This window comes from Taudactylus pleione, unplaced genomic scaffold (genome assembly GCF_031769625.1).
Source record: "Taudactylus pleione unplaced genomic scaffold, aTauple2 ptg000740l, whole genome shotgun sequence".
NCBI lineage: Eukaryota > Metazoa > Chordata > Amphibia > Anura > Myobatrachidae > Taudactylus > Taudactylus pleione.
The window spans coordinates 628,502-700,590 of NW_028285142.1; the positions used below are offsets into that span (position 1 = coordinate 628,502).

At 50.5% G+C, this 72,089-nt stretch overlaps 1 protein-coding gene across 1 annotated transcript; it reads right to left on the reverse strand.

The window, feature by feature from the left end:
- Positions 1 to 5,303: 5,303 nt before the first annotated feature.
- On the reverse strand, positions 5,304 to 43,268 carry SLC25A33 (solute carrier family 25 member 33). The gene is made up of 7 exons (XM_088457155.1): positions 43,063 to 43,268; positions 18,120 to 18,302; positions 15,548 to 15,625; positions 13,853 to 13,953; positions 10,801 to 10,867; positions 10,118 to 10,401; positions 5,304 to 5,809 (listed from the first exon to the last, which is right to left on the reverse strand). Exons 1-7 carry the CDS (start codon positions 43,104 to 43,106, stop codon positions 5,607 to 5,609), a joined length of 960 nt encoding a protein of 319 aa, XP_088313281.1. The 5' UTR covers positions 43,107 to 43,268; the 3' UTR covers positions 5,304 to 5,606.
- Positions 43,269 to 72,089: the final 28,821 nt, after the last annotated feature.

Consider the following 72,089-nt stretch of genomic DNA (forward strand, 5'->3'; position numbering starts at 1 on the left):
ATACTCCCTCCCCTATCATACTCCCTCCCCTATCAAACTCCCGGTCATACTCCCTCCCCCATCACACTCCCGGTCATACTCCCTCCCCCATCACACTCCCGGTCATACTCCCCCATCACACTCCCGGTCATACTCCCTCCCCCATCACACTCCCGGTCATACTCCCTCCCCTATCATACTCCCTCCCCTATCAAACTCCCGGTCATGCTCCCTCCCCCGTCACACTCCCGGTCATGCTCCCTCCCCCATCACACTCCCGGTCATACTCCCTCCCCCATCACACTCCCGGTCATACTCGCTCCCCTATCATACTCCCTCCCCTATCAAACTCCCGGTCATGCTCCCTCCCCCGTCACACTCCCGGTCATACTCCCTCCCCCATCACACTCCCGGTCATACTCGCTCCCCTATCATACTCCCTCCCCTATCAAACTCCCGGTCATGCTCCCTCCCCCGTCACACTCCCGGTCATACTCCCTCCCCCATCACACTCCCGGTCATACTCGCTCCCCTATCATACTCCCTCCCCTATCAAACTCCCGGTCATGCTCCCTCCCCCGTCACACTCCCGGTCATACTCCCTCCCCCATCACACTCCCGGTCATACTCCCTCCCCCATCACACTCCCGGTCATACTCCCTCCCCCATCACACTCCCGGTCATACTCGCTCCCCTATCATACTCCCTCCCCTATCAAACTCCCGGTCATGCTCCCTCCCCCGTCACACTCCCGGTCATACTCCCTCCCCCGTCACACTCCCGGTCATACTCCCTCCCCCATCACACTCCCGGTCATACTCGCTCCCCTATCATACTCCCTCCCCTATCAAACTCCCGGTCATGCTCCCTCCCCCGTCACACTCCCGGTCATACTCCCTCCCCCATCACACTCCCGGTCATACTCCCTCCCCCATCACACTCCCGGTCATACTCGCTCCCCTATCATACTCCCTCCCCCATCAAACTCCCGGTCATACTCCCTCCCCCATCACACTCCCGGTCATACTCCCTCCCCCATCACACTCCCGGTCATACTCCCTCCCCCATCACACTCCCGGTCATACTCCCTCCCCCATCACACTCCCGGTCATACTCCCTCCCCCATCACACTCCCGGTCATACTCCCTCCCCCATCACACTCCCGGTCATACTCCCTCCCCCATCACACTCCCGGTCATACTCGCTCCCCTATCATACTCCCTCCCCCATCACACTCCCGGTCATACTCCCTCCCCCATCACACTCCCGGTCATACTCCCTCCCCCATCACACTCCCGGTCATACTCCCTCCCCCATCACACTCCCGGTCATACTCCCTCCCCCATCACACTCCCGGTCATACTCGCTCCCCTATCATACTCCCTCCCCCATCACACTCCCGGTCATACTCCCTCCCCCATCACACTCCCGGTCATACTCCCTCCCCCATCACACTCCCGGTCATACTCCCTCCCCCATCACACTCCCGGTCATACTCGCTCCCCTATCATACTCCCTCCCCTATCAAACTCCCGGTCATGCTCCCTCCCCCGTCACACTCCCGGTCATGCTCCCTCCCCCGTCACACTCCCGGTCATGCTCCCTCCCCCGTCACACTCCCGGTCATGCTCCCTCCCCCGTCACACTCCCGGTCATGCTCCCTCTCCCGTCACACTCCCGGTCATGCTCCCTCTCCCGTCACACTCCCGGTCATGCTCCCTCTCCCGTCGCACTCCCGGTCATGCTCCCTCCCCCGTCATGCTCCCTCCCCTGTCATACTCCCGGTCATGCTCCCTCCCCTGTCATACTCCCTGTGGTGCTCCCTCCCCTGTCGTGCTCCCTCCCCTATCATACTCCCTCCCCTATCATACTCCCTGTCATACTCCCTCCCCTATCATACTCCCTGTCATACTCCCTCCCCTATCATACTCCCTGTCATGCTCCCTCCCCCGGTCATACTCCCTCCCCCATCATACTCCCTGTCATGCTCCCTCCCCCGGTCATACTCCCTCCCCCATCATACTCCCTGTCATGCTCCCTCCCCCGGTCATACTCCCTCCCCCATCATACTCCCGGTCATACTCCCTCCCCCATCATACTCCCGGTCATACTCCCTCCCCGGTCATACTCCCGGTCATGCTCCCTCCCCCGTCACACTCCCGGTCATGCTCCCTCCCCCGTCACACTCCCGGTCATGCTCCCTCCCCCGTCACACTCCCGGTCATGCTCCCTCCCCCGTCACACTCCCGGTCATGCTCCCTCCCCCGTCACACTCCCGGTCATGCTCCCTCCCCCGTCACACTCCCGGTCATGCTCCCTCCCCCGTCATACTCCCGGTCGTGCTCCCTCCCCTGTCATACTCCCTGTGGTGCTCCCTCCCCTGTCATACTCCCTCCCCTATCATACTCCCTGTCATACTCCCTCCCCTATCATACTCCCTGTCATGCTCCCTCCCCCGGTCATACTCCCCGTCAATACCCCAGAGCATTGATATAATAACTGTATATTTGTACATATGTGCCTCCCCAGCCATTGACCTCACGTCACGGTTATATACTGAAAGTGTAACGGTGTAATATAAAGTAGGGATGAGATGGCGCATATCTTCCAGCCAAGGAAGGGAATCAGAACGAGGTAAAACATCATCATTCATGTACAAAGCGACGTCGTTGTCTGTGCTAGATGAGGTTTTGCCTCATTCCCAGATCCGATTTGGCTGGAAGATCTGAGCAATAGCCGAAACGCTCATCTCTGATGTACGGTATCAGTGGGGCCGCGCAGTCCTGAGGCCCATACCAGCATCGCTCATATTTACTTTCCCTGCCCCCCACTTGGATGGCGTACATAGCACAGTATAGGGAGGGACTGACATCTCTAATGTACGGTAACAGTGGGGCCGCGCAGTCCTGAGGCCCATACCAGCATCCCTTACATTTACTTTCCCTGCCCTCCACGTGGATGGCATACATGGCACAGTATAGGGAGGGACTGACACATCTCTAATGTACGGTAACAGTACGGCCGCGCAGTCCTGAGGCCCATACCAGCATCGCTCACATTTACTTTCCCTGCCCCCCACGTGGATGGCGTACATAGCACAGTATAGGGAGGGACTGACATCTCTAATGTACGGTAACAGTACGGCCGCGTAGTCCTGAGGCCCATACCAGCATCGCTCACATTTACTTTCCCTGCCCCCCACGTGGATGGCGTACATAGCATAGTATAAGGAGGGACTGACACATCTCTAATGTACGGTAACAGTGGGGCCGCGCAGTCCTGAGGCCCATACCAGCATCGCTCACATTTACTTTCCCTGCCCCCCACGTGGATGGCGTACATGGCAGTGTTGGGAGGGACGGACGCATCTCTAATGTACGGTAACAGTGGGGCCGCGCAGTCCTGAGGCCCATACCAGCATCCCTTACATTTACTTTCCCTGCCCCCCACGTGGATGGCGTACATGGCAGTGTTGGGAGGGACGGACGCATCTCTGTCGCAGTTTCTCAAAGTTGCGTTTCATATCAAAGCCTTGTGGAAGTGCCCTTAGCTTCGCAGAGAGAAATGTCAATGACCGTAATAATGGAATAATATTACCACAGGACATAGAGTTGGGAGACGTAGGCTTGGTGGGTAAGAGCACTAGCTGTGAGCTGCTCGAAACCCAGATATGAATCTTAGGGGGAGATGTATCCAGCCTTGGAGAGAGAGAGATAGTACCAAGCAATCAGCTCCTCTCATTTCTCAAACACAGCCTGTAACATGACAGAAGCCGATTGTTTGGTACTTTCTCTCTCACCAAGGCTTGGTACATCGCCCCCTTAGTTTAAGATCCTGATATCTGGCAACTGACCTAAATACCAAGTCAGTCCACCTCCTTACAAAGCCTTCAATACAACCACTTCATATATCTCCTTTTCCCCCGTAGATTGTAAGCTCTCCAGGGCAGTGCTCTCCCTCCCCCCTCCCCCCATGTTTCATGAACGCTCTGTTTTCCCTCCGGGTCAGCGCTGGCGATCACTGTGCCATGTTACAAGCCACAAGAGTGGGCCCCTCATTATGTTGGTGTAATGATCGTGTGGCTTGCCCAGGACAGCCAGGTGGGTTATCATGTGTTGTCTGTAAGTCGCCTTATTCTGATGTGGACACTGGTATGGCAACCCCCGATCCCTGCAGACATGTCCTTCAGGCATAGTGGAAGCTCAGTCACGTCTATTCAGAGACGCCACCAAGGTGGGCCACTGCTGGGGACTGAAGGCGTTCGTATGGTCTGTGCAGATGAGCAGGTTTTAGTAACTCCTGCTCCCTATAGCGGCAATAATTCCTCCTTTCACAGCCGCACACTATCTAAAAAGTAAAAGCTTTAAGGCGGGTATCCACTACAAGAGCTGAAAACGACAGCACGATTATGACATTGTAATCGTTCAGTGGTGTGATGAGCCTGCACTGAGCGAGCAGTCATTCAGTGCAGGCTCATCGATCATCTGGAAACATGCTGAATCTGACAATATCATCAGGTTGACCAGCATGTTGGAAAGATGATAGATGTCTAAGCGACTAGCGGGCACGCGCATTGCTGGTCATTTTAGTCACTTTTGCAAACGATTGATCGTTAATGTCCAACTAAATAGTCTAGTGGATACCCCTAACCGTTCTCTTAAAAGATCGGTTACCTCCTAGATACGGATTTATCTCTGCTAAATAATGGAATCGCACAATAAGCCTAGCCAGAAGCACGCGCGCGCACACACACACACGACAATTTTGTAAACCACACGTATGCACAATAACATGTAAACGCCAGGCGGTATCCTGTGACTAGAGACCAGTAGCGCGGAGGCTGTTGTGCTGATCCTACCTAAACATTAAACAGTAACAGCGCTGCCTCCACTTAACAGGAGACCGTACAACGTTACAGTTTGGCTTGTTGGATGGGCGGCTCCGAGCCTCCAGCCACATCTGTGCCAGGAAGCCAGCGGCTCCGAGCCTCCAGCCACATCTGTGCCAGGAAGCCAGCGGCTCCGAGCCTCCAGCCACATCTGTGCCAGGAAGCCAGCGGCTCCGAGCCTCCAGCCACACCTGTGCTAGGAAGCCAGCGGCTCCGAGCCTCCTGATTTTCCTCTTTGGTTCTACTAATTCGCTATGAGAATGTAAATACCTTCTATCAGTCTATTGGCGCAGGGCGGCCCGTACTGCATAATTTATATTATTATTATTATATAATTATTATTATAGCAAAGGCTCCTTCTAACCCCGCTCGCTGGAGCCCTGATGGCTGCCGGCCTCAATAAATGAAGGTAAAGAAATGAACAGGAGTCTAGAAATGAATCGGTTCCTTCACGCTGCTTCTTTATAGATATAAATTAGATGCGACTTGTGAAAAAAAGCGGTGCCATCCGAGGACCGTGTATATTAAATAGTGTAATCCAGTACCGAGCAGCATCCGTGACCACTGCAAGTTTAAAAATAACAAAATATACAAATTAACTACTAACGTTAATGAGAATTAAAACCTCCCAGAGAGAAACAAAACAATCCAAAAGGCGATGTCCTGTGAGAAGGATGAGAATGGCGACCAATGTCCGGCCGCCTTACAGTGTGCGAGTACCCGTCTGGCCAGTGTCCGGCTACTTGGGCTTATCTCGGAGCAGATAGACTAAGAGTTCATATGTGGACAGCACGATGGCAGTGTTGGGAATCTGCCGGAAGAGCTGGGCTAAAAGTCCTCTGTAAAAGGCAGTGTAGCCTTCTTCCCGCGCCACCAAGCGCGCCGTCTGGCAGAAGGTCTTGTACTTGCTCCCTTCTTCTCGCAGTCTGGTGCGGATGACCTCTGTAGAGGAGAGAAGAGGAATCGGGTTATGGTGAAGCCAGATCATACTAATCACAGCTGGTCTTTACCAGATCCACAGTCCCTGTGCCAGTGGAGCTTACAATCTAAATATTACAGGCTCCAACCTACCAACATGGTATATACACATCCTCAATATCCTTAGGCTTTAAATATCTCCTATATGGTCTCCTGGTCACTGCGGTTTATTTACAGCTGGACTCGAGTATCAACGTCACATGAAGTTCTGCGTCCGCGCCAGGGAAATGCTATGTCATAGCACAGGACAATGTAATAACGCGCACAGTGACTGCGCTACACAGATAATTCACACAGCCCAGACGCGGTTACAGCAGACATGTTGTCTCCTTACGGTGTAAATGGCTGCATAAAGTGGATTTAACGCCGGGTCCACATACATAAAAAGGAAATTTACTAACCATTAACCGGAAGAAGTGCGAATGCCTATTATCCCAACATTGTGTAGCGTTTATTAATTACATATCATTTTTATAGTACAATCCTCACCAACCGATAACACTGTACAACAAATACTTTTAATTTGTTTCCTTTCTAAAAATAGTCATCCATTACTAATAGTCATCCATTGCTAATAGTCATCCATTGCTAATAGTCATCCATTGCTAATAGTCATCCATCGCTAATAGTCATCCATCGCTAATAGTCATCCATCGCTAATAGTCATCCATCGCTAATAGTCATCCATCGCTAATAGTCATCCATCGCTAATAGTCATCCATCGCTAATAGTCATCCATCGCTAATAGTCATCCATCGCTAATAGTCATCCATCGCTAATAGTCATACATTACTAATAGTCATACATCACTAATAGTCATACATCACTAATAGTCATACATCACTAATAGTCATACATCACTAATAGTCATACATCACTAATAGTCATACATCACTAATAGTCATACATCACTAATAGTCATACATTACTAATAATCATACATCACTAATAGTCATACATCACTAATAGTCATACATCACTAATAGTCATACATCACTAATAGTCATACATCACTAATAGTCATACATCACTAATAGTCATACATTACTAATAGTCATACATTACTAATAGTCATACATTACTAATAGTCATACATTACTAATAGTCATACATCACTAATAGTCATACATTACTAATAGTCATACATCACTAATAGTCATACATCGCTAATAGTCATACATTGCTAATAGTCATACATTACTAATAGTCATACATCACTAATAGTCATACATTACTAATAGTCATACATCACTAATAGTCATACATCGCTAATAGTCATACATTACTAATAGTCATACATTACTAATAATCATACATTACTAATAGTCATACATCACTAATAGTCATACATTACTAATAATCATACATCACTAATAGTCATACATCACTAATAGTCATACATCACTAATAGTCATACATTACTAATAGTCATACATCACTAATAGTCATACATTACTAATAATCATACATTACTAATAATCATACATTACTAATAGTCATACATCACTAATAGTCATACATCACTAATAGTCATACATTACTAATAGTCATACATTACTAATAATCATACATTACTAATAGTCATCCATTGCTAATTTGAGGTAAAGAAAAACTAAAATGATTTCAGAATGTCTTTACCAGCTCTATTTTTTGAGCTACACTACTTGCTCTATACTGTATGTACATTAGTAATATAGTCATAGTGAAAAGCTAGTTTAAAATAATCTGATATTTATTTTCTATCAGGGAAAATAACAGTTTTTTTAATTCAATCACAAATAAGAACACAAAACGAAAAAAAAAAACAACAGCATAGGAAACACACACACGTACAGCATAGGAAACACACACACACAGCATAGGAAACACACACACACACACACACAGCATAGGAAACACACACACACACAGCATAGGAAACACACACAGCATAGGAAACACACGTACAGCATAGGAAACACACACGTACAGCATAGGAAACACACACGTACAGCATAGGAAACACACACGTACAGCATAGGAAACACACACGTACAGCATAGGAAACACACACACACACAGCATAGGAAACACACACGTACAGCATAGGAAACACACACACAGCATAGGAAACACACACACACACAGCATAGGAAACACACACACACAGCATAGGAAACACACACACACACACACACACACAGCATAGGAAACACACACACACACACACACACACAGCATAGGAAACACACACACAGCATAGGAAACACACACGTACAGCATAGGAAACACACACGTACAGCATAGGAAACACACACAGCATAGGAAACACACACACACACACACACAGCATAGGAAACACACACATACAGCATAGGAAACACACATACAGCATAGGAAACACACATACAGCATAGGAAACACACATACAGCATAGGAAACACACATACAGCATAGGAAACACACACATACAGCATAGGAAACACACACATACAGCATAGGAAACACACACATACAGCATAGGAAACACACACATACAGCATAGGAAACACACATACAGCATAGGAAACACACACATACAGCATAGGAAACACACACATACAGCATAGGAAACACACACACACACAGCACAGGAAACACACACACACACAGCACAGGAAACACACACACACACAGCATAGGAAACACACACACACACACAGCATAGGAAACACACACACACAGCACAGGAAACACACACACACACAGCATAGGAAACACACACACACACAGCATAGGAAACACACACACACACAGCATAGGAAACACACACACACACAGCATAGGAAACACACACACACACAGCATAGGAAACACACACACACACACAGCATAGGAAACACACACACACACAGCATAGGAAACACACACACACACAGCATAGGAAACACACACACAGCACAGCATAGGAAACACACACACAGCACAGGAAACACACACACAGCACAGGAAACACACACACAGCACAGGAAACACACACACAGCACAGGAAACACACACACAGCACAGGAAACACAGCATAGGAAACACGTACAGCATAGGAAAACACACACGTACAGCATAGGAAACACACACGTACAGCATAGGAAACACACACGTACAGCATAGGAAACACACACACAGCATAGGAAACACACACACACACACACACACAGCATCGGAAACACGTACAGCATAGGAAAACACACACACACACACACAGCATAGGAAACACACATACAGCATAGGAAACACACATACAGCATAGGAAACACACATACAGCATAGGAAACACACCTACAGCATAGGAAACACACCTACAGCATAGGAAACACACCTACAGCATAGGAAACACACCTACAGCATAGGAAACACACCTACAGCATAGGAAACACACATACAGCATAGGAAACACACATACAGCATAGGAAACACACCTACAGCATAGGAAACACACCTACAGCATAGGAAACACACCTACAGCATAGGAAACACACCTACAGCATAGGAAACACACCTACAGCATAGGAAACACACCTACAGCATAGGAAACACACCTACAGCATAGGAAACACACATACAGCATAGGAAACACACATACAGCATAGGAAACACACATACAGCATAGGAAACACACATACAGCATAGGAAACACACATACAGCATAGGAAAGTATTATGTAATATAGTGGCCTATACATGGGGGTGCTTTCTCTTTGCTTGTCGCTTGTACTCCTCTTCTGGGGCGTCTCTTGTCACTGTCACCTACCCTGATATCTTTGTTCCATTGCTGAGATGTCTTGGTGGAATCGCTCCCTATGCTGTCACTCAGTGCACCACAGTTACCTTGTGTGGGTAATCCCGTGAATCGCGTATATTTGAATAGGGGAGGGGACAAATAACTGATTCATTTAATTGGGTCATTAGGCCCCGCCCCCTCTGCGCGGAACGCAGATTGCTGGTAAGATTCTCTCCATTCTGCCCACGTCACTAGGAATACCCCGACATCGTCATACATGGGCTATATCTCAGAACTCAGAGCTAACAGAGTTTTACATGTCATATTCATTCTTTGCATCTGACATCAATTAGACGTAACTATTGTCACATCGGACACATTGTCATTGTTGTGCAGTGTTATTAGCAGAGATATCATATATAATGGGACATCACCAAATCACCAGTGACAAATACCAGCTCTCTGAACTATTGTCTAACGACAGAGCTTCAGTGATGAACCACGTAAGAGGGTGTGAAATCGCTGCGGCAAACCTACCGTGTGGGTACGCAATGCAGGAGGCGCAGCCCTTGGAGAACGCTGCCGCAAACATTAATCCTATGAAGTTTGCCGAACTCTTCTCTCCAGTATTCGCATTCGCTGCCGAAAGGTGCAGCTCCTCTAAGTGCTTCTTCAACTCCTCGTATATGACAAAGCAGATGATGGTCTCTGATATACCAGCGTAGGAGGCCGTTAGACCCCTGTAGAAGCCCCGCATCCCCTCTGTCTGATACACGTTGCGGGCACACTGTAGGGCATTCATCTGCTTGGAACCTCTCACCCTGACGACACAAGAGGATTACAGACAAATGTGAATATGCGCCAATAGTGCACATGGGAGTTACAGAACATTTACTAAAGTGATGCGGGCAGAGGGAAGTCACTACAGATACCAGGAAGGTCATTTACAGAAGCCACAGACGGTGCTATGTGGACACAAGAGACCAAATTACAGAGAATGAGGCTTGTTGTGCCCCCACTGTGCCCCCTAGGAGAGCCGCTCTCAGCACAAGAGGATGCAGAGCCTAACGGAACCGCTAATTACAATGCAGAGAAAGCCCCTGCAATACAGACGTGACGGGCTAGATCGCTACAGGGGTTTCCATAAGTGCAAGCTCTGTGTATAGGTTACAGCAATTCTGATCTTTCCCTGTCCCCAAAATACACGACAAGGACCTCACCTCCTCTGAAGCTGCATCCGGGTCTTCACCATCCAGATGGGATTCATCATTGTATTGGTCACAAATGCTGGGAGAGAACAGAGGACCTGGTCAGTTACATTACTCTGCATGACAAATATATATACATAATACATACCATATATATATATATACTGATGGGATATTCATGTATCCTGAGGTTATTTTCCTGTATAATGGTTCAGCGTTACGTGGATAGATCTGTCTCACTACAGCAGGGTATGTATAATGAAGGGGGGCAGTGGAGGGTGGGTATGGGGGTGAAGACATGGGCCCTAATTCCACGTTGGAAAGGCAACCTGTAATATGCCTCCTGTTAGAGAGCTGCAGGTTAGCAGAACATGCTGGGACTTGTAGCTCTCAAGCTCCTGTGGGTTGATAAGTTCCAGCCACAAACACTAAGGCACTACGGACACAGGGTCTACAAGTTCCCCGAACCCAACAGCGAAGAGGTTAGACCGGTACCAGGTCCTGCAAACCCTTCATTCTAGGCAACACACACAGAGAACATAAATGCCACTTATTATATATCTGCCAGTGCATTGCAGACCCCCCAATGACAGGACTAGCAATGGCTTAGCCCAGCACTAGGGGGCACTATGCTGCCACTCATTGTGAGGTTCCAGCCTCTGCTGCCTGATCAGCTCTTTGTGTTTACAGAGGAGCTTTCAGCCGACCTCTGCAATTTCTAAAATAGATCAATGTACTGCAGAGCAGGACTATTCTCACTAACACACCCCTGCAATGCCGTCAGCATACAGAGCAGGACTATTCTCACTAACACACCCCTGCAATGCCGTCAGCATACAGAGCCCTCTGCAGAGCAGGACTATTCTCACTAACACACCCCTGCAATGCCGGCAGTATACAGAACCCTCTGCAGAGCAGGACTATTCTCACTGACACACCCCTGCAATGCCGGCAGCATACAGAGCCCTCTGCAGAGCAGGACTATTCTCACTAACACACCCCTGCAATGCCGGCAGCATACAGAGCCCTCTGCAGAGCAGGACTATTCTCACTAACACACCCCTGCAATGCCGGCAGCATACAGAGCCCTCTGCAGAGCAGGACTATTCTCACTAACACACCCCTGCAATGCCGGCAGCATACAGAGCCCTCTGCAGATGGTAATAAAGGGCGATAACCTGACGCCAGCCTCTGCTTCTCCATCAACAGAAACTACTATGATAGTAATGTGAAGGGCTCGGATCCGCCATTACTGTGCTGCTGTAACTGCGCCTGTCTGTGCCAGTGATAACAATATTAAACCTGTATTTCCCCTTATAAGAAGCAGACATCTTGCTCCGGTGATTACAATCTCTCCCAGCAGCACATCGCATTAGGCACAGAGTTTCCACTGGAGCCTGCACAATGGGATTTCTATCTCCGATCAGATATTTATAGACTATTCCGCGCTCTTCCCTGCCCTTGAAAAAGGTGGATGAAAAAAAATATATCTGTATCCTGCTGCTCTATACAGACCGAATTGTTCTGTATATCGCCCACCACAGGGGAGACGTTCTGCCATGGCACAGAAACGGGGGACTGGGAGGAAGAAACCAGTTTGTCATTTATTTTACCCTTGTATCAACACAATCATTTGTTTAACACACCTCCCCTCCAGCCTCTAACACTGCACACCTCCCCTCCAGCCTCTAACACTGCACACCTCCCCTCCAGCCTCTAACCACAACACACCTCCCCTCCAGCCTCTAACACTGCACACCTCCCCTCCAGCCTCTAACACTGCACACCTCCCCTCCAGCCTCTAACCACAACACACCTCCCCTCCAGCCTCTAACACTGCACACCTCCCCTCCAGCCTCTAACACTGCACACCTCCCCTCCAGCCTCTAACACTGCACACCTCCCCTCCAGCCTCTAACACTGCACCCCTCCCCTCCAGCCTCTAACACTGCACCCCTCCCCTCCAGCCTCTAACACTGCACCCCTCCCCTCCAGCCTCTAACACTGCACCCCTCCCCTCCAGCCTCTAACCACAGCACACCTCCCCTCCAGCCTCTAACACTGCACCCCTCCCCTCCAGCCTCTAACACTGCACCCCTCCTCTCCAGCCTCTAACACTGCACCCCTCCTCTCCAGCCTCTAACACTGCACACCTCCCCTCCAGCCTCTAACACTGCACACCTCCCCTCCAGCCTCTAACACTGCACACCTCCCCTCCAGCCTCTAACCACAACACACCTCCCCTCCAGCCTCTAACGCAACACACCTCACCTCCAGCCTCTAACGCAACACACCTCCCTTCCAGCCCGGCAGTAAGGTACATAATAACCGTACACGTGTACATGTCTTCCTCTCTGTGACCCACAATGGCAAACACCAGCAAATACACTAAATGTGGGGGGGAAGCAGCACTTTGTATTATTTATCATGAGGAGACTTTGCAAACATGACAGAATGTGAGACTGAAGGTCTAATGTTAGATGTCGGCATTACCGCTGCAATGGTTTCATCCTGGCAGACTGATGGCCGGAGGGTAGCTAAGGTGGCACCTGATTAGGTGACCACAGCACCCGACTCATGCAGCTCTGTCCTAGTTCTCTCTCATGTCTACGTGCAGGAGCCATAACTGGCATTGCCACTTATTTATATAGAGCGCACACATGCCCCAGTGGAGCTTACACTCTATATTACTTATCACTTGGTCACACGGACACACACACACACACATACGTTTCCTTCTGCAAACTAGTACGTGTTTGGTGTGCTGAAGGAAACCTAGGCTATCACGGGTAGAACATACAACTCCACAGATAGGGCCTTGGAGGGAGTGAAACTGAAGACCCCAGTTCTGTCAGGCAGTAATGCTAACCATTACTCCTACCGTGCTGTGGTTAGGGGACATAGCAGATGCTGACCCACAGGTTTTAGGCTTCTGATCTAGGTGGTCCTGAGCTTAAATTGATGCACCCCCAGAGGACGTATCGTACGTTAATCATGTCTGTGTTAGATTTGTCTCAGCGGTGGGATGAAGAAGTTATCTCATGGATCTCGGCTTTCCCGTTACCTGCACACCCCGCAGAGCACATATGCACCAGGTTACTGTTGGGAACGAAAACCCCATTGAACTGCTCCTTGGCTTTTGAGTATGATGCAAAGTAGACAGCCCTGCGGAAACGGAGAGAGAAAGGATCGTGAAACACACTATGTACAAACACCAGCGGCAGAGGCCAGCCAGGAATTACACCAACATGGAGGAACACACGCCAATCCCAGCCAACGGCCGTCACAGACCCTTATGGGGAACGTGCAAGGAGTCCATATCCTCAGCCCTTATTATACTACAATACAGGTCAATGTCACCCCGCATGAGGGTTTATTTATTATCATGGTGCCATCTTCTGGCAGCCAATAATATTCTTACTCTAGCCACATTTGTCACTGAGAACCAATCATATGCTTGCTTTTATTTTTAATCAGTGACAGCACCATGTTAATGAACAAGCTCCATAGTTACAAATGATTAATATCAGAACCATCTGCCGTATTGTTCCCATGAAGCAGTTTCAGTATCTGACAGTAAGTCTCCGTACATTCGCCAGTCGCCCTGCGTGGCAGGAATAACGCTATGAGAATATCAGGCAGTGTCAGAGTCCACAGGAAGATACAGAATAGAAATATTGTCAGGAGGCGAATGTACAATTATCAGTATCAGATAAACCAGTTACAAGGTCAGAGCCATATAGAAGGGTAATAACCAAATATACTGTAGGTCAAACTAATAAATAGAAAGACATAACAACAACCGTAACCCGCGCGGATTTTGTCGCTCAGAGCTGGCGTTGAGCAGCGGAATGGGCCTGCGAGGGGCTTCAGAGGGACCACCCGAAGTCACAGGAGAGGGAGGGTATTTATGTGGCGGGATTTATAGTCCCTACACCAATGGTTCCCAAACTTTAATGAACCAGGAGTATCAGAATATTGTTTCCCAGCACCCCCAGGCCAGACGCGTCTTACTGAGAAATGCAAAAATATAAAATAATATGGAGGACAGGGACGCGCTTCTGCTTCATGAATGGAACCTGCCAGTGCTGGATCTTCCCATCATATTGACCATAAATAATTTGATTTGATCCAAGACCACCAGCCGCCCCACAGCACCCAGTTTGGGAACCATTGGCCTAAGTCAGCCTAGCAGGGGCACGTCGGATTAAATGTATGATTTCCATGTTAGATTGTACCCAGCGGATAGCGCCGTTTTGTAGGATTCAGGAGGACACAGAACATAATATCTATAGAACCGGTGACAAAGTTTTGCAGCCTGAACTAATATATGAGAACGCAGCCTTTCAGCTCCCAAAAGACTGAGGCAACGTGGGCCTTATGCCTCTTTGAGGTCCCTAGCTCCTAGTGAACTGTTAGGTTGCATTCTCATGGGCAGCGGGTTCAGTACAAACAATGGCTTCCACCAGCGCGCCTGCGGAACCGGCTTCCACCAGCGCGCCTGCGGAACCGGCTTCCACCAGCGCGCCTGCGGAACCGGCTTCCACCAGCGCGCCTGCGGAACCAGCTTCCACCAGCGCGCCTGCGGAACCAGCTTCCACCAGCGCGCCTGCGGAACCGGCTTCCACCAGCGCGCCTGCGGAACCGGCACCCTGGTGTGAAAACTGAGATGAGCAATAATCTTGAGGAACCGGTTCCTGCGCCTCTGTTCAGGGCGGCAATAATTGGGCAAATCTCATCATGTACACGTTCTAGTTACCTGGAAGGAGCAACACCAACTAGGTTGGGACCCAGCCCTCGGAAAAGAGATTTTGGTCCTTCTTTTTCAAGGATGGATCTGGAAAAGGAGAAATAAAAAAAAATATATGAAGGATTAATAAGGTGGGAGTCAACACAGTAAATTAGGACACACGAGTTACCGACGATCTGATGCAATGTTTCGGGCGTCTGTGTGTTCTGTCTGTCATAGATCCCCTGTATGTGTGATTCCTAAACGCCATCACAGGTTATATGCACCATGTGGGCACCACAGGTCCCGAATGTTTGGCACAGGTGTCCATAATCCTATTCTGCCTAATCCTAGTCTAACGCCTCACCTGCGGCAGATGGGATATAGCAGCAGCTTCTCTCAGGTTGTATAAATAACAGGGGCGTGTACACTACAGAAAGGGGATTGTCATGTTACAAAACGTATTTTGGTTCAGCAGACTATGGACCTCATTCAGAGCCGCTCGCTATTTGCGGTCGTTCGTTCAAAAAAAAAAAAAAGGGGTGGCTATTCAAATGAACCGTTCGCTCTTTGCGGTCTGTTCACGCCTCTATGTCTGAACGAGCGAGCAAAACTTGCGGACGAAATTTTGAAAAATACGCCCCCTTGCCGCTCGCACCATACGTCATGTCCGCTATTTATTTGATTAATCGAGTACATCGAACAGCGTATGAACTGCTCGCTATTCTTGTGGTTGGTTTTTCCTACCACTATATTGCGAGCAGTTCTAACTATAAAACAACCAGGTGACGTGGTCGATGACGCTGCTGTATTAATTATGCACACCCTTAAAACGCCCGTTTTGACCTTTAAGCACGCCTGCGTTCTGAATCCCACTCCCCGTTTTCACGCACCTTCCCCTGTTACCACCCACATACGCCTTATCCTGTCACTCAAAATAGCAGGCATTCGCTATTTAGCGAACTAACGATTTTCGGCCGCACTGACTGGTTCGCGCATGCGTATTACAAACCGTATGCATGCGCAGCTGTGCGAACATCGCTCGGAACGAACGAGCGGCCGCTTACGAGCGGCTGAATCAGGCCCTATGTTCTCGCATGTAACTAAGGAGCACCAGGAAAAAGTAACAAATGCTTCCTCCTAGATATAAAACAAACAAGAACATCTTTTGTTCTATCAACATAAATAAAATTCATGTTCGTATCGTACTTTATACCCTTTATTGGCCTGCGCCCTCTACAGCCAATCACACGTTTGCATTCACTTCCTACCTCGCTCTAGAGAAACGATGGTTACAATTTAATTGGTGGCTATAGGTTATAGTACATATCTGCTTTGTAATAAATAGGTTAGGTCAATGACCTACAGGTGAGGGTGAAAGGAATAATTAGACGCCAAAGGCGATGACTGGAAGAAGGGCACACGAGTGTGCGACACGACTTGGCCACAGAGCTTGCACTCTTAAACCGGCAGAACTGCCCCCTTTTCTACTTACTTTGCATTGATACAGTTAAATGATAAAACACTTCATTCCCTTCCCATCTGTAACAAGACGTCTGCATTATCCAGCATAGAACAAGCAGGACGAAGCTTATCTTCGTGATTCAGCAAAAACGTTTTATGGCGGACGGCGGCATGGAGACAGGAACGGAGCTTGTATGGGTGTCAGGGTGCACTGAGGAAGGGGCTCAGATAATACATGTGCCCCTCTAGCTTTTATAATAGCTATAAATAGGATCAGAGCAATGCAGGCTCCAGTGATTAGTGTCCGACCATCAAGGAACAACAAGACCCAGCATGTCTGAATGCAATTTTATGGCTATAAATTAAAATTGGCCGCAAAATGTTGCGAAGTCAGAATCATTCATCTCCAGCTTTAGCTATAAAGCTGCACCATCGGCTCACGGAGGGGGCAGAGCATTATAGCCTGGTACCCCTCCCCATAGCGCAGGCGCTGTCCCGTGCAGCCATTTTCCCACGGGCGCCAGTGTCGTCTCAGCCATATGAGCAGCCCCAATCATGGACGTTGTATTCTCGTTGGTCCCCCGGCCCCCCTATTCTGCAGACCATTCTAAAGCTGACGCAAAACATCTTTCTCTGTCGCTGGTGATGCAGCCAGGGGCAGAACTATGGTAGACAATGGAGGCGCCTGCCGCCGGGCGCCAGCACTGATGGGGCACCTCCTCCATTGCCCATAAATATATTCACCCCACTTAAGGCTATTTTATATTAGTGTTTTTGTGCATATGTAATGGATGGATGGATGGATGGATGGATGGATAGATATGCACCATAATTATTGTCCCTATTTTTTTTTATGGGGGGCACCAAATTATAACTTGCCTCTGGGATGAACTTACGCCACTGGATGCAGCCGTTATACACAGACACAGAACTGGAGTAATACAGAGAGTTCAGGGAAGTTCATAGATGCGCTATAAGATTATGAAATGTACCCAGTGCTTGTAATAATGCACAGAACAGTGTTCATCCAGTTTCAGTGAGATTTATCCACGTGTGACTACCTCAGGCCGAGAGCCGCACTGACCGGCTTCAGTCAGTTGTATCCGGCACCAATAAGAGGCTCAATGACATCACTTACTTGAGAACCTGAAGTACGCTGGGAGAGACGGAGGTGGCCGGTCTCACTACCCCTCCTCCACTCAGGGTCCCCAGTTGAACCTGAGGGTAGTAAACCGAATGGAGGGCAATTCCTGAGGACTGTAGCCGCGTCTTTATCACTTCCAGGGGACACGTAACAATGGCGCCCACCGTTCCCGCACACCTGCAGGGATGCAACAAAATGGCAGATTGTCACATGACCAGGACAGAGGAAAGGAATATAATTTAGCACAGATATGGCCCCAGGGGACAGACATCGTGCGGCAGAGCCTCTGAGGGTGTATGTATGCATTAGTCATAGAAAAATAAAAGTAACAGACACCTACACGCAGCCATTACGTGGAATTAGACAAAAGCAATGAGAATGCTGCATAACTCGCTACACACCTGTGACAGCTCTGAGGTATAGCGCTATAGGGGAGCGCATTCAACTATTCATTTGTTAAGAGATTATATGTGTAATATAAAATTATATATATATAATTATTATTATTATTATTTTTTTAATAACCTGCCAGCGGGACAGCTGCAACTATTGTCTAATGAGAAGTTTATTCTGCAACTAAAAACTCTACACAGAGGGCCCAGAGTCAGTAATGTACTGTATGTGATAGCTGGGGGTCTGCACAGAGTGGCCGGAGTCAGTAATGTACAGTATGTCTGCTAGCTGGGGGTCTGCACAGAGGGAAGGAGTCAGTGATGTACAGTACATCTCCGATAGCTGGGGGTCTGCACAGAGGGGCCGGAGTCAGTGATGTACAGTACATCTGATAGCTGGAGGTCTGCACAGAGGGAAGAAGTCAGTGATGTACAGTACATCTGATAGCTGGGGGTCTGCACAGAGGGGCCGGAGTCAGTGATGTACAGTACGTCTGATAGCTGGGGGTCTGCACAGAGGGGCCGGAGTCAGTGATGTACAGTACGTCTGATAGCTGGGGGTCTGCACAGAGGGAAGGAGTCAGTGATGTACACTACGTCTCCGATAGCTGGGGGTCTGCACAGAGGGAAGGAGTCAGTGATGTACAGTACATCTCCGATAGCTGGGGGTCTGCACAGAGGGAAGGAGTCAGTGATGTACAGTACATCTGATAGCTAGGGGTCTGCACAGAGGGGCCGGAGTCAGTGATGTACAGTACATCTGATAGCTGGGGGTCTGCACAGAGGGGCCGGAGTCAGTGATGTACAGTACGTCTGATAGCTGGGGGTCTGCACAGAGGGAAGGAGTCAATGATGTACAGTACGTCTGATAGCTGGGGGTCTGCACAGAGGGGACGGAGTCAGTGATGTACACTACGTCTCCGATAGCTGGGGGTCTGCACAGAGGGAAGGAGTCAGTGATGTACAGTACATCTCCGATAGCTGGGGGTCTGCACAGAGGGAAGGAGTCAGTGATGTACAGTACATCTGATAGCTGGGGGTCTGCACATGCACAGAACAGGTCCTGTGTGATTGCTTGCAGTCCCCCACAGGATGATTGTCATGCTACAGCATTTGGGGGATGGACACAAGGACCGGTCTCCAAAATAGGAGGGGGGGGGGTGTCGAGCCCAGGATCTGAGTATTCGCGTGCAGACTTCCAGGACCCGGCTGTCCAGTTCCGACGGCCAGACAGAGTAGGTTTCAGCTTACGCAGCCTGGCCGGAGAAACATCCATCACGACTGCGACAGTGATCAGAGACTACGGTCTATAGACGCTGCAATCTGATCTCAGATGACCGCAGGAGGCCTCTATCTCCTACAGACACCTCATGCTGAATTTACATTTTAGTTGGACGGTATTGTACAGGCGCTTTCCTGCGCCTCCCTGCGGCTGTACAATACCGTCCACATCGTAATCAGGCACAGAGTGCATAGTGCTAAGCTGCAGGTGAATGGGGAAACCCGCGAGTGTAATAAATACCATACTTTAGTTACTCACAATAAGCCATTATCTGTCATTGCAGATAACATTAGAAAACTTGTGTTTAGATCAGTGGTTCTCAAACTGTGTGCCGTGGCCCTGGGGTGCCTCAGGGTATCAGGGTACTTCAGGGGTGCCTCAGGACACATGCAGGGGTGCCTCAGGACACATGCAGGGGTGCCTCAGGACACATGCAGGGGTGCCTCAGGACACATGCAGGGGTGCCTCGGGTTGGTGGTCCAGTACCGAACAAAATTATATTTAGTCAGTGTGATAGGCAAATACAGTGCTTATGGCTGCAAATCAAACAATATGTGGACAAAAAGAAGCGCAGCCCTGTCACCCGCCACATAACTGCCCCTACGGGTGACCACCCCATAACTGCCCCTACGGGTGACCACCCCATAACTGCCCCTACGGGTGACCACCCCATAACTGCCCCTACGGGTGACCACCCCATAACTGCCCCTACGGGTGACCACCCCATAACTGCCCCTACGGGTGACCACCCCATAACTGCCCCTACGGGTGACCACCCCATAACTGCCCCTACGGGTGACATAAGCACAATTTACTTCATTTAATTTCTGCTAAATTTCTCAATGAGAAACTTTTGGCCCGGGGGTGCCGTGAAACAAATGCTGATACTCTAGGGCACCGTGATTCTAAAAAGTTTGGGAACCCCTGGTTCCAAATACATTAGTAGTTGTTTAGTTCCCAGCAATTAGCTGAGAAGTAAAGAATTTGGACAAGGTCATAAAACTGCAGTGAGAACACGATTACAGACACTGGTGGGAAGGAAAAGATCAGCGTCGTACAGGAAACCGCCAAATGGAGAGGACAAGACTATAATCTTCCTGAGCCGCGTGAGAAATGCAGCTTCTCGCTACACGACAGGAGCCAAATGTAATAAGCCCCCTTCAGGCTAGCCATGCCCCCCCAAACACCATCACTACCAGAAATGTATGTATATATAATATATATATATATATATATATATATATATACACACACACACACACACACACACACACACATATATATGTACACACACATATATACACATATATATATATATATACATACACACACATATATATATATACACACACATATATATATGTACACACACACACACACATATATATGTACACACACACACACACACATATATATGTACACACACACGCACACATTTTTGTAAAGCAGTGTAATTACCGGGAAGCCAGGAAATGTAGGGTTGAGGGGCGGAGCTGCAGCCGGCCGCAGGGACTGATTACATAAGAGCCATCTGTCCCTGCAAGGTTCAGCAGAAATAAGGATTTTCCCTATATAACGCCATTCTCAGACGGTGTTATATAAGGTAAGCCCTTAAGGATTTTATTAATTTTCATGTTACGTGTACAGCAGAAAACATTAGGTCAGACTAGCCTACTCTCCCAGAACCTGCGGGAGGCTTCCGATTTCTCAGGTAATCCCCCCTGCCCTGCACTCCTGAAAGAGTAAGCATGTCTCCTGCATCCCGCCATTTTCCCGGGTATCAGCAGTCCGTGAGTAGTGGGCAGAGCTTAATGATGCAATTCTATAAGAATCGCGTCACTTGGCCCCACCCTCTATTTAAATAAGCTGCTTTTGCTTCAATTTACAAAAAAGGGTGGGGCTTAATGACACAATAAGTCTGGCTCCGCCCCTCATCGCTGCACTCCTGCTTCTCCTCCCCGAGAAAAACGAAAAAGTAGGTAAGTATGCCAGAGGTTCCCAAACTCTGCCATTACAGTCCACATTTTAAAGGATATCCATGCTTGAATCCAGATGGTTACATCAAATTGACTGAGGTGCTAATTAAGTCACCTGTGCTCAAGCATGGATATCCTAAAAACCTGGACTGTAGTGGTGGAGTTTGGGAACCTCTGAAGGTTGCATTAAGCACAGTGGAGAGCAATGGCTTCGTCTCTACATGGAGCAGGAGTACGCCATTATCTTCTCAGCATAGCTGGGATACTTACAATTATGCACAAACATCATTTCTTCATGATTTCAGTAAAATGTGGCTTACTGACACACTCAGCACCTGGGGTAGATACAGGAGAGAGACCCCATCTTTTTGGGAGGACAGCAAGCCCACAGGCCAGGGGTTCTAAAACTCAGTCCTAAAGGCACCCCAACAGTCCAGGTTTTCAGGATTTCCATGCTTGAGCACAGATTATTAAATCAAATTGACTGAGGTACTAATTAACCAGTCTGTGCTCAATCATGGATATCCTGAAAACCTGGCCTGCTATGGTGTCTTGAGGAAAGACTTTGGGATACATGTGTTTGCGGCTGTGTCTTTGGTCTCACCCAGAATCAGGCGCATTAGCGCAGGCGTACAGGAGTCGTACAGACACTTCCGCGAGTATGTACGCAGAGGATAAAGTTTGTGCTAATATAAAAGTAAGCCATAGAATCTGCAACACTTATTATAGATACAACACCCCAGACCCCAGCCCTCCCCCCTCCCCTCCAGTGAATTTCCTGGACACTTTAATGCTTCGGTGAAATCTCGCAGGCTTATGGTTATGTGGTTTCCTCCCAGTCTCAGGACGGCTCGTGGTCATTTCACGGCTACTTACACTGGGGCGGCTGCCAAGTAACTTTCCTGGAAGTTAATGTGGGAGGCACGATGCAGCCGGCTTCAGGTGACTAAACAAGTACACAAGGGGCTCTAAACTAAGCAACCAATCAGATAGCGGCTTCCATAAGGGGCTGGCGCCGAGCAACTGTGTCATTGGGCAAAACTAGTCAGATTTTTTTCTTTTTTTTTTTACATTAAATGATCGCGGTGCAAGAAAGAAGCTATGGGTAGGGCTACTATTATTATTACCAGTTATTTATGTAGTGCACATATTCCGCAAAGCTGTACAGAGAATATTTGGGGAGGGCCTAATGACGTACAGAGCCCGCCCCCGCATTGGTCAGCTGCCTCTCCTGGAGAGGAGCAACACAGTCAGTAAGTATGCTTTTCATCCTGGGCACTTTGTGGGTATGCTTTTCATCCTGGGCACTTTGTGGGTATGCTTTTCATCCTGGGCACTTCGTGGCCTAATGCGAGCTAGGGGAGCCGTCGCGTGGCCTAATGCGAGCTAGGGGAGCCGTCGCGTGGCCTAATGCGAGCTAGGGGAGCCGTCGCGTGGCCTAATGCGAGCTAGGGGAGCCGTCGCGTGGCCTAATGCGAGCTAGGGGAGCCGTCGCGTGGCCTAATGCGAGCTAGGGGAGCCGTCGCGTGGCCTAATGCGAGCTAGGGGAGCCGTCGCGTGGCCTAATGCTGTTGAACTATAAATCCCAGCATGCCTTGCAACAGCTTTAGTATGGTCAAATTGCAAGAGTGTTGCAGTGCATGATGGTATGTGTAGTCCTACAACAGCTGGGGGCCCGCTTATTGCGCTTAATGCGAGCTAGGGGGGCCGTCGCGTGGCCTAATGCGAGCTAGGGGGGCCGTCGCGTGGCCTAATGCGAGCTAGGGGGGCCGTCGCGTGGTGAAATTAATCATTTAAATTTACTACCAAATAGTAATGTGTGGTAGATCAGTATTAGTTTTGGCACATGGAATTAGATCCCAGCCAGAAGTTGGACACATATAACCTATACACGTTATATGTGCCCAGTGACCTTGTATACTAATGCAGAAGCGCAGTAATCAGATTTATTATACCTCCATACACAGAGGCTGCCGGCTCAGATCATGGGTTTCTCCAAGTCTGCAGTCACCTCTTCTCCAGCAATATGTTATAGGGTTGGTCTCTACCCCATATCCTCTAATAGGGGTAGGCAATAAGAAGCACTCCAGCTGTTGAACTATAAATCCCAGCATGCCTTGCAACAGCTTTAGTATGGTCAAATTGCAAGAGTGTTGCAGTGCATGATGGTATGTGTAGTCCTACAACAGCTGGGGGCCCGCTTATTGCGCAACCCTACTTCTAAGTGCATCATTTTGACAACTGCAGAACTTTTTGGTGCCGGCCCTGTGCAACGCGTCAGGGCAGGTGCCGGCCCTGTGCAACGCGTCAGGGCAGGTGCCGGCCCTGTGCAACGCGTCAGGGCAGGTGCCGGCCCTGTGCAACGCGTCAGGGCAGGTGCCGGCCCTGTGCAACGCGTCAGGGCAGGTGCCGGCCCTGTGCAACGCGTCAGGGCAGGTGCCGGCCCTGTGCAACGCGTCAGGGCAGGTGCCGGCCCTGTGCAACGCGTCAGGGCAGGTGCCGGCCCTGTGCAACGCGTCAGGGCAGGTGCCGGCCCTGTGCAACGCGTCAGGGCAGGTGCCGGCCCTGTGCAACGCGTCAGGGCAGGTGCCGGCCCTGTGCAACGCGTCAGCGCAGGTGCCGGCCCTGTGCAACGCGTCAGCGCAGGTGCCGGCCCTGTGCAACGCGTCAGCGCAGGTGCCGGCCCTGTGCAACGCGTCAGCGCAGGTGCCGGCCCTGTGCAACGCGTCAGCGCAGGTGCCGGCCCTGTGCAACGCGTCAGCGCAGGTGCCGGCTCTTCTTCACCTGATCATTTTTTTTTATATATTAAATCTGCGGACCTCTCATTTCAGTGCTTCAGAAAATTCCACTGTTCTACTTAATGGTTTCATAGGTAAATCTTCTGCTTTAATCATTCCAGTCAGTAATCAGTAACAGTTGGCAGAATCCTGCAGCAGAGCCTTTCACAGCCTACAAGCACTGTCTGGGATTGTTCCGTCATCTGGGACTCCGGGGAGCTCTGTCTCTTCCCTTCTGTATCAGCAATTTGCTGTGTCTCCAGCGTGACATCCCGTCATACAAACAGCGATGTCTGTCTAAGCGCTAGTCTCTCCTGCTGCTGTGTGAGACACTCGTCATGCCAGGACTGGTGTAAATGGGACATTAACAGCCCCAGTGCCAGGTTTAGACTTGCAGATAGAAATGTTGCCTATAGCAACCAGATTCTATAACCATTGAGAAAGTAAATGTCTGTCAGGTTGCTATGGACAACACCAAAGTTACCTGTAAAACTGTGCAAGTAATGCAAAATGTTGAGCGATTGCTATAGATTTAAAATAATAAAATCTGTTTCCCATGGACATACCTCCCCTTAGGCAGCCATTTTGTGTGTGACAAGACTATATAGTGACCCCACCACTCAGGTATGAGGAACCAATGACTCTGGGGAAGTGTATCTAGAGGAGAGATCAGATTCTAGCTAGCATTTATCAAGTACATTCTATAAATTGGTTGCTATGGGCAACTTCTCCACCCTTTAGAAGGCTTGGTACATCTATCCCCTGTGAGACACAAAGGTCAGGGGTGAGAGAATCGCTTCATTCTTAGACATATATGATATACGGGAGTATTAGTCAAGACCTCTGTGAAATTAAGATTTTCATTTGCTGCTCATCGAAGATTTTTTATCTCTATTTGTGCAATTTATAAAGCAAATGCCGCCAGGTTCTCTGCTCCCGGTGACACTGGCCGGCAGTGGTGAGAGTCTTCCTGCTCGCCAGGCTGGTCAGGGGTCAGGCGGCGCATGCGTGAGTCGGCTCCCACATACGCACCGACGCTGGAAGTCTGGAGTGGGACTCAGGGGCGTTTCTAGAGAGGAGGGGGCCTGTGTGCAGTCTCCGACATGGGCCCCTTCCTCTCTTGTCAGGCAGCGCACTGAGCTGTGCGTGGCCAGCGCCAGAGTTATATAGACCCTCGGCACTATAGTGCGCCCAGAGTCTGTAGAGTATGGGCTGGTCACCGGGCAAATGGCCGCGGCGCCCAGAGTCTATAGAGTATGGGCTGGTCACCGGGCAAATGGCCGCGGCGCCCAGAGTCTATAGAGTATGGGCTGGTCACCGGGCAAATGGCCGCGGCGCCCAGAGTCTATAGAGTATGGGCTGGTCACCGGGCAAATGGCCGCGGCGCCCAGAGTCTATAGAGTATGGGCTGGTCACCGGGCAAATGGCCGCGGCGCCCATTTTCCAGACGTGTTTACAGTGCCGGACCCCCACGCCGTCGTGCTTATTTCACCCCCAAATTAAGATTTCTCACAGGTGCTTCTTCTGACTCCAATTGTTTCAAGTGTAAACAACCCGATGCGGATCTAATGCACTGTATGTGGTCCTGTGTGAAGGTACAGAGGTTCTGGTCCCTAGTTCACACATATATACCCACCACGCTGGGTATTCGTTATGAATTAACACCTGAGTGGGCTATGTGGAATATTATGCCAACGTCCGGGTCGTCTTTATGGACTGGTTGGAATGATCTCTTAGTAAAAGATAAACGGTCAAAAGTTTTTTACCATGTGGCTCCCCTATAGTCACACAAAGTCCTCTCAGATCAAAGTTACGCTCCGTGCTGCCGTCCAACTTACAGCTTGGTACAATGAAGAAATTCTGTCACAGGTGCCCCCCCTGTTTGCTCTGGATTGTCTATTTTCTAATGTTATGTCATTTCCTATACTATATTGTAATGGTTATTGCAGTCTTACAATAAAATATGTTGGAAAAAACAAAACAAAAACCAACATCCCACAACCTGGAAAGAATCCTATATTATTATTATTTTCTTGTGTGACGCCCCCCGACTAACATTATCCTGAGGTGGCGTCAGCTATTGGAGAACAAGCTCGGCTGGCATCATGGGAAATCCTGCCTGGAATCCCCCGGTAATGGTCACACCAGCAGGGGGCTTCGATTAATAGGCAGAAGCGCTAAAGTGACTGGATTGGTCACAGGATTTTAAGGCTTTCTGCCTTTGCTAAATAGACTCCAAAATCCCTGTGCGTGGGTATCAGGCAGGGCCACCGTAATACTGGCGTGCAGCGACGCATGTTTGGTTACATTCTGTGCATGCGCACTCAACAATGATGTACAGAGAATACTTGGCCATTCACATCAGTCCCTGCCCCGCAATGGAGATCACACACACTGCTGTGAGGCAGTAATGCTAACCACTACGCCATCCATGCTGCCCAATTTACCACAAGAAATCTCAGACAGAACACTACAAAGCAATGATCATCTAGTCCCACCATAGAGGGCATGAGCGTGCTGCGAGGGGTTCCAGTGTTTACCAACCTCGGCCCTTAAGGCACACTAACAGTCCTGCTTTTAGTGATATCCATGATTGTGCACAGATGGTTAAATCAAAATAACTGAGGTACTAATTAAGTCACCTGTGCTCTAGTAAGGCTATCCCTAAAACCTGGACTGTTAGTGTGCCTTGAGGACCGTGGTTGGGAACCCCTGGGTTAGATCCAGGCAGAAGGAAGAAGTTGGAAAGGCAGCGAGAGGCCGCACACACAGCTTCTCCCTGACCTTTCCTTACTCGGATATGACTCTGTGGGTGAGGGGGCAGCTTATAATATCCTAAGTCACATTGGCAATGACCTAACAAATGAGCTTCTATCCCAATCCTCTTACAGCTGCATAATAAACAATTCACTGGAAAGGAATGAAAGTCAGCAGGAGACTGGAAAGGTCTAATTATAATTAGTCACAGAAAATACAGCACATGAAACCTCTCTCAGGGATCTATTTATTAATAATCTCATTTACAATGCGGCCTGGACTCGATATTAGTGCCCATGATCGCATTGCAGTTGCCCCGGGATGTAACAAGAGCCCCCCGGAAGTATCCCGTCCCTGCGCTGTGCTCGGAGTTAAGTGACTGCATCAGTGGCCTCCTCACTCCTGTGCGTGCGAGACCACGCGTGTGCTGCGGCCATTACCGGGGAGGGAGGCTCCGAAACCTTCTCCCGGTAATTTTTGTGAGGAGTAGCCCATAGACTGCAGCGCCAAAGATCATCGTAAGATGGCTGTAGATTCCGGAGCTCTGACAGCAGCGCATCCCCATAGAAACCTGAGCGGCTGCTGGCGGAAATGCAGGGATCACAGCAAATATCGGAAATATCCCTCCATAATACATCTGTGGGGTACTTAATATTTGTGTTTTTTGGGGAATAGAGCACAAATAGTAAATGATAAATAGGCCCCTCAGCCTCTTTGTAATCATACACACAGGTACATACACACACACACACACACGTACATACACATACACGTACGTACGTACGTACATACATACATACATACACACGTACGTACGTACGTACGTACATACACACATACACACGTACATACACACACACAGGTACATACACATACATACACACGTACATACACATACATACACACACACGTACGTACGTACGTACGTACGTACATACATACATACATACACACGTACATACATACATACATACATACATACACACACACACACACACACACACACACGTACATACATACATATACACACACACACACACGTACGTACGTACGTACGTACATACATACATACACACACATACACACGTACATACACACACACACGTACATATACAGGTACACACACACACACACACACACACACACACACAGGTACATACACATACATACACACACACGTACGTACGTACGTACGTACGTACGTACATACATACATACATACACACACACGTACGTACGTACGTACATACATACATACACACACACACACACGTACGTACGTACATACACACACACACGTACATACACACACACACACACACACACGTACATATACACACGTACAGGTACACACACACACACACACACACACACGTACATACACACATATATACAGGTACATATACACACACAGGTACATACACATATACACACGTACATACACAGTTACATACACACACGTACATACACACACATACATACACACACATACATACACACACATACATACACACACATACATACACACACACACACACACATACACACACACACATACACACGTACGTACGTACATACATATACACACGTACATACATATACACACGTACATACATATACACACGTACATACATATACACACGTACATACATATACACACGCACACACACACACACACGTACAGGTACACACACACATAAAAGATGACGCTTAAAAAAAAAAAAACACAGACGAAGGGTCGCATAAGACTGAAAACAAATATATGTACCAACGATGCGCATGGCGTATGTACGATAACAATATCTTAGGTAGACCGCACAGGCTGGCCAACTTGCTCTGTATCTATAAATTCTTCATTATTTAAATTACGGTCAAAAATCGTTCATGATCAGTGATGAAATCGTTCAATTTTAAATACAAAAAAATCGTTCAACGATATAGATGATCGAGCAAGTCGTCCCGTGTATACGCAGCATAACGCGTCCTCTTTGGTGTCTAACCCTAACCTCCCCCCTAGTGCCTGAAGCTAGCCTCCCCCTGCCCGCACCCTAATCCTAACACTCCCGCCTTAGTGCCTAACCCTCCTCCCCACTACCTGCCTTCACTAGCCCAACGGTTGGGATTCTGGCGCCGGTAATGTAAGCGTCAGCATGACAACCGCCGGGACACTGACTATCCCACCTGGACTAATCAGAAACAACGTTTTCAACCCCTTCATAAATATACACCTGAGCAATGATTTCACGTGTCAGGAGTAGAGGCTTGTGTGGGCCCATACAGGGGAACACGACGATAAGATCGATCTATATATTGAGAAAAGGTACAGAATGACATTCCTATAGCAGAGCGATGACAACATTATCCAACACTCGTTCAGATCTGAATCCAGCCCCATCTACCCTGTAACAAGCCAGATGCTGCCGTTATCTTTATCTAAGTATCACTTTAAGGGACAATGCCCAAGTCTGCACAAAGTTCACTCCCGATTCGTGGGACACAGGGAACATGATGTAACATCGCAGCCGTCTGCTCCACGGAAACAAACTCCTCTTTCATGACAAGACGCCAGGAATACAGGAGGAACAAGGTGTCAGGATGTGACTGAGGCGGACGCTGTACATTACATAGGAAGGTACCTGCAGGTACAGAGGCAGCCAATGGTCTTCTGATTATACCTCACTAGTGACATCACTGAGGAAGGAGACACAAAGTCACGCTGGTCATCAATGATATATAGCCTCCGATGGTCTCCACCCGATGCTAAATATTTCACCATGGATGGGGGAGGTCCGATGGCAAAATCCCATCGCTTTAATGGCTGCACATGCACAGCCACAGCCCCCATTCCGTGGTGAAGACCTGAACTATTGGCGGTCCCCACCCCCCGATGGCTGAAAATAGACCATTGATGGTTAAAAAAATATATATATCAACCAACGATAGTGAACCCACCAGTGGCCCCAGAGTGAACCCACCAGTGGCCCCAGAGTGAACCCACCAGTGGCCCCAGAGTGAACCCACCAGTGGCCCCAGAGTGAACCCACCAGTGGCCCCAGAGTGAACCCATTGATGGCCCGATAGGGACGGCCATCAGTGGGTTCACTAACACAAGAGCAACTTTTCAAAGCATTTACGCCATAGTATTTATAACGGCAATACTATTAAAGGTTTTGCACTCAGCAGTGTTGCAGTTATAAATTCTGCAGACAAAAACACCGATAATCCTCAGATTTGAAAAGTACATAGGGCCTGATTCAGACCCACTCGCGAGCGGCTGTCCGCTCGCAAGTGGGTCGATGTTATGCACTGAGCATGCGCACGACGGAGGGAGCTCCGTCGCGCGCATGCGCCAGACGCGACGAGCGAAGGAAAGTCCTTCGCTCGTTGTGTCCGATCAAAGGGGGCGTGCTGTCAATGTTGATTGACAGCACGCCCCCTTTGGTGGGCGTGCCGGGGGCGTGCCTCCCTGACGGGGCGTTCCCACGGGAACGCCTCCCGTCAGAAGCCGGCCCACTGACATCACTAGTGATGTCAGTGGGAGTGATTTTGGCTCTGATAGAGCCAAAATCACTCCGGAGCTTGCGGTTGAAAACCTCAACCGCAGGCTCCGGCTCGCAAATTCGATGGTCGCGATGGTCTCGACCATCGCGGCCATCACAAAGCACGCTCGTATAGCCTGTGGGTGGTGACCCACAGCTATACGAGCGTCCAGGAGGACACTCCATGAAAATGGAGCCCGGCCCTCATTCAGAGCGTGCGCTCTGCTCAGACCGTATGGCTCCGAATGAGGGCCATAGTTAGTAAATAAATCCCAAAGCGTAAATCGCAAGCTCTGTTTCGGCACTGCGGAGGCGTCCTGATGACCGCTGCCTGCGGACGCAGATTGGAACTGCATAGGGTTGCTCAGAAGTCCGATGGTGCAGCTAATATTCGCTTGATGGTGCACCTTTGTGCGTACAATGGCGGATTAGAGCTGCAGCCAGTAAGCGTCACAAAAGACAGCCCATCAGCTGCAGCATTCGCATCATTTTGCCGTAGCAGCTGCGACACTGCTTTGCGTGCACCTGAATCACCCCCCCATAAGTATTAGAGGCCTGCGGGGGCCTGCGGCAGCTCTGTATACTGCAGCATTGCAGATCGCGCTGGCAGCTGGCGGAGATTACAACCGAAGGATGAGGATTTCAAATTGGATTTTTATTTTAATAGTGTGTCAGCTGGTAAGAAAGACGAGCGCGGTGTATAAACGGAGAGGGAATGAAGCCCCAATAATAGGACGTCAGCCAAATGTAATAATACAACTTTTCTCTCTCTCTTTACTGCGGTGTCACTGGATAGTATAGTAAATAAATACATTTCACAATAGCGGTTACAAGCTTGCATTAAACAGGTTCTCAGCACAAAATAGTCCAGTCATTAGTTCCTATTTCTGTCAGTGCATCGCTCTACGGATACAAAATGTAAAGCAGAAATTACACGAGAAAAAAAATAAATAGGTAGGTTCTCTTTCTCTATTTTATAAAAGGCAGTTTCATTATTACCTTAACTCATTGCTTTGCTATTAATGACTGATAATTCTGCAGAACTCTCACAGTGTAATGTGACTACCACGGCAACCACAGTCGCATGACACGATGTACTGAGCAGAGACACTTTGGAACACCTCCCTGAGCACTATCTACACTGACAGCCTCCTTTCCCCCCCCTGCCATCACAGGACATGCTGAGAGCTGTGTAGCAGACTGACAGTCTGTCTCAGAAAGCCATGCTTGTTTCCCCCCCAGAGAGATTTTGAAAGGAGGAGATAATGATTTGTAAAACGGCAAGAAAAATGGCTGCTTACAAATTTACAAAGGGAATGAACTTGCCATTTAAAATACAAAAACATTAAAGACATAATTCTGTGACTCTGTTGCTTTATACAGTAATGCGCAGGTGACCCCCCCCCCACTAGGACTGTAGAAGCGTGGTACGTCTTTAGCTTGAAGGATCAGACCTGTTCTGTATTGTAAATATCCATCTCTGACACATTTGTCTGGGTGAAATAAATAATGATTTAGCTAGGATAGAGGTTTCTACAGGTGACAAATGTGGCGCAGTAGACAGACCGGCATTTAACCCCAGATAAATAAAATTCAGGGGTCAATAACCTTCTCCTCCCATCACTGACTTGCCCCAGCATTAGATCTGCCCCAGTGACGCTCGCAGCGCGGTTGTCGTACGGCTGATGTGACGCCACTCATCTAACAGGGAAGAAGCAGTTACCGGTGTCAGTGGCTGGTTCTAACCATTATGTGATTGACTCCACCATCAGCCCGGACCACCCACATACCGTGACCCTTCTGTTTTTCCTACTGAAGACTCGGTGACAGCTGGAAGTTTAGCAGATATTAATATGAATCACTTTAAAGTTAATTTTCCCCCTAAGAAAATAAAATGTTTCCATAAATTTTGCATATTGAACTGAATGTGGAGATTATTCATAAAAGGGAAAACTTACTATGTACAGTATATAGCTATAAATACACAGTACAAATTGATGACATGGAAATGGCTATGTTCTCAGAGATTGTTTATTTTAGGCGCCTGTTCGCGTAGAAACATTTGCACGAGATCCAGAGGCTGCGTGAGAAGCAGGAGAGGTTATTCCGGTGTCTACAGAGTTGGAGGCGTACAAGGAATAAAAGTCTGCAAACTTGGTGCAAAACTCACGCCCCGCAGGCACTGGGGGGCTCACGCCCCGCAGGCACTGGGGGGCTCACGCCCCGCAGGCACTGGGGGGCTCACGCCCCGCAGGCACTGGGGGGCTCACGCCCCGCAGGCACTGGGGGGCTCACGCCCCGCAGGCACTGGGGGGCTCACGCCCCGCAGGCACTGGGGGGCTCACGCCCCGCAGGCACTGGGGGGCTCACGCCCCGCAGGCACTGGGGGGCTCACGCCCCGCAGGCACTGGGGGGCTCACGCCCCGCAGGCTAGAACGCAGCAATAAGACAAGAGGCAAAAGGGTCAGGGGCTTGTTTGGCCCATCACAGACTAATACAGTCCTAGTTTCCTTCACTGCCCCTGTAGCCATCATAGACCTGATGAACCCAATTATACATATAACATATACACTGATCGCAGCTGCAAAAGTTAATCAGAACCCTGATGAACTGCCCAAATGTACATATTTCATATTATCACTCATGTAAGAGGAGGAAACATTATGCAGCACGGTACAGACTCCAGTCCCTGCCCCAGGGAACATGACTGTGCCAGCCGTGGGCACACACCGTGACTACACTACAGACACCAGTCCCCGCACACACCGTGACTACACTACAGACACCAGTCCCCGCCGTAAGCACACACCGTAACTACACTACAGACACCAGTCCCCGCACACACTGTAACTACACTACAGACACCAGTCCCCGCACACACTGTAACTACACTACAGACACCAGTCCCCGCCGTACACACACACCGTAACTACACTACAGACACCAGTCCCCGCCGTACGCACACACCGTGACTACACTACAGACACGAGTCCCCGCCGTACGCACACACCGTGACTACACTACAGACACGAGTCCCTGCACACACCGTGACTACACTACAGACACCAGTCCCTGCACACACCGTGACTACACTACAGACACCAGTCCCTGCACACACCGTGACTACACTACAGACACCAGTCCCCGCCGTGGGCACACACCGTGACTACACTACAGACACTAGTCCCCGCCGTACGCACACACCGTGACTACACTACAGACACCAGTCCCCGCACACACCGTGACTACACTACAGACACCAGTCCCCGCACACACCGTGACTACACTACAGACACCAGTCCCCGCACACAACGTGACTACACTACAGACACCAGTCCCCGCACACACCGTGACTACACTACAGACACCAGTCCCCGCTGTACGCACACACCGTGACTACACTACAGACACCAGTCCCCGCCGTACGCACACACCGTAACTACACTACAGACACCAGTCCCCGCACACACCGTGACTACACTACAGACACCAGTCCCCGCCGTACGCACACACCGTGACTACACTACAGACACCAGTCCCCGCACACACCGTGACTACACTACAGACACCAGTCCATGAACACACCGTGACTACACTACAGACACCAGTCCCCGCCGTACGCACACACCGTAACTACACTACAGACACCAGTCCCCGCTGTACGCACACACCGTGACTACACTACAGACACCAGTCCCCGCCGTACGCACACACCGTAACTACACTACAGACACCAGTCCCCGCTGTACGCACACACCGTGACTACACTACAGACACCAGTCCCCGCCGTACGCACACACCGTAACTACACTACAGACACCAGTCCGCGCTGTACGCACACACCGTGACTACACTACAGACACCAGTCCCCGCCGTACGCACACACCGTAACTACACTACAGACACCAGTCCAGATATAAACCCGAGACCTCGTACTGGGCCTGTGATAAGGGGAGAGCGCCCGTGATAAAGCAGCTGTCTCAGACATTGGGGGGGGGGTTCAATTATTTAATAAAGAAAAAAAAAAAAAGCAGCTGAATTACTAACATATTCCAGGTGGGATTTTAGGAGAAGACTGAGGCAGTTTTATACCATAACTTTCAGTAATACCAGGAAATGGGCATTTACCGCATTTGAGCCGGCGTTGGGATCTTCCAAATCCCTCCGCCGGCAATGGGCGCCGCTCATGTGCAGTCCGCGGGACTGCGCATGCGCAGCAGCCCGGAATGCGCTCCGGCCACATCGCAGGGACGGGCTCTTTTCGGAGCCCGTCTCCGTGCATGTGCCGGGTCATACATTCGGCCGGTATGATCGCGTTTTGCAATGCGATCATGGGCAATACTGCATGCCCTGATCGCATTGCAAAATGCGATCCTTAATAAATGGGCCCCTATGTGACAATATGCAAATGTCGCAGACGCAGGGGGATGTTTTGAGCCACTCACCGGAGTCTTTGCAAATCCAAGTATCTGCGCAGAAAGACTCAGCATCGATCACTGATCATTCGATTATCGCAGTCCTGAGTGAGTCTATGGTCCCGCAGAATGGCCGTGTGTACGGAGATGCCGCAGCAATATTTACTGCGTTCAGGGTCACAGATGTAACACGCCCCCGAAATGGTCACGACACCCCCGTGGTCTTTGCCAGCGCTCCCCGTTACCTCCCCGAATGCTCCCTGTCAATCACACTGTGATTAATGTACTAGGCGTATGCTCTGTGTGACTAAGACGCGTGCGCAATTTGCTGATCATCGCTTAAATGTGCCAAAATCGGCATAGCGTATAACGCTTACTCAGGCGCACAATCAAAATACACAAACAGACAACGAATTACACAGAATCGTAGCACAATAATAGTCTGCAGGGAACACAGACGTGCGTCAGGGGAGGAAGTAAATGATAGCAATCTATGTATTATACAGAGACATACATACATACTACATGCAGACAGCACACAGAGCTCTGACCATTACCCCAACCTCTTTCCCCGGGGTCACAGAGCAGAACAGAGGACGCACTGCGCACATTATACGGGGGGACCAGGGGGGGTTATGTAACCGGCTCAGTCACCTCACAGAGCAGGGGGGGGGGTTATGTAACCAGCGGACGTGTGCACTGAAGGGATCAGACATCAGGTTTCCTTTCCCTGAAGGCCTGTACACAGCACCACACATGTCATGTAGTATGTGTGGGAGCTGGAAGTCTATTGCTGTAACCTAGTATAGTGTTAGGCGATGCACTAAGGCAGGGGTCTTCAACCTTGGCCCTCCAGCTGCTGTGGAACTACACATCCCAGCATGCACTGCCACCTTTTTGATATAACAGCATGCTAAAACTATGGCAGTGCATGCTGGGATGTGTGGTTCCACAGCAGCTGGAGGGCCAAGGTTGAAGGCGTATGGTAATGCAAATGATTTTGCCGCTTAGTAATTGCTAAAATATGCTAATGCAGCAGATTTTATATCAAGACGCCCACCGAAGCCCGCAACCACGTACACCAACGCAGCATTGGGCGCAGATCCTGAAAACATCGACTGCTCGAGTGAGTCTGTGGTCACTCAGATTGGGCGCGCTAATTGAGACGCTGGAGGTTCATTCTCTGCATGCGCGATCGCAGGAGCTGGCTAGTACACGCCCAGAAAGCGGCCTCGACATGCCCGCTTTTTTCCCGGAACCCACTGTAACCACCTGCATAACAGTCTCTTCCTGTCAATCATTTGCTTGTGAATCCTCACAGCGCGTGCAATTACAAATAATTTGTATCACGTGCGCAATGCGGCTGTGACATTGCGCAAACCACCGATAATCGCTCAACTGCAGAAGCATCGGAATAGTGTTCAGCTCTGAATCATCCCCATAGTGTAATACAGGGTGATGTCACCTGCAGGCTAGTTATACAAGAGTATATTTATCCTCCACCCAGAATCCTTTGCCACCCAGAAAGTGAATGGTACCACTGGGTACGGCAGCGTGGGCAGTGAGACGCACGCCAGGGTACGGCAGCGTGGGCAGTGAGACGCACACCAGGGTACGGTAGAGTCACATCAGGGTACAGCAGAGTGGGCAATAAGACAGAGTGGCATGGGCAGTAAGACATAGCAGGAAGAGTGAACCAGCAAACAAGGGGTTAGCAGATTATTCTCATGTTCGTCATGTTACACAGAGGAAGTAACCACATTACAAAGCTGAACACAAACCCATCCTACACCGTGACACAGCAGCCACCCACCCACCCACCCGATGCCACGCACCAATGTAATCAGCACAAGATACGTTCAAACCCGTCTTACACACGCTGAGCTTCATTCACAGACTGTTTCCAACAGACCCATCCCGAGAGATGAATGAGAGGAGTAAGGGAGGGATCTACAGCTGAGGGGTCTGCTCTGGGGACCAGGGGCCGCAAGGGAGGGATCTACAGCTGAGGGGTCTGCTCTGGGGACCAGGGGCCGCAAGGGAGGGATCTACAGCTGAGGGGTCTGCTCTGGGGACCAGGGGCCGCAAGGGAGGGATCTACAGCTGAGGGGTCTGCTCTGGGGACCAGGGGCCGCAAGGGAGGGATCTACAGCTGAGGGGTCTGCTCTGAGGACCAGGGGCCGCAAGGGAGGGATCTACTGCAGAGGGGTCTGCTCTGAGGACCAGGGGCCGCAAGGGAGGGATCTACTGCAGAGGGGTCTGCTCTGGGGACCAGGGGCCGCAAGGGAGGGATCTACAGCTGAGGGGTCTGTTCTGGGCACCATGGGCCGCAAGGGAGGGATCTACAGCTGAGGGGTCTGTTCTGGGGACCAGGGGCCGCAAGGGAGGGATCTACAGCTGAGGGGTCTGCTCTGGGGACCAGGGGCCGCAAGGGAGGGATGTACAGCTGAGGGGTCTGCTCTGGGGACCAGGGGCCGCAAGGGAGGGATGTACAGCTGAGGGGTCTGCTCTGGGGACCAGGGGCCGCAAGGGAGGGATGTACTGCTGAGGGGTCTGCTCTGGGGACCAGGGGCCGCAAGGGAGGGATCTACAGCTGAGGGGTCTGCTCTGGGGACCAGGGGCCGCAAGGAAGGGATCTACTGCTGAGGGGTCTGCTCTGGGGACCAGGGGCCGCAAGGGAGGGATCTACTGCTGAGGGGTCTGCTCTGGGGACCAGGGGCCGCAAGGGAGGGATGTACAGCTGAGGGGTCTGTTCTGGGGACCATGGGCCGCAAGGGAGGGATGTACAGCTGAGGGGTCTGTTCTGGGGACCATGGGCCGCAAGGGAGGGATGTACAGCTGAGGGGTCTGTTCTGGGGACCATGGGCCGCAAGGGAGGGATGTACAGCTGAGGGGTCTGTTCTGGGGACCATGGGCCGCAAGGGAGGGATGTACAGCTGAGGGGTCTGTTCTGGGGACCATGGGCCGCAAGGGAGGGATGTACAGCTGAGGGGTCTGTTCTGGGGACCATGGGCCGCAAGGGAGGGATCTACTGCTGAGGGGTCTGTTCTGGGGACCAGGGGCCGCAAGGGAGGGATCTACTGCTGAGGGGTCTGCTCTGGGGACCAGGGGCCGCAAGGGAGGGATCTACTGCTGAGGGGTCTGCTCTGGGGACCAGGGGCCGCAAGGGAGGGATCTACTGCTGAGGGGTCTGCTCTGGGGACCAGGGGCCGCAAGGGAGGGATCTACTGCTGAGGGGTCTGCTCTGGGGACCAGGGGCCGCAAGGGAGGGATCTACTGCTGAGGGGTCTGCTCTGGGGACCAGGGGCCGCAAGGGAGGGATGTACTGCTGAGGGGTCTGCTCTGGGGACCAGGGGCCGCAAGGGAGGGATCTACTGCTGAGGGGTCTGTTCTGGGGACCAGGGGCCGCAAGGGAGGGATCTACAGCTGAGGGGTCTGCTCTGGGAACCATGGGCCGCAAGGGAGGGATGTACTGCTGAGGGGTCTGTTCTGGGGACCAGGGGCCGCAAGGGAGGGATGTACTGCTGAGGGGTCTGTTCTGGGGACCAGGGGCCGCAAGGGAGGGATGTACTGCTGAGGGGTCTGTTCTGGGGACCATGGGCCGCAAGGGAGGGATGTACTGCTGAGGGGTCTGCTCTGGGGACCAGGGGCCGCAAGGGAGGGATCTACTGCTGAGGGGTCTGCTCTGGGGACCAGGGGCCGCAAGGGAGGGATCTACTGCTGAGGGGTCTGCTCTGGGGACCAGGGGCCGCAAGGGAGGGATCTACTGCTGAGGGGTCTGCTCTGGGGACCAGGGGCCGCAAGGGAGGGATCTACTGCTGAGGGGTCTGCTCTGGGGACCAGGGGCCGCAAGGGAGGGATGTACTGCTGAGGGGTCTGCTCTGGGGACCAGGGGCCGCAAGGGAGGGATCTACTGCTGAGGGGTCTGTTCTGGGGACCAGGGGCCGCAAGGGAGGGATCTACAGCTGAGGGGTCTGCTCTGGGAACCATGGGCCGCAAGGGAGGGATGTACTGCTGAGGGGTCTGTTCTGGGGACCAGGGGCCGCAAGGGAGGGATGTACTGCTGAGGGGTCTGTTCTGGGGACCAGGGGCCGCAAGGGAGGGATGTACTGCTGAGGGGTCTGTTCTGGGGACCATGGGCCGCAAGGGAGGGATCTACTGCTGAGGGGTCTGTTCTGGGGACCAGGGGCCGCAAGGGAGGGATCTACTGCTGAGGGGTCTGTTCTGGGGACCAGGGGCCGCAAGGGAGGGATGTACTGCTGAGGGGTCTGCTCTGGGGACCAGGGGCCGCAAGGGAGGGATCTACTGCTGAGGGGTCTGTTCTGGGGACCAGGGGCCGCAAGGGAGGGATGTACTGCTGAGGGGGCTGCTCTAGTGTACAAGGACCCCAAGGGAGGGATCTACAGCTGAGGGGTCTATCCATCTCTCGCTAGCCAGGAGCTGTAACACTCTCCACCAACTACTTTATGTATTTCCAAGGGTTAGCGCACGTCTTCCATTCGTCATTCTCTCTCTCACTAAGGGCCGTATTTAATTAGCGGCGAAAAACTGACTTTTTCGCCATTGGCGAAATTGGCTGTTTAAAAAACTACTGTTCCACGTTAATTGGGGTTACGTTCAAATGGGTGCAAGTATATTTTTGTGTCATAAAAATGCAAATTTAAAAACCTTTAAAGAACTGCCTGCTGCGACCGCATGCGATGTTTAAAACACTTGACGCATCCATACCGCCCCCCAAAAAAATCAGACCCAATACGTTAAAACCATTTTCAAAGTACGCAACTCACTCGGGGCATTATGGAGGGTTTCTTACATTGGCGGGTGGTGTGTACATGGCCGGATCCATGTGTCATGTTCTCCCAGTGACCTTGTGAGGCTGCGGCTTCTATAGGACGGTCAGGACCAATAACCTAATATTAACCTCTGCAAGGCTCAGCCAGCACCAGCAGTGACCGGGATCAAAGCCAGAACATAGATGCTGCAACAATGTATCCGCTCCAAACTAACAGGTGCGCGTATACAGCCCCCTCGTTCTACAGGGGGACAGGTGCGCGTATACAGCCCCCTCGTTCTACAGGGGGACAGGTGCGCGTATACAGCCCCCTCGTTCTACAGGGGGACAGGTGGGCGTATACAGCCCCCTCATTCTACAGGGGGACAGGTGGGCGTATACAGCCCCCTCGTTCTACAGGGGGACAGGTGGGCGTATACAGCCCCCTCGTTCTACAGGGGGACAGGTGGGCGTATACAGCCCCCTCGTTCTACAGGGGGACAGGTGGGCGTATACAGCCCCCTCGTTCTACAGGGGGGCAGGTGGGCGTATACAGCCCCCTCGTTCTACAGGGGGGCAGGTGGGCGTATACAGCCCCCTCGTTCTACAGGGGGGCAGGTGGGCGTATACAGCCCCCTCGTTCTACAGGGGGGCAGGTGGGCGTATACAGCCCCCTCGTTCTACAGGGGGGCAGGTGCGCGTATACAGCCCCCTCGTTCTACAGGGGGACAGGTGGGCGTATACAGCCCCCTCGTTCTACAGGGGGACAGGTGGGCGTATACAGCCCCCTCGTTCTACAGGGGGACAGGTGGGCGTATACAGCCCCCTCGTTCTACAGGGGGACAGGTGGGCGTATACAGCCCCCTCGTTCTACAGGGGGACAGGTGGGCGTATACAGCCCCCTCGTTCTACAGGGGGACAGGTGGGCGTATACAGCCCCCTCGTTCTACAGGGGGACAGGTGGGCGTATACAGCCCCCTCGTTCTACAGGGGGACAGGTGGGCGTATACAGCCCCCTCGTTCTACAGGGGGACAGGTGGGCGTATACAGCCCCCTCGTTCTACAGGGGGACAGGTGCGCGTATACAGCCCCCTCGTTCTACAGGGGGACAGGTGCGCGTATACAGCCCCCTCGTTCTACAGGGGGACAGGTGCGCGTATACAGCCCCCTCATTCTACAGGGGGACAGGTGCGCGTATACAGCCCCCTCATTCTACAGGGGGACAGGTGCGCGTATACAGCCCCCTCATTCTACAGGGGGACAGGTGCGCGTATACAGCCCCCTCATTCTACAGGGGGACAGGTGCGCGTATACAGCCCCCTCATTCTACAGGGGGACAGGTATATACAGCCCCTCATTCTACATAGGGACAGGTGTGTATACAGCCCCTCATTCTACACAGGGACAGGTATATACAGCCCCTCATTCTACATAGGGACAGGTATATACAGCCCCTCATTCTACACAGGGACAGGTATATACAGCCCCTCATTATACATAGGGACAGGTATATACAGCCCCTCATTATACATAGGGACAGGTGTATACAGCCCCTCATTATACATAGGGACAGGTATATACAGCCCCTCATTATACATAGGGACAGGTATATACAGCCCCTCATTCTACACAGGGACAGGTATATACAGCCCCTCATTCTACACAGGGACAGGTATATACAGCCCCTCATTCTACACAGGGACAGGTATATACAGCCCCTCATTCTACACAGGGACAGGTATATACAGCCCCTCATTATACATAGGGACAGGTATATACAGCCCCTCATTATACATAGGGACAGGTGTATATACAGCCCCTCATTATACATAGGGACAGGTATATACAGCCCCTCATTATACATAGGGACAGGTATATACAGCCCCTCATTATACATAGGGACAGGTATATACAGCCCCTCATTATACATAGGGACAGGTATATACAGCCCCTCATTATACATAGGGACAGGTATATACAGCCCCTCATTATACATAGGGACAGGTATATACAGCCCCTCATTATACATAGGGACAGGTGTATATAATTGTATTATTTATTTTGTAATTAGCGTGTTACATGTGGCTGCCGCATGTGGCGTTGGCACAGTGTCAAGTGACTATGACACAAATAATAGCAATGTATGTACAGCAGGATGTGACTGATATCCCCTACGAGTCCCACCATGAGTGACTGACAGGTCATGCTGAGACCTGTAGTCCATGTCTGCTAAAAGCAAACAATCAATGAAAGGATAGATAGATAGATAGATATCTCAGATCTGTCTCCTTAAGCCCCAGCCAGGAGATTATATATAGTACACATTATAGATGAGAAGTCTTCTTACCCTCTGGCCAGGATATAAATATAGTACATACTTTAGATATATAATACACATTACAGATGAGTGCCTGCTTACCCCCCTGCCAGGATATATAATATAATACACATCTTACCCCCCCAGCCAGGATATATACTATAATACAATATAAATATAACATAATACACATCTTACCCCCCCAGCCAGGATATATAACATAATACACATCTTACCCCCCCAGCCAGGATATATACTATAATACAATATAAATATAACATAATACACATCTTACCCCCCCAGCCAGGATATATAACATAATACACATCTTACCCCCCCAGCCAGGATATATAACATAATACACATATTACCCCCCTGCCAGGATATATAACATAATACACATATTACCCCCCTGCCAGGATATATACATAATACACATATTACCCCCCTGCCAGGATATATACTATAATATAACATAATACACATATTACCCCCCGGCCAGGATATATAATATAATATAATACACATATTACCCCCCGGCCAGGATATATAATATAATATAATACACATATTACCCCCCTGCCAGGATATATACTATAATATAACATAATACACATATTACCCCCCGGCCAGGATATATAATATAATATAATACACATATTACCCCCCTGCCAGGATATATAATATAATATAACATAATACACATATTACCCCCCGGCCAGGAGGTGCAGCAGGGTGTCCTTGCTATGAGCCATCTCCCTCTGATGCCGCTGCCGGACGGATGGGGTCAGGCGCTGCTCATCCCCGTCCCCGGCCGGTCCCCACCCCCGGGCTCCCCGCTCTGTGACTCCCGTGGCCGGCAGGAGCCGGTTTTCTCTCCGCAGCCGGCTGATATGACGTCACAGGGGAGGCCGGTCTCTGACATCACAGGGAGGTGTGACCCGGGGGGGGCTGTCACCCGGCTCCACAGGCAGCCAGGGGGCGCGCCGGGGGCGTTGTCTGTGACGTCTGACATAGGCTGGAGGGGGATGGGTGAGTCACAGGACACAGAGAGTATAACCCACTGACACCCCCTCCTCACACTGACACCCGTGCCTCCCCCCTCCTCACACTGACACCCCCTCCTCACACTGACACCCCCTCCTCACACTGACACCCGTGCCTCCCCCCTCCTCACACTGACACCCCCTCCTCACACTGACACCCGTGCCTCCCCCCTCCTCACACTGACACCCGCTCCTCACACTGACACCAGTGCCTCCCCCCCTCACACTGACACCAGTGCCTCCCCCTCCTCACACAGACACCCGTGCCTCCCCCTCCTCACATTGACACCCGTGCCTCCCCCCCTCACACTGACACCAGTGCCTCCCCCTCCTCACACAGACACCCGTGCCTCCCCCTCCTTACATTGACACCCGTGCCTCCTCCCCTCCCCTCACACTGACACCCGTGCCTCCCCCCCTCTCCCCTCACACTGACACCCGTGTCTCCCCCCCTCACACTGACACCCGTGTCTCCCCCCCTCACACTGACACCTGTGCCTCCCACTCCCTCACACTGACACCCGTGCCTCCCCCCCCTCACACTGACACCTGTGCGTGCCCCCCCTCCTCACACTGACACACGTGCCTCCCCCCCTCACACTGACACCGTGCCTCCCCCCTCACACTGACACACGTGCCTCCCCCCCTTGCCTCAGACTGACACCCGTGCCCCCCCCTTCACACTGACACCCGTGCCTCCCCCTCCCTCACACTGACACCCGTGCCTCCCCCTCCCTCACACTGACACCCGTGCCTCCCCCCCCTCACACTGACACCCGTGCCTCCCACTCCCTCACACTGACACCCGTGCCTCCCCCTCCCTCACACTGACACCCGTGCCTCCAACCCCCATCACACTGACACCCGTGCCTCCCCCCCTCACACTGACAACCGTGCCTCCCCCCCTCACACTGACAACCGTGCCTCCCCCCTCACACTGACACCCGTGCCCCCCCTCAGACTGACACCCGTGCCCCCCCTTCACACTGACACCCGTGCCTCCCCCTCCTCACACTGACACCCGTGCCTCCCCCTCCCTCACACTGACACCCGTGCCTCCCCCCCCTCACACTGACACCCGTGCCTCCCACTCCCTCACACTGACACCCGTGCCTCCCCCTCCCTCACACTGACACCCGTGCCTCCAACCCCCATCACACTGACACCCGTGCCTCCCCCCCTCACACTGACAACCGTGCGTGCCCCCCCTCCTCACACTGACACCCGTGCGTGCCCCCCCTCCTCACACTGACACCCATGCGTGCCCCCCCCTCCTCACACTGACAGCCGTGCCTCCCCCCCCTCACACTGACACCCGTGCCTCCACCCCCCCTCACACTGACACCCGTGCCTCCACCCCCCCTCACACTGACACCCGTGCCTCCCCCACCCTCACAATGACACCCGTGCCTCCCCCCTCACACTGACACCCGTGCCTCCCCCTCCTCACACTGACACCCGTGCCTCCACCCCCCCTCACACTGACACCCGTGCCTCCACCCCCCCTCACACTGACATCCGTGCCTCCCCCACCCTCACACTGACACCCGTGCGCGCCCCCCCCCTCCTCACACTGACACCCGACACTCTTCCCCCTCACACTGACACCCGTGCCTCCCCCTCCCTCACACTGACACCCGTGCCTCCACCCCCCCTCACACTGACACCCGTGCCTCCCCCACCCTCACACTGACACCCGTGCGCGCCCCCCCTCCTCACACTGACACCCGACACTCTTCCCCCTCACACTGACACCCGTGCCTCCCCCTCCCTCACACTGACACCCATGCGTGCCCCCCCTCCTCACACTGACACCCATGCCTCCCCCTCCCTCACACGGACACCCGCGCGTGCCCCCCCTCACACTGACACCCGTGCCTCCCCCCCTCACACTGACACCCGTGCCTCCCCCCCTCACACTGACACCCGTGCCTCCCCCCCTCACACTGACACCCGTGCCTCCCCCCCTCACACTGACGCCCGTGCCTCCCCCCCTCACACTGACACCCGTGCCTCCCCTTCCCTCACACTGACACCCGTGCCTCCCCCCCTCACACTGACATCCGTGCCTCCCCCCCTCACACTGACACCCGTGCCTCCCCCTCCCCACACTGACACCCGTGCCTCCCCCCCTCACAATGACACCCGTGCCTCCCCCTCCCTCACACTGACATCGGTGCCTCCCCCTCCCTCACACTGACACCCGTGCCTCCCCCTCCCTCACACTGACACCCGTGCCTCCAACCTCCCTCACACTGACACCCGTGCCTCCCCCCCTCACACTGACAACCGTGCGCGCCCCCCCTCCTCACACTGACACCCATGCATGCCCCCCCTCCTCACACTGACACCCATGCGTGCCCCCCCTCCTCACACTGACAGCCGTGCCTCCCCCTCCTTCACACTGACACCCATGCCTTCCCCCTCACACTGACACCCGTGCGTGCCCCCCCTCCTAACACTGACACCTCTGCCTCCCTCTCCCTCACACTGACACCCGTGCCTCCCCCCCTCACACTGACACCCGTGCCTCCCCCTCCCTCACACTGACACCCGTGCCTCCCCCTCCCTCACACTCATACAGAGGGGTGTCATACAGAGGATGTCATACAGGGGGTGTCATACAGGGGGGTGTCATACAAAGGATGTCATACAGGGGGTGTCATACAGGGGGGTGTCATACAGGGGGGTGTCATACAGAGGATGTCATACAGGGGGTGTCATACAGGGGGGTGTCATACAAAGGATGTCATACAGGGGGTGTCATACAGAGGATGTCATACAGAGGGGTGTCATAAAGAGGGGTGTCATACAGAGGGTGTCATACAGGGGGCGTCATACAGGGGGCGTCATACAGAGGGTGTCATACAGGGAGGTGTCATACAGAGGATGTCATACAGAGGATGTCATACAGGGGGTGTCATACAGAGGAGTGACATACAGAGGGCGTCATACAGGGGGCGTCATACAGGGAGCATCATACAGAGGATGTCATACAGGGGGCGTCATACAGAGGATGTCATACAGGGGGTGTCATACAGGGGGCGTCATACAGAGGATGTCATACAGGGGGCGTCATACAGAGGGGTGTCATACAGAGGGTGTCATACAGGGGGCGTCATACAGAGGGGCGTCATACAGGGGGGTGTCATACAGGGGGTGTCATACTGAGGATGTCATACAGAGGGGTGTCATACAGGGGGTGTCATACAGAGGGGTGTCATACAGGGGGCGTCATACAGGGGGTGTCATACATAGGATGTCATACAGAGGGGTGTCATACAGAGGGGTGTCATACAGAGGGCGTCATACAGAGGGGTGTCATATAGAGGGGTGTCATATAGAGGGGACACATACAGACGGTGTCATACAGAGAGGTGTCATACAGGGGGTGTCATACAGGGGGGTGTCATACAGAGGGGTGTCATACAGGGGGGTGTCATACAGGGGGGTGTCATATATGGGGGTGTCATACAGGAAGGTATCAGACACCTGCTGCATTCGCATATTTGCAAGGACAGAATGGTACTGCTGCCTGTGTGAGCGTCTTTGCAATTCCGTCCTCTGCTGAACCAGTCCCACAGTCAGTAATTAATAACAATGTACCAATGATGTAAATCTGGAAATGAAAGAGTTACAAGAGTAATCTATACAGAGGTCCTCCCGGAAAGGCGCTGCTGTAACCCTGCTGAGCGCTGCAACCACACAACATGGATTTTTACTGACAAGTGTTTTGGGAATTTGTCAGCCGATGTCAGCCGATGTTACCGATTGTTGAATACACTTCCTGGATATGACGTTTGTTACTAAGGGAAAGTGGGCGTCTTGTGTCAGGCTGGTGGGCGTCTAATTTCATACCGCGATCGCATGGCAAAACATAGTGGGTGTGCTAATGTCTTGCTAGCGATCGCGGGATTTGCATACTTTGACTGCAGACGGCTGCGTGCACTGCATAGGGGGGACTACTGGGAGCACTGCATAGGGGGAACTACTGGGAGCACTGCATAGGGGGGACTACTGCTCCGGGTACTGCATAGGGGGGACTACTACTGGGGGCACTGCATAGGGAGGACTGCTGGGAGCATTGCATAGGGGGGGCTACTGGGAGCACTGCATAGGGGGGACTACTACTGGGGGTACTGCATAGGGGGGAATACTAGGAGCACTGCATAGGGGGGACTACTACTGGGGACACTGCATAAGGGGGACTACTACTGGGGGCACTGCATAAGGGGGACTACTACTGGGGGCACTGCATAAGGGGGACTACTACTGGGAGCACTGCATAGGGGGGACTACTACTGGCGGTACTGCATAGGGGGGAATACTACTGGGGGCACTGCATAGGGGAGACTACTACTGGGGGCACTGCATAGGGGGGACTACTACTGGGAACACTGCATAGGGGGGACTACTGGGAGCACTGCATAGGGGGGACTACTACTGGGAGCACTGCATAGGGGGGACTACTACTGGCGGTACTGCATAGGGGGGACTACTACTGGGGGCACTGCATAGGGAGGACTACTACTGGGGGCACTGCATAGGGGGGACTACTACTGGGGGCACTGCATAGGGGGGACTACTACTGGGGGCACTGCATAGGGAGGACTACTGGGAGCACTGCATAGGGGGACTACTGGGGGCACTGCATAGGGGGGACTACTACTGGGGTTACTGCATAGGGGGGTCTACTACTGGGGGCACTGCATAGGGGGGACTACTACTGGGGGCACTGCATAGGGAGGACTACTGGGAGCACTGCATAGGGGGACTACTGGGGGCACTGCATAGGGGGGACTACTACTGGGGTTACTGCATAGGGGGGTCTACTACTGGGAGCACTGCATAGGGGGGACTACTACTGGGGTTACTGCATAGGGGGGACTACTGGGGGCACTGCATAGGGGGGACTACTACTGGGGTGCACTGCATAGGGAGGACCACTGGGAGCACTGCATAGGGGTGACTACTGGGAGCACTGCATAGGGGGGACTACTACTGGTGGTACTGCATAAGGGGGACTGCTGGGAGCACTGCATAGGGGGGACTACTACTGGGGGCACTGCATGGGGGGGACTACTACTGGGGGCACTGCATAGGGGGGACTACTACTGGGGGCACTGCATAGGGGGGACTACTACTGGGGGCACTGCATAGGGGGGACTATTACTGGGGGCACTGCATAGGGAGGACTACTGGGAGCACTGCATAGGGGGACTACTGGGGGCACTGCATAGGGGGGACTACTACTGGGGTTACTGCATAGGGGGGACTACTACTGGGAGCACTGCATAGGGGGGACTACTACTGGGGTTACTGCATAGGGGGGACTACTACTGGGGGCACTGCATAGGGGGGACTACTACTGGGGTGCACTGCATAGGGAGGACTACTGGGAGCACTGCATAGGGTGACTACTGGGAGCACTGCATAGGGGGGACTACTACTGGTGGTACTGCATAAGGGGGACTGCTGGGAGCACTGCATAGGGGGGACTACTACTGGGGGCACTGCATAGGGGGGACTACTACTGGGGGCACTGCATAAGGAGGACTACTACTGGGAGCACTGCATATGGGGGACTACTGGGAGCACTGCATAGGGGGGACTACTCAGGGACTACTACTGGGGGCACTGCATAGGGGGCACTACTCAGGGACTACTACTGGAGGCATGGTATGGCGGTATGGTATAGAGGCATAGTATGGAGGTATGGTATGGCGGCATGGTATGGAGGTATGGTATGGAGGCATGGTATGGCGGTATGGTATGACGGCATGGTATGGCGGTATGGTATGGAGGCATGGTATAACGGCATGGTATGAAGGCATGGTATGGAGGCATGGTATGGCAGTATGGTATGAAGGCATGGTATGGAGGCATGCTATGGCGGTATGGTATGGAGGCATGGTGTGACGTCATAGTATGGAGGCATGGTGTGGCGGTATGGTATAGAGGCATGGTATGGCGGTATGGTATGGAGGTATGGTATGGAGGCATGGTATGAAGGCATGGTATGGAGGTATGGTATGGCGGCATGGTATGGAGGTATGGTATGGCGGGGACTACTACTGGGGGCACTGCATAAGGAGGACTACTACTGGGAGCACTGCATAGGGGGGACTACTGGGAGCACTGCATAGGGGGGACTACTCAGGGACTACTACTGGGGGCACTGCATAGGGGGCACTACTCAGGGACTACTACTGGAGGCATGGTATGGCGGTATGGTATAGAGGCATAGTATGGAGGTATGGTATGGAGGCATAGTATGGAGGTATGGTATGGAGGCATGGTATGGCGGCATGGTATGGAGGCATGGTATGGCGGCATGGTATGGAGGTATGGTATGGAGGCATGGTATGGCGGTATGGTATGAAGGCATGGTATGGAGGCATGGTATGGCGGCATGGTATGGAGGCATGGTATGGCGGTATGGTATGAAGGCATGGTATGGAGGCATGGTATGGAAGCATGGTATGGAGGCATGGTATGGCCTGTGATATCATATGATAATAATAACATAACTAACTGAGGAATAACAACAGAAAACCCGGCACATAGTCACAGTTCCCTGTATGCTGCTAGTATCACTTCCCTAACATGACTGGGAATGGTGGCTCATGTGATTTACATGTCATTACAAGTCCCTCTTCCGTAATGTGTAATCTATAACTTACTTATGCAAATGCCAGTATTTCCTAGAAGACTGAGGTTCCTGGAAAAGGGTGAGTGTTGTGCCAGACATGACACACACCTGTAACAGTGCAATGACAACACGCCTATGCCAGACATGACACACACCTGTAACAGTGCAATGACAACACGCCTATGCCAGACATGACAAACACCTGTAACAGTGCAATGACAACACGCCTATGCCAGACATGACACACACCTGTATCAGTGCAATGACAACATGCCTATGCCAGAGCTAATATACAGTTTGAACAATTATTTCTCAGTAATATATTTGGGGGACAGCTTTTACCTACACGCTCCCGATGTGGGTCAGCACTTGTGGGCTAAGCCGTGGAAATGAAAGCTGAAGCCTGGGCCTTTATAGTTAAGGTGCGTACACACTGAGCAACCAGGAAAGACAGAACGATTACGACATCATAATGGTACCGTCGTTCCTGATCACCTGTAGTGTCCGCACTGGACGATCAGTCATTCAGTCCATCATTCCTGAACGTGCCAATCTGTCGTTATCGGCCGGTTTTACCTGCATGTTCAGTCGATGGACATTGTCGGAAACGACCAGCGGGAACGCGCATCGCTGGTCGTTTCTGACATAAAGGTGCATGATTTGTGCACGATTACTGAGCGATTGCACGATTACAATGTCATAATCGTGCAATCATTCAGTAATATCGCCCAGTGTGTACGCACCTTAACTCTATGCATGCAAGCACCGGCTAACCAGGTCACTCATGCGCAAATCCGCCGAGACCAGAAAATCGTTACCACTTGGGGTCAGTATCACTGAGTATCGTTCATCTGCCTTGGTGTTACTATGGGTTATAGGTGGTGTTTATCACTGCAATACATACAATCCATACCGTGTTTCCCCGATAATAACACCTACCCCGAAAATAAGCCCTACCCTTACTTTTGGAAAACAGTCCAAATAAGCCCTACCCCGAAAATAAGACCTAACAAAATTTTGTCCGGTCCCTGTCTGCGCTACACTAAAATGCTCCCAGCTCCGCCCCCCGCATGAAATGGACGGCGCTGTTAAAGATTTAACAGTGGCTTCCAATCACAGCTGCAGCGTCTCACTCTCTCACAGCGAACGCGCGGCAGCCGGCGTGCGTGGCAGCGTCTTTTACAGCAGCGCCGCAGAGGAGAGGAGAGAAAAAGAGGAAAAAAAAAAAAGGTAAGTAAAGAATTGTATTGGATTATTGAAATTGCTGTCAATGTTAATTAAAATAAGCCCTACCCCGAAAATAAGCCGAAAATAAGCCCTACCCCGAAAATAAGCCCTACCCCGAAAATAAGCCGAAAATAAGCCCTACCCCGAAAATAAGCCGAAAATAAGCCCTACCCCGAAAATAAGCCGAAAATAAGCCCTATGGAGTTTTTTGGACAAAAAAAAATAAGACAGTGGACCTCATTCAGAGTCGGTCGCAAGCGCCGATGCGCTCGTAACCGACTCGATGGCTAGACCAGCGCACGCTCAGCGGCCGCACTGCGCGTGCGCAAGCCCCGGAGCGACAGAGAAACTCTGTCGCTCCGGAGCTCGATACAAAAGGGGCGGCTGTCGATGTTGATCGACAGCTCGTCCCTTTTTGTAGGCGGGCCGGGGGGTGGTTTACAAAGCGGAGGCGTTCCTTTTACGAATGCCTACAGTTTTGTGGGCGGCCGCACTGACATCACCAGTGATGTCAGTGGGGAATTTTCAGAGCAGAAAGCTCCCTGGGGCTTATGAGTGCCCAGACCCAACCTTAGGGTCTGGTCGTAAGCTCCGATGGTCGCGATGGTGTTCACCATTGCGACCATCAACCTGGTTGGTCGTTAAGCTGTGGGTGGCAACCCACAGCTTACCGATCGACAAGGAGGTGGTCGTTCAGGATGCAAGCGGCCGCCCTGATTCAGTGCGACCGCCTCTGAATGAGGTCCTGTGTCTTATTATCGGGGAAACACTGGGTCTCATTCAGAGCCGCTCGTAAGCGGCCGTTCGCTCGTTCCGAGCGATGTTCGCACATCTGCGCATGCGTACGGTTTGTAATACGCATGCGCGAACCAGTCAGTGCGGCCGAAAATCGTTTGTTCGCTAAATAGCAAATGCCTGCTAATATGAGTGACAGGAGGAGGCGTATGTGGGTGGTAACAGGGGAAGGTGCTTGAAAATGGGGAGTGGAGATCCGAACGCAGGCGTGCTTAAAGGTCAAAACGGGCGTTTTATGGGTGTGCATAATTAATACAGCAGCGTCATTGACCACGTCACTGGGTTATTTTATAGTCAGAACTGCTCGCAAAATAGCGGTTGAAAAAACCAACCCCAAGAATAGCGAGCAGTTCATACGCTGTTCGATGTACTCGATTAATCTATTAAATAGCGGACATGACGTATGGTGTGAGCGGCCAGGGGGCGTATTTTTCAAAATTACGGCCGCAAGTTTTGTTCGCTCGTTCAGACATAGAGGCGTGAACGGACCGCAAAGAGCGAACGGTTCATTTGAATAGCCACCCCTTTTTTGTGAACGAACGACCGCAAATAGTGTCTGGCTCTGAATCAGGGCCACTGCACATTGAGAAATAGGCTCCTAAATCAGTTATGGGCTCTGACCTAGAGATAGTTAGAAAATTAGCAACTTTTGCCAAAATCCTGCTCCTCAGATGTAGTTTGTTAGATGGGGAGGAGTTGTCGGAAAGGTGACCCCCTCCTATTTGCATGTTCTTTATTTTATAACTTAATTGTAATTAAGTCAAGTCAGGACAGGAATTAAAAAACGAGGCATAAAAAACCCATCAGCCCACACACATAAACACGAGAGAAGTATTACTAAGCCTCATGTTGTTACAGAGGACACCACCATCCACTCTGTCCATGTAACGATTCCAGGAGGGAAGTGCAGAGTGGAGGATACCCCTTGTAGACTGGTAGTAGGATAGTCCTGCTACATCCTTGAGGGTTGGAACACTAGGCTAGAGGCGGCCGTTATTGCCTTGAGGGCTGGTAAGCAGCAGCCTTTGGGCTGTGTAACAAGAGGCGGCTTTGGCCGTGTAGCAGCCTTGAGGGCTGGAATGCCTTGGGGCCTGTGAGCCGTGGACAAGCGATGGTGCGCTGGGTTGCGTACTTTGGACGCTGAGGTACGGCCTATGTCGCCGGGTTGACACATGCCACTGGACGCTGATTTGCGCACTTGGGACTGCGAGTGCCCTGGATGCCGCCGGGATGACAGAAGCGGCTGGGAGATGTAATACACACCGTGCCGCCTAGATGACACAAGCGGTAGGTGGCTGATGTTATGCGGACCGTGCCGCCTCGATGGTACAAATGGCAGGCAAGAAATAAGGCTGACAGGATAACCGGTAACACAACAGGAGACTGACCGCAGCCAGAAACACGTGAAACGCTATCACCGGCACCGGAGCAGCGGTCACACCAGGAGGAAATAGAAGCACGAGCCAATCCAGGTCGATCCCAGCATGATGGACAGGAGGTAGGAGGGGTTTCAGTGAACGTTCGCCCGCCGTTCGCCTCGCCCTGCATACACAGTGCTGCGGCTTGTGACCATCCATCTGTAGCGCCATTGCTACTCAGTACAGTAGTGCGAATCGCGTGGCGATCCCAACAGTGGCCCTGATTCAGAGCCGGACGCTCTGACCAGAGCGCTCGCTCTGAATCAGGGCCCACCTCCAGAATTATGGAGCGTCCTCCTGGACGCTCGTATAGCTGTGGGTCACCACCCACAGCATATACGAGCGTGCAGGATGATGGTCGCGATGGTCTTGACCATCGCCACTGCGAGCCGAAGCCTGCGGTTGAGTTTCTCAACCGCAAGGCCCGGAGTGATTTTGGCTCTATCAGAGCCAAAATCACTCCCACTGACATCACTAGTGATGTCAGTGGGCCGGCTTCTGACGGTAGGCGTTCCCTTGGGAACGCCCCTGTCTGGGAGGCACACCCCCGGCACGCCCACCAAAGGGGGCGTGCTGTCAATCAACATCGACAGCACGCCCCCTTTGATCAGACACAACGAGCGAAGGAAAGTCCTTCGCTCATCGCGTCTGGCGCATGCGCACGACGGAGCTCCCTCCGTCGTGCGCATGCGCAGTGCAGACCATCGACCCACTTGCGAGCTGACAGCCGCTCGCGAGTGGGTCTGAATCAGGCCCAGTATGTACTGAGAATCTAGGATACACATCTGACCGGACATTTGTTTAGGCCACAATATCCAGCCCACACTTCCTTTTACTTCACAATGAATAAAATATTCATAGGAAGCCATCAGCGATAATTCTGTTATGTGAGCTGCATAAGGAGACTGAATTTAGGGAAGAGAATCACTGTGAGTAAAGGTGCGTGTCCATTAGGCGATGGGGTAACGACAGTACGATTACAACACTGTAATGGTACAGTCGTTCCTCTTCCCCTGCAGTGCCTACACTGAGCGATATGTCATCCAGTGCGGGCACCCGCTCTCATCCCCGAACATGCCCAATCTGTCGTTATCGGCATGTTCAGGCAATGATTGAAGTTGAAAGGTACCAGCAGGAGTGCACAACGCTGGTCGCTTTCGACATTTTCATGCACGATTAATGAGCGATTGAACGATTACGATGTTTAATCGGCAAGTGGATACGCAGCTTAGAGATATAGGATGGAGAAAAAGGGACAGTCCTGGGAAAATGTGGACACATGGGAGCCCTGACCTCATGCAGAGGGTGAAGCGGGTGCGAGACGTTACTCTTTTTATATAGAAATAAATCTGCTCAATACTGTGACCATAGCTACAGAGTCTCCCTAATCTCCAGAGACAGGTCCATGAGGTTCCTAGGGGTGTAATATATTCACATTTATTTAAAAAAAAAATATTTTATTTAAAATGCAACCAAAGTACCATATAATGAAGCTCATTCAATATAATATAATGGGGGTGCAGTATATAGTGCACTCAGAGCCTGGACAAGACTCCATGGGGCCCTAGGCAGGATACTGGTTTGGGCCCACATTACTAATACCCTTTTACACCAGAGCAAAAACCTGGGTTATTGCTGGGTCTACCAGGGTCGCAGCTCAGTGTAAAAGGGTCCCTGAAAAATAACCCAGGTCAAGTGACCTAGCAATCCAACCTAGGTAACTACCAGGGTCAGACCCAGGATGGACCCGGGTAATGATGCCGTGTAAACGGCACAACCTGGGTTATATGACCCGGGGCAACGCCTAAAATGAGCTGATTGGTGGTTGCGGAGCAGTCACCTCCCACTTTTTATGACCTCACAAGTTTAGCAGGACAGACCCAGGTTCAGTGTGAACGGGGCTGACCTGAGAATCAATGGTGCTAAAAAAACAGATAAAACGTTGAGTGTAATCAGTACAACATGGGGCCTTAGGCTGTCTAATGGCTACTCCGGCTCTGAGTCCACCTATGTCCACCTAGACAACGCCTTTCACCCAGTAGTTATGTGTCCTTAATAGTGATTTTAAAATGTTGGCAGTGTTTGTGGGCAATCCAGTGTAATATAAGTTTGGGAGCCCAACCCAGCCGGAAGCACAATTACCCTTCTGGCAAATGGCAGAACTGTCCTACCGGCCAATCTGGGGCTACAAAACGTTCTGTAGTATCCTAAAATATGAAACCAGGAACCACCGTAGAAACTGGCTTAATGGGGTATATTTACTAAGGTGAGAGTTTTTAGAAATGGGGATGTAGCCCATAGCAACCAATCAGATTCTACTTTACTTTTCTTCTAGAAGATAATAGCTAGAATCTGATTGGTTGCTATGGGCAACATCACCACTTCTACAGGAAATTAGCTAGAATCTGATTGGTTGCTATGGGCAACATCTCCACCACTAAAAACTCTCACTTTAGTAAATTTACCCCGTTGTGTCCTTTGTACTTTGTAGACCCCTGTGCTAGGAGGAAGCTCATATTCCCTGATAATCTCTTAGTACATTACCTCTGTTTCTGTCTGACCATCCGTCCCTGCTGTGCCCCTGATATTACTGAGCAACTAAACTAAAGGATGATGATGTGATGAAACTGACACCCCCCCCCACCCCCCCGTTATTGCAGTAACATTGATCAGGGCTGTTTGCGTAACTTACACAGATGGCAAAGCCAGCGAGATTGGCCAATGATTGACACTGGCACCAACTTCCAATGTCAATAATTGGTCAATACATGGAAGACTATAATACTGCGTATTGGTAATGCCAGACGGTCACCTTGTAACACTGGCGGCGATACACATGGCTGGGACATCTGACGTCAGGAGCACTGGTTCAGGCTACAGTGTATCGGAGGGCAATTCCAATGCAAATGGCACAACGTGGGTTCTCTGAGCCTTTGGGATGAGCCCACATATTATCTTCTGATAGGTGTAACAGGGAGACGGAGAGAAGAAACCAGACATTGTACTTTTATACACAGCTCAGCTGGTCCCATTCAAAGAAAATAGTTGAAATAATTGACAATGGCCCTCATTCAGAGCCACTCGCAAACAGCAGTACGCTCGTTGCGTTACGATGTTGAATAACCGCGCATGCGTCGGTGTAACAGTGCGCATGTGCGTACGGCAGATTGCGAGCTTTTTTGGTCTCGTTCGTCAAATAGCGTACAGGAAGTGACCTGTCAAATGTGATTGACAGAACAGGGCGTTTTTGGGTGTTGACGGGGGTGGAGATGGAAAAACGCAGGCGTGGCGAGGCATTTTTGGGGCGTACATACATTAGCAAATGCGAGCGTAAAATGTGTTCGGACCGACTCATACGTCACTGGATGATCCTCTTTCCCTTCAAAATGCTCGCACAGCTTAGGGGCTGGATTACTCGACCACATTGGCGATGGCCTTCTCCTCCGTCCCGGGACTCCTCGATGTTGTTGTGATTAATCGCGGGAGGGCTGAAAAGCAATTAGTGTTGGATTGAAAACCGGCTTGGTATGTGTTTGGAAATCAGTTTTTTGGGATAGCACAAACCGTACGCAGGTGGAACTCAGAGCTGCTAATGTCAGGATGACACAATCAATTTGCGTACATTTGTGAGGGTTTATTTTGCCCTCAATTTGGTGGTTAGGGCCTATTGTAACAATAATGTCATCATGTTTTAATTTTCGCACCATTTTATTTTTGCCTCTTGAATTTGCCTCATTATATGATTTTTTAAACGTTCCTTAAAGAGCCCTTTTTTGTTTTTTGTTTTTTGTTTTTTTTTCCAGTTTTTGCCTTTTGGTCCAGGATTCAATTTAACCCATTTGTACAATAATTTCACAATCCAATGTCAGATTTTTTGTTTCAATTTATTGCTCAAACAAAATTAAAAAAATTTAAAAATTTTGGGGACATCTTTTTTGCCCAAAGATATGTCCCAAAATCAAACAAATTGGCCCAACATAACTGTTGACATAAACATACAAAAAATTTTTAAAAACATTTCACAAGAAAGGAGAGGGAAGTTTTGACCAGAAAGGAATATGAGCCAAGCACAGAAGGATTGTGGGAAAAGTCACCATTGCTGTCATCGTTTTTTCACCCGTTTGGATGGGGGAGTTAGGGCGCCAGACCGGGTCTGGGATGTCATCGGGCTGGCCTGTCCAGAGGCAGATGTTGTGGCCTCTGGACTAGGCACAGGGCTAGGCACATTTGGAGGATTGGCTGATGTTGTGCCAGAGGTGGAGGATCCTGATGTTCCGGCAGGAAGGGAGGTCGGCTCCACCATGTGCTGGCGAACGAGCTGCTCCAGGGCATTGGCGATGCGGATGTTGGCCCTGGTATTTTCCACCAGGGCCTGACCAATGGTCACGTTGGCCGCAGCATTTTGCTCCAGGGCCTCAGCCACCCGTAGCAGACTGGCGTCCATCCTCTGCAGAATCTCCGTATGGAAATCCGATTTGAAATTGAGTTCTGTGAGGAGGGACACTGCCTGCGAGGGGGATTGCCCTGGACTGGCTTCTGCAGGGTCCTCAGCCGGATGTACTGGTTCCTCCCCTGCCGAGCCAGCAGAAATTCGGCGGCCAAGGCTCCCCTCTGGAACAGATTCATCCGCCTGTGTCTCTGTTAGGAAAAAACAGAAAAGCCTCACATTACAATCTACATATTGGCACAATAACATTTCATAGTTGATAACATCCAAAGATTTACCTGGGACAACATGAGGAGCCGCAAAGTCTGGCATGTCCGTATCCATGTTGGACACGCCAAACACCTCCACAGGCTGCACACACCCCTGTGCCAGCTCTTCTAAATCGGTCAACTCCAATGACACAGGGGTGGGACCCCCACCTGTCCCCCTTGCATGCCTAGCCCTGTCCGCGATTTTTTGCTTTAGGCGATATTTGAAGTCGCCCCATCTGTGGGAAAAAATGGAAGCCATTATCCTTTTGTTTAAAATGGGGTTTGTTTTTAGGGGGGGCAAGGGTTTACTTACCGCCGTTTGACATCCCGGGCTAGACGGACATAATCACCCACCCTATTGAAAGCAACGGCTACCTCTTCCCACATTCTCCCCTTCTGGCTTAGACTCATATTCCTGTCTGCCTGTGGCAGGATGTCCACACACTTCTGTATCAAAACCTCCATCTCCTTTCTTGTGAAATGTGGCTGCCTTTTTTTTTTGGCCGCTTTGGCCGGAATACTGGGCCCGGCAGCCTCTTCCATGTCATCCTCCTCACCTATTTGTGTAAATATTCAGATTTCTCAAAATCACAACTTGCCTAATCTTATGTTTCAAATAACTCATTGATACAAAATGCATGAAAGACTTACCGCCTGACTCTTGGGCATTGTTTCCCTGGTCTGTCGCCATGTCTGAGGTCCAATCCAGAAATACCCCAGAATTTTAATGTGTTTTCGTGACGTATTTATACATGCGTCCTTATTTTGCGGCCGCATCATTGATTGTGCGTTCCTATGATCCCTCCTTAATTTGTGCGGGAAACGAAACACTATTTATGGCTTGGTGTGTCTCTAGTCGAGGTTGCGTTTTTGGATTGTTGGAGGATACCTTGGCTGGAGTTTATTGATTGCGTATAAAGGAGTTGGCGGTTGGAGATTCTTTTGTTGGTTAGATTTGCGTTTTTATTTTCCGTTCTCTTTTTTGTTTTTTATTTTTTTTACCTCGTTTCTTGATTTGGTAAGTTTTGTGAAGTCTAACTTTTGATCAATTGTTGTTTCATTGTGTTTCTTCATTTTTGTAAATTTTGGATCAATAATTTCATATATTTTAGCTTTTGATTAATTTCGGACCCAAAGACCTTTTGATTTGGACTCTTATATATTTGCTCTTGGTAAGTCCATTTTTTATCTTGTATTTGTGAACTAATTAGCGCATTTTTCACAGTTTGTATAGTGACTTGTATTTGCGAACTAATTAGCGCATTTTTACTACTTACTATTGTGACTTGTATTTGCGAACTAATTAGCGCATTTTTACTACTTACTATTGTGACTTGTATATGCGAACTAATTTGCGCATTTTTAATACTTACTATTGTGACTTGTATTTGCGAACTAATTAGTGCATTTTGAATACTTACTATTGTGACTTGTATTTGCGAACTAATTAGCGCATTTTTACTACTTACTATTGTAACTTGTATTTGCGAACTAATTTGCGCATTTTTAAATGCTTATTAATAATTTTTTTTTTTTTGAGGTTGCCCTTTCGCTTTTTGGGCAAACATTTCAACCCATTTTGATGTACTGTGTGCAATGTCGTTTTGCTCTTTTGCCAAATGTGTGTTTCGCATATTTTAAGTTTGGTCTATCACAAAATTTAGAAACAAAAATGCACAGAGTGAAATTTTTCAAATAATTTTTGTGTTTAATTTCAGTTTGGACGTATCATGACAATACCCCGGCATGTAAGCAGCAATGGATGGTATCATCAAGCTAAGTTGTTTTGAATTTTCTTTTGGGGTGGGTCCAAAGCCTTACATTACAATCTTGCCATTTCAGGTTGATCTAGGGCGGATTGTTCTGGCCATGCTCCCGGAAGCCGACCAACCTCAATCTCGTCCCAGGCGTAGGCATCGTAGGCGTGCAAGGCCCCAGATATTTCGAACACGTGTCACCCTTTTTGGAATGCCCGATGATGAGGTTTTAAGACGCTACCGTCTTCCTCCCAAAATCATCATAGACACTCTCTCATTAATAGAGAGTGATCTGGAGCGGCAAATTGACAGTCCTACAGCAATACCACCACTTACGCAATTTATGGCGGTGTTACATTTCTGTGCCTCAGGATTGTTTCAAACAACGGTGGGAATAGTGGCAGGCATCTCACAATCCTCCTTTTCCCGGATCCTGAGGGCAGTGATGGAGGCACTTTTCAAGCACCTCCATCATTTTATTCAAATGCCTTTGGATATGGATGCCCTTAGTGTGGCCAAGGCCAATTTTTACCAAATAGCTGGCTTCCCACACATCATAGGGGTTGTGGATGGTACTCACATACCACTTCAGCCTCCAGCACGGCTGGAGGCCATATTTCGAAACAGGAAACACTTTCACTCCCTGAATGTAATGGTGGTATGTGATGCCTCCCTCCAGATCCTGTCCCTGAATGCTAAATTACCAGGAAGTGCACATGACTCCTTCGTCATCCGGCAATCAGGGATATGGCACAAATTAAACAACCTACAAGCTGGTGATGCGTGGCTTCTGGGTAAGTGGAGACCTTTAGTACATAACAATGTTAAGCTTGATACACAGTGATCCTGATGTTGTCTATTCTTTTTCACAGGAGACAGTGGATATCCTTGCATGTCCTGGCTGCTCACTCCTTACTTGGCTCCCACACCAGGTCCACAAAGTGAGTTTAATACCGCACTTACAGCCACCAGGCAAGTGGTGGAGCGCTGTATCGGCCTCTTAAAAGGCCGATTCAGATGCCTCCACCGCTCTGGTGGCGAGCTCATGTATTTGCCGGATATGGTTTCGAAAATTGTGGTCCTGTGTGGGATCTTTCACAACATCGCCATAAGGAGTGGTGTTCCAATGCAGCCAGAGGATGCCTTACCTGAGGATGGCCCCCCCGAGGTTGGTCGGAGGTCAGTATGTGGGGGGGCCATACGCGATGATGTGGTGGCCCGATATTTTAGGTAATTATTGATCAAACAACAGTGTGTATACCCAATGTGTTACGGTTTTTTAACGTTCATCTTTTTTGATATTAATTCTTGCACCATCTTCTGTTTGTTTGCATAATCTTTGGCTCTCCCACGATGACTACTTCCTGCTACCCTTCAAAAACCTTTCTGTGGAAACTTCGGGAATATATTCTGACACCAATATTGCAACGCCATATTTGTGAAATCATGTGGACATGGACCTTCGTCAACCAGTTCTTGATTTGTTGTGTGTTTGTTTAGTGTTTTTGGTATGTGGTGTTTTTCTGATTATCACTGTGTGTTTTGTTTGTGAGTGACCACTTTGTATTTTGATTTCTGTTGTGAATAAATATTTGGAGAGTGTAATTTGTTTCCTTTTTGGGCACGTTAGAAGCAAGTGTAAACAAACTCCCAAACGTTAATTTTACCTAAGGGGTAACCCAGTAATGAAGCAAGTGGAGCTAAAATGTAATATGTTTTCGGGGTACTAACCAACACAACAAGGAATCGTGTACAATCAGTTGCCTTCGTAAGATTGTCCTAAGCAGTTTGGCCACCAAATAGGAACCTGAAAAATGGTGTAAACTATCATGTTGACAACCACAAAAAAGGGAAATGACATTGGTACTGGGAGGTGTTTCTTGTGCATGTTTGCATTCAAAATACAACACACAATCTGTAGTGAGTTTCTGGGGCAAACCTTGCTTGAAGAGTCTACTTATGCCAGTGTAAAGAATCTTGGATTTACTCCAAACGCATGAGACAGAGCTTGATTTTAAACATATTTATTAAGAAACAATTTAAAAAAAAAAAAAAAAAAAAAATTAATTCCGAAGGAGGACCAACAGATGGTCAAGGGCCTGCATTAGCCCGGTGACCTGCTCCCGCATACGGCCCACACAATTCTCAATCTGTTCCCGACGCCTCTGTTCCTCTGTGGGTGACAAAAGTTTGGGGATTAATAAATCGATAATGAAGCAACATTGTCAAAAAACAAAAAACAAGCAAACACAAACTTACAAGCTTGTGGGCCAAAAATACATTACACGGATAAAACCCAGAAGCCCAAAATGTCGTATGCCAAAAATACAAGGGCCCTCAAAAAAGGCACACAGGTGTGATATGTGTATGGTGACATCAGCAGGAACAGGTAAAGACAACCCCCAAAAATACCCTAAGGCGAAAAAAAAAAAAAAAAAATGGGGACGACACATGATTACATACAAACAGTTTGTGGTGTCCAAAATAAACTTTAAAAACATACCGTTCTCCAAAACGAGAGAGCCAGAAGCCACTCCCTGGACCACCTCGGAGGTGGCTACATTCCCCAACCCGAGGGGCATGGTGTTTTCGCCATCCTGGGAGGGGGTATTTGGAGGAGGGACGGATGGAGGAGAGGGGGAATTGGGCTGGAGGGGAAGTAGGGCAGAAATTTCGGCCACAGGGTCTGGGGAGGAGGGGGGAATAGAGGAATTGGGGGTTGGAGAGAGGGGCCGGGACCGGCGTCTTGTGTGGCGATGCCGCCGTAGTGTTTGCTGTGCCCCTAAAATATGACCAAAAAATTGTTGTTAGTTTCAACAGGAAACCAAAAAAAAAAAAAAATATAGGACAGACATGAAAACATGCACATGCAGATATGACTACAATGACTCAATAGGACAGGCATGAAAACATGCACATGCAGATATGACTACAATGACTCAATAGGACAGACATGAAAACATGCACATGCAGATATGACTACAATGACTCAATAGGACAGGCATGAAAACATGCACATGCAGATATGACTACAATGACTCAATAGGACAGACATGAAAACATGCACATGCAGATATGACTACAATGACTCAATAGGACAGACATGAAAACATGCACATGCAGATATGACTACAATGACTCAATAGGACAGACATGAAAACATGCACATGCAGATATGACTACAATGACTCAATAGGACAGACATGAAAACATGCACACGCAGTTAGGGCCCACAAGATAAACTTGAAAACCACAGTCCAGAACACTTACTTTCCGCAATCTGCATGCGAAAGCATGCCAGCAAGCGGGGCGTCCGCCGGTGCAGGTCCGACCACCTGCGCTCCAGCTGGCCAATATGTCGGCGTGAGCCGAAGGAGCGCAGGCGTCGACGTACCTCCGCATATGCGGAACGCTTGCGCCTGTTGGAGATGGGTGGAGGCTGACTGGTGATCCTCCTGTCCATCACCTCCGTCAGCACCAGCAGTTCGCGCCTGGTGAATGCGGCGGATCTCATGATGGCAATGGTGTTTTTTTTACAAAATATTTTTAATAAAGCACCACAAAAAAATTTGATTGGCTAATGTATTTGGGAAATTAACAGGACAAATTCTATTGGTTAGTGTATGAGTCATGTGTTCGACAGGGCCACAAATCTCTGGAGAGTTATGATAGGCTTGATGCAGTGACATGCGTAAGCAAATTTAAATAAAGAAATGAACCACAGAAAAATTGTGGGGAGACAAACAAATAGAACAATTGTTTAATTGGGGCTAACATGTCTTTGGAACAATAAAAGCGAAGGTTTCAGCCGTACGTATTCTGCGAGCAAATACAAACACGGACAAGAGTAAAGTTTCTTGCATTGTGTTGAAAAAAAAAAACAATTAAGCTAATTGATACATTGATTGGCATGATACGATTGAGGGAGGTAGGCAGAATAAAGGAGCAGGTAATCGGAATCTGACAAGGCCACTTCCGGTTTGTACTTGTGCGTGCGTTCCCTTCAAGCCATTTCAGGGATGTACGCTCGCTATTTGGCACGCTCCTTAGTCAGAGGAGGGGTCGCCTGAGTTTGGGGCGGATTTTTAGCTGCGTAGGAAAAAACGAGCGAGTGCTTGAATTTAAATATTTTTTTACGTACGGCGAACGTGCGTACGCCCACTTGCGAGTGGGTCTGAATGAGGGCCAATGTTCTATATATAAAGCTATAAGTACAGTATTTAACCTCTTGGGAGCTGGTGGGGGGGGGGGGGGGCGTTAATTTCATTACATCAGCTCCCAACCCCTTATGTAACATGTTTCACAGCTTCATCTAAAAGTTAGTAATATAATTTGTGCACATGGTGTGGACCTTATAGAGGAAAAGTAACAAGGACATAAATAAATGCCAGGATGTGATAGAGTCTGAGTGGGAATGGCATGGGTCTGTGGGTACAGATCGGGCATGAGCAGGATGTGATAGAGTGAGTGGGAACAGCATGGGTCTGTGGGTACAGATTGGGCATGAGCAGGATGTGATAGAGTGTGAGTGGGAACGGCATGGGTCTTTGGGTACAGATGGGGCATTAAGCACCTCGAAAATGGGGGCGTGTTCTAATTACCATAGGCCATGCCCCTTATCTGGCGTTATTTGAGGGAGTGTAACGTCAGTCTGGGGGAGAGCCCAGCACTCTGTCACTAGCTGGGATACCCCCAGCCCTCTCCCGGCACCGAATGGATCCATTCAGCTACTCCGGGGTCCGGCACCGGCGCACAGCTGCGGCGGTGGGGGTGCCCAACCTCCCGATTTGACCACCCGCGGGACACTTCGGCCCACAGGTGGAGCAACGGGACAGTGCTGTACCGCTGAAATTGGGATGTTGGGAGTGGGTGCACCATCTATGGTGTGGCGCCCCTGTTCGACTGCACTGGTCGAACACCCCAAGAGCCGACCCTGACTAATAGGTTATGGACCTAGGGCCTGATTCAGCACAGATCGCGATTGCAATTTCATACATAGATTGAGCGATTATTAACCACTGCGCATGCCTATGCACTGCCGGTGCGCTGCGTTCGCACTGCGATTACGGACACACAGAGGAATCCATCGCAGAGTGAGTGACAGGCTGGGAGCATTTGGGGGTGGTGACAGGGAATAACTGGAAAAACGCTGACGTGCCTGTCTGTTTGAACGCCGTTGGATGGGCGTGCATTAATTAGCCGCTGCGATTGCATACACGGGAGACTGGCAGCTTCTGTGGCTGGTCAGACCTGGTGTGAATGCTGCGTGACGGGCCGATGTGCGTGGATGGTACCGATGTATACGCAGGAGAGCGAGGTAGTACGGATGTGAGAATGCAGCAGTGGGCGTCTCTATGCCGGATGAAGCATTAGCATGCATTATCAGCTGCGTTCCGCGCGAATTCGCAGCTGCGTATGCAATAGCGATCCTTACTGACTCCGGCCCCGAGTGTCCTAACCCTGGTAACTCTTCTAATCGGTATAAGGCAGGGGAACCCCATTTCTCTCTCATTCATGGGGTCTATGTAATAGAGTGCCACGTGCAACCGCTGCGGGAACCCCTGCCAGTCTTCCCGTATCTTTAAAGTGGCAATCATTTTAAAATGATTGCCGCTTTAAAAATACGATAAGAGTCGCAGGAGTTCCTGCAGCGGCTGGACGTGGCACTCTATTACATAGACCCCATGGTGTTTTCGGTAATCACACAGTGCCGGTGTCACACTTTTTCCAAAGTCCATGTGCATCTTATGCAGGAATTACATTCGCATTTACATCCATGTAATAAAACATTAGACATAATAAAGACGGTTCCTATGTTTCCTCATTCTCATAATTAATATAAATCATAAATGAAGCTATACCAAGCGGCGCACTAGCAGAGCACAGGAAGCGCTACATGGACGGAGGTGGTGAGAGCAGCGTGGTCAGATGTTGGATCTTCTTCTCCATTCAGCAAGTTAATTTCCCATTGGCAGGACCGGCTCCAGGGGTCTGACACCCTGTGCCGGCCCGGTAGGTAGCGCCCTGCAATCGCACGTGACCGAAATTGGGGGCGTAGCCTCATTACCATAGGCCATGCCCCTAAGTGACGTTATTTGGCGGCGTGCCCGCATGGCACGCCTCCAAATAACGTCATGCTGGGGGTAAAGCCCAGCACTCAGTCACTGGCTGGGCTTCCCCCAGCCCTCTCCCGTCAGTGAATGAATTCCGCGTCCTAAAGAGTGAATGTCTGCGCACCGCTTGTTGTGACTTTCATAGATGACTCAGAGCCGCACACAATCCACAACGCTAATGTTCACGTTTCTGGAAACCCGTACAGCGCATGCGTTACACAGAGCGACGCACTAACGTGCTGTTGCGGTTGGGAAAGATGGTATCAAAAAGGTGGCAGAAAAGTTCAGGGCGTCCCTGGGCAGTGACTGGGCGGTGGCTCCTAGAGCAGGCAACAGTGGTCCGCCGTTCAGCGGACATATTATGAGAGTGTCGCGGGCGTGCCAGTGCATGCGACTACATACACCGATACGGTCATGGGAGGCCGTGGTCAGGCAGAGAAATGGCATCTGCTATAGGGCTGGTACAAGTTTCAGTGGTGCGACCGATGGTGACATCTAAGGACGCACTGAGCGGTATTACAGTGTGCGTGGGCGCTAAAAGTGGGCGTATCAGACCTTGCACATTCTACAAAATGGATTGTACACAGGGAAAGGACTTTGCAGCAGCATTTGCATAAACTCGCAGACAGCGACCACCAATAGACGCCGCTGTGTGCGCTATTGTGTGCGACTCAGAATGAGGCCTTAGGTGACGTGCTGTAACCGACCTGTCTGCGTCCTCTTCATGGGTTGGGTATGAAATACCAGCAGCCGAATAGCCGCCGGTTCAAATCCCGACAGCAGCATTCCGATGGATGAAGATCCCGACAGGGGCGGTAAGTACCCTAACCCTCCTCCTCTCCCCCCACCCCCTAACCCTAACCCCCCTTGGTGGTGCCTAACCCTAACCTCCCCCCGATGGTGCCTAACCTACCCCCGGTAGTGCCTAACCCTAACCTCTCCCCCGGTGGTGCCTAACCCTAACTTCCCCCCTTACCGTAGCCTAACCCTAACCTCCCCCTGGGGGTCCCTAAACCTAACCCTCCCCCCCACTGCTAATAGCTTACCATGCCCCACTTACCTTCGTTCGGCATGGGGATTTCGGCATCGGGCTAAAGACAGGCGTCGGAATTTCGACTCCTATCTTTACTCCCCAGTCGGGCTTCAGACGTTGGGATTCTGGTGGCTGGCATTCTAGCCGGCATAAATGAACTACATCCCCTCCTGACACTCCTGACTGACTGCTAGCAAACCCCACAACATGAGGACAGGCCCCACTCATACCCCTCTTATTGTGCCTGATCAGCCTGTGCAAATCAATTTACTCGTACAAGCTCTATGCTGCAAAAATGAAGGACGTCCTAAAATTCCCTGGAACATACATCAAGCCCCTTACCTCAAGGTCACCTTACTTCTTGTCACGGTCGTGCTTGCTTGCTCCTAGGCAGACCACTCTCATCCATGGGCATTCCTGGGTGGAGTTGGGAAGTGGCGGGTCCGTGGGCATTGTGGGAGTTCCAGGGGTTGTCTGCGCTCGCAGCTGAGATCCCAATCACAGAACCACAGTCTCTCAGGTCATTTGTAGAGAGAAAGTTGACCCAGTATCTGCGCAGCTCAGGACTTATTTGAGGTGTTGATGTGCATCCGATGTTGCGTCAATGCTGTTGTCTTCTCACCCACCTGGAGGATCTGCTCACAGCGCAGATAGGGGAAATGGGTGTAGCAGCATTTGCGCAGTCCGTCGCACGCTATTACAGGCTGGGAGTCTGTTATCAAGCATTACCATATTTTCGCACATAGGGCCTGATTCAGACCCGGTCGCGAGTGCTGAGCGCTCGCAACCGGGTCGATGTTTGCCACTGGGCATGCGCATGACAGAGCCAGCTCCGGGTGCTCCATCGCTCCGGGTCTCGCACCAAAGGGGGCGAGCTGTCGATGGTGATTGACAGCTCGCTCCGTTTGGTAGGCGGCATGGGGGGGTGGCTGGCCAAACAGCAGACGAAGGAACGCCTGCCGTTTGGGGGCGGCCCCACTGACATCACCAGTGATGTCAGTGGAAGAGCTTCCGGCTCTATTAGAGCCAGAAGCTCTCTGGGGCTTGCGGCCACGAGACCCTACCACAAGGGTCTCGTCGCTAGCTCGATGGTCGCGATGGTCTTGACCATCGTGGCCATCAACCTGGCTGCTCGCAATAGGGCTAACAGCTATGCGAGCGACCAGGAGGCCGAACAAAAAAAAAAGCCCTGATTCAGAGCGAGTGCTCGTTCAGAGCGTCCGTCTCTGAATCAGGCTCTTAGAGTGATTGTAGCTGTGAATGCAACAGCGTCCAACACTGTAATAAGCCCTTCATGCAAAAGCAGCGTCCAACTCTGTGATAAGCCCTACATGCAACAGCAGCATCCAACTCTGTAATAAGCCCTACGTGCAACAGCAGCGTCCAACTCTGTAATAAGCCCTACATGCAACAGCAGCGTCCTACACTGTAATAAGCCCTACATGCAACAGCAGCGTCCAACTCTGTAATAAGCCCTATGTGCAACAGCAGCGTCCAACTCTGTAATAAGCCCTACATGCAACAGCAGCGTCCAACTCTGTAATAAGCCCTACATGCAACAGCAGCGTCCAACTCTGTAATAAGCCCTTCATGCAAAAGCAGCGTCAACTCTGTGATAAGCCCTACATGCAACAGCAGCGTCCAACTCTGTAATAAGCCCTACATGCAACAGCAGCGTCCAACTCTGTAATAAGCCCTACGTGCAACAGCAGCGTCCATCTCTGTAATAAGCCCTACATGCAACAGCAGCGTCCAACTGTGTAATAAGCCCTACGTGCAACAGCAGCGTCCAACTCTGTAATAAGCCCTACGTGCAACAGCAGCGTCCAACTCTGTAATAAGCCCTACATGCAACAGCAGCGTCCAACTCTGTAATAAGCCCTACATGCAACAGCAGCGTCCAACTCTGTAATAAGCCCTACATGCAACAGCAGCGTCCAACTCTGTAATAAGCCCTACATGCAACAGCAGCATCCAACTCTGTAATAAGCCCTACGTGCAACAGCAGCGTCCAACTCTGTAATAAGCCCTACATGCAACAGCAGCATCCAACTCTGTAACAAGCCCTACATGCAACAGCAGCGTCCAACTATGTAACAAGCCCTGAGTGCAACAGCAGCGTCCAACTCTGTAATAAGCCCTACATGCAACAGCAGCATCCAACTCTGTAATAAGCCCTACATGCAACAGCAGCGTCCAACTCTGTAATAAGCCCTACATGCAACAGCAGCGTCCAACTCTGTAATAAGCCCTACATGCAACAGCAGCGTCCAACTCTGTAATAAGCCCTACATGCAACAGCAGCGTCCAACTCTGTAATAAGCCCTACATGCAACAGCAGCGTCCAACTCTTTAATAAGCCCTACATGCAACAGCAGCGTCCAACTCTGTAATAAGCCCTACATGCAACAGCAGCGTCCAACTCTGTAATAAGCCCTACATGCAAGAGCAGCATCCAACTCTGTAATAAGCCCTACGTGCAACAGCAGCGTCCAACTCTGTAATAAGCCCTACATGCAACAGCAGCATCCAACTCTGTAACAAGCCCTACATGCAACAGCAGCGTCCAACTATGTAACAAGCCCTGAGTGCAACAGCAGCGTCCAACTCTGTAATAAGCCCTACATGCAACAGCAGCATCCAACTCTGTAATAAGCCCTACATGCAACAGCAGCGTCCAACTCTGTAATAAGCCCTACATGCAACAGCAGCATCCAACTCTGTAATAAGCCCTACATGCAACAGCAGCGTCCAACTCTGTAACAAGCCCTACATGCAACAGCAGCGTCCAACTATGTAACAAGCCCTGAGTGCAACAGCAGCGTCCAACTCTGTAATAAGCCCTACATGCAACAGCAGCATCCTACTCTGTAATAAGCCCTACATGCAACAGCAGCATCCAACTCTGTAATAAGCCCTACATGCAACAGCAGCGTCCAACTCTGTAATAAGCCCTACATGCAACAGCAGCGTCCAACTCTGTAATAAGCCCTACATGCAACAGCAGCGTCCAACTCTGTAATAAGCCCTACATGCAACAGCAGCGTCCAACTCTGTAATAAGCCCTACAAGCAACAGAAGCGTCCAACTCTGTAATAAGCCCTACGTGCAACAGCAGCGTCCTACTCTGTAATAAGCCCTACATGCAACAGCAGCATCCAACTCTGTAATAAGCCCTACATGCAACAGCAGCGTCCAACTCTGTAATAAGCCCTACATGCAACAGCAGCGTCCAACTCTGTAATAAGCCCTACATGCAACAGCAACGTCCAACTCTGTAATAAGCCCTACGTGCAACAGCAGCGTCCAACTCTGTAATAAGCCCTACATGCAACAGCAGCGTACAACTCTGTAATAAGCCCTACATGCAACAGCAGCGTCCTACTCTGTAATAAGCCCTACATGCAACAGCAGCGTCAACTCTGCGATAAGCACTACATGCAACAGCAGCGTCCAACTCTGTAATAAGCCCTACGTGCAACAGCAGCGTCCAACTGTGTAATAAGCCCTACGTGCAACAGCAGCGTCCAACTCTGTAATAAGCCCTACGTGCAACAGCAGCGTCCAACTCTGTAATAAGCCCTACATGCAACAGCAGCGTCCAACTCTGTAATAAGCCCTACATGCAACAGCAGCGTCCAACTCTGTAATAAGCCCTACATGCAACAGCAGCATCCAACTCTGTAATAAGCCCTACATGCAACAGCAGCGTCCTACTCTGTAATAAGCCCTACATGCAACAGCAGCATCCAACTCTGTAATAAGCCCTACATGCAACAGCAGCGTCCAACTCTGTAATAAGCCCTACATGCAACAGCAGCATCCAACTCTGTAACAAGCCCTACATGCAACAGCAGCATCCAACTCTGTAATAAGCCCTACGTGCAACAGCAGCGTCCAACTCTGTACTAAGCCCTACATGCAACAGCAGCGTCCAACTCTGTAATAAGCCCTACATGCAACAGCAGCGTCCAACTCTGTAATAAGCCCTACATGCAACAGCAGCATCCAACTCTGTAATAAGCCCTACATGCAACAGCAGCGTCCTACTCTGTAATAAGCCCTACATGCAACAGCAGCATCCAACTCTGTAATAAGCCCTACATGCAACAGCAGCGTCCAACTCTGTAATAAGCCCTACATGCAACAGCAGCATCCAACTCTGTAACAAGCCCTACATGCAACAGCAGCGTCCAACTGTGTAATAAGCCCTACATGCAACAGCAGCGTCCAACTATGTAATAAGCCCTACATGCAACAGCAGCGTCCAACTCTGTAATAAGCCCTACATGCAACAGCAGCGTCCTACTCTGTAATAAGCCCTACATGCAACAGCAGCATCCAACTCTGTAACAAGCCCTACGTGCAACAGCAGCGTCCTACTCTGTAATAAGCCCTACATGCAACAGCAGCGTCCAACTGTGAAACAAGCCCTACGTGCAACAGCAGCGTCCTACTCTGTAATAAGTCCTACGTGCAACAGCAGCATCCAACACTGTAATAAGCCCTACGTGCAACAGCAGCATCCAACTCTGTAATAAGCCCTACGTGCAACAGCAGCGTCCAACTCTGTAATAAGCCCTACATGCAACAGCAGCGTCCAACTCTGTAATAAGCCCTACATGCAACAGCAGCGTCCAACTCTGTAATAAGCCCTACATGCAACAGCAGCGTCCAACTCTGTAATAAGCCCTACGTGCAACAGCAGCGTCCAACTCTGTAATAAGCCCTACGTGCAACAGCAGCGTCCAACTCTGTAATAAGCCCTACATGCAACAGCAGCGTCCTACTCTGCAATAAGCCCTACATGCAACAGCAGCGTCAACTCTGCGATAAGCACTACATGCAACAGCAGCGTCCAACTCTGTAATAACCCCTTACGTGCAACAGCAGCGTCCAACTGTGTAATAAGCCCTACATGCAACAGCAGCGTCCAACTCTGTAATAAGCCCTACGTGCAGCAGCAGCGTCCAACTCTGTAATAAGCCCTACGTGCAAC

Bases quoted from the DNA above. Each gene is read 5' to 3' on its own strand.
- SLC25A33 (XM_088457155.1), bottom strand. From the start codon at position 43,106: ATGGCTCATAGCAAGGACACCCTGCTGCACCTCCTGGCCGGGGG. The intron at 10,868-13,852 runs GTAACGGGAAAG...GTTCTCTCCCAG, and splicing joins GTGCTCTGCGGGGTGTGCAG to CATTTGTGACCAATACAATG. The intron at 10,402-10,800 runs GTGAGGTCCTTG...TTGTGTCGTCAG, and splicing joins CGGATGCAGCTTCAGAGGAG to GGTGAGAGGTTCCAAGCAGA.